The sequence below is a fragment of the Orcinus orca genome, chromosome 7 (genome assembly GCF_937001465.1).
Source record: "Orcinus orca chromosome 7, mOrcOrc1.1, whole genome shotgun sequence".
In the NCBI taxonomy this organism is placed as follows: Eukaryota; Metazoa; Chordata; class Mammalia; order Artiodactyla; family Delphinidae; genus Orcinus; species Orcinus orca.
The window spans coordinates 83,911,107-83,983,195 of NC_064565.1; positions in this window are offsets into that span (position 1 = coordinate 83,911,107).

A 72,089-nucleotide genomic window follows, 5' to 3' on the forward strand; every position below is an offset into this window, starting at 1 on the left:
GGGTCTCAGTGAAACCCTGGGGAAAGAAGCAAGAGGAAGCTGATCAGGTGCTGTCAGGTTGAATCTAAGTAAAAGGAGTCAAAACAGATACAGAGTGATCACCACAGGAATGGCTGGGAAAAGAATGTTGTGCTCTAGAGGATGTGAAGTGATGCACAGTTGTCCCATATATCAGATAAGTTAAAAAAAAAAAGAAACGTGGAATTTTATTCAATCCTGCAATAATTATTAAGGAGTGAATTACGTAAGAAAAATGCAAAACGTTGTGGTAAAAGTTACTCTTGACTTCTCTATTACCGTCAATAATATTTAGTGTTACTTTTGCTTACAATTAAGCAGAAAACATATTTAGGCCCCAGGGTGACTGCTGTGAATGGGGTACTTGAGCATATGTTTCCCTAGAAAATTCAGCTTGCTTCCCATAGAAGCCATGGACTCAAGTATGAGTCAGAGTACTTTTATCAACACCTCCCCCCACCAAAAAATAAAAAAAAAAAAAAAATCTGATCACCATTTTCAGATGGAAGGTGTGCCTGGAGTATTTACAGGTTAAAAAATGAGTTTTGTATTAAATTAGCTTTATGTTATTAGAGGCACTTTTAAACTCAGCAAGTGACAGGGAGTTAGCCAAGTGATAGTGCTCTTAAAACAACCCAATTATAATAAAAGATGTAAAGGACTTTTTTTAGAGGATAAAAGCTTAAATAACTTTTTCCCTGAAAGGCAAATATCATAACACATTTGATTGAACCTAAACATTTTCAGTTATTGTCATCTTAATGTATTTAATGCTTAACTATTATGAAATTATGGCAATTTAGAATAAAATTAAATATTTCCTTATGTCACAAATACCATCTCTTTCATACTGCAAAAATGACTTGCTGAGCTCTTGTCAAGTTTATCCTCCAAAGACAAATATTAGCCCACTTTCATACAGGTTTGTCTCCCAGTACTGGAAGGGCTGGACTTCTTTCCTAAGTGGCTGAGGTATTAGAGCAAATGAATTCCAGTTTTCCGTGTTATAATTTCTCTCTCTTCTACTACTATACCTTACAGTATTACCAGAAGTCTTGAAATATATTCATCTTGATTCATACAGTAGTGTAGGCTTTAGAGATTATGGTAGAATCTCTGTAATTTTTTAGTGCTTTTGGAAATACTGTTCTGAATGCCTGTTCCATTGAAGGTGGGTTGCCAATTAATATCTATTTGTCTATCTATCTGTCAAATAAAAAGATAGTGTATTTTAAATCAAGACCATCTGTAGCTTAGCAAAGTAAGGATTTATATTTAGAAAAGCACAGAATTAAAAAACAGAATAATTAACTACTTAAGTTATTGTCTAAAATAATGTAAATAATTTTTAATTGGTAACTAAAACATTCTTGCATCTTATTATTTATGAAAATAGTTCAACATTAATTATTGGACATTTAAGCTTCTTGTAAATGTTAATATACTGAAAGACCTTTGTTATGTCCACTTCTCATTTAAATTTGTAGGAAAGATGATTATTAAAACTAATATTTTTCTTAGGGAAATTAGCGTAGTCATTACTATTTGATAATTGGCTTCTACACACACAGTCACAGTTATGTGCAATTTCTTACAACACTATTTTGTAGACACCACGATTAGATTTGAATCAAGCTTGGGGTAAGCTGGTATAATATGAGTGTCATGTCAACAAATTACAGGATTAAGTAAAGTTTCAAAGATCTATTAGACATTTTAAGGATAATTTATTTTTTTAAGTCCTATACTTCTGGACTGCTGGATTTTCAAGATTTTTGTGTGTGTGTTCTATTTTAAGGGGCAAATATGTTTAGAAGTGTTCCTGAGGCATGACTTAAAAATATGTAAAGAGAAATTAGATGAGCTTTATTTTGCTAATTTATGGCCTAAAGAATAATTTTTAAGAATCTGTTTTTCTAGACTAAAATTTTAAATCAAAAGAGACACCAGGAAAGGTTTATTATTTCTTTTTGACCCTATAAATTTTGGCTTGCTAATCAGGGAACTCTTAAATATTTTAAAGACTGTTAAGAATTTTAGAGGGAATATCAGGGACAAGATTTATCTTCCTGCTTTAAACAACCAAAAAATCCCGGGCAAAATATAATATTTTTATAAAAAGGATTTAGGTATTGGAAGGCAGCTAACTCAGGAGAGTGATTCCTGAGAGAAACTGTCCTAGCTGCAACTGTCTTAGCTCACTGCATGAGCGGTGCCGCAACACAGTGAGGGAGAATCCTCAAATACCCCAGTTGTCTCTGCAAGGTGAGGAGACAGAATTTGGAGTGGCCAAAGGGGCTAGACTTTGGGCAAAGTGCTGGGGATAGGAGAGCGGCACAGTGAGAGAGAGAGAGAGATCTGGGGTGCAGTCTTCAGCGGAGTATTGATCACCACATGAGTGTAAAGAAACCCTGTGAAGCTAGGAAAAGAGCCAGAAAACATGGATCAGACAATCCTTGGCACTCTACCAATTTTCTACAATCTCTTTAAGAGGTTAGAAGCACAGGGAATATTTTCTAACTCATTCTATGTGGCCAGCATTATCCTAATACCAAAACCAGACAAAGACATTACAAGAAAACTACAGACCAATATTTCTTACAAACATAGATACAAAAGTCTTCAACAGAAAATTAGCAAATTGAATTCAAAATAGTGTAAAAAAGAATTCTACACCATGACCAAGGGGAATTTATCCCAGGTATACAAAATTGGTTCGACATTCTAAAATCAATTAAGGTAAACTATTACATCAAGACTAAAAAAGAAAAGTTACATAATCATATCAATAGGTGCAGAAAAGCATTTGACAAAATCCAAAACCCATTCATGAAAAAAACTCTCAGTAAACTAGGAACAGAGGTGAACTTTCTCAACTTGATAAAGATTACAAAAAACATACAGCTAACACTATACTTAATGGTGAGAAACTCAGAGCGTTCCCACTGAGCTCAGCTACAAGGCAAGGATATTCCCTTTCACCACTTCTTTTCAGCATTATACTGGAAGTCCTTGTAATCAATAAGGCAAATAAAGGAAATAAGTTTCCTTTGGGAAGGAAATATTGGGAAGGAAAACATAAAACTGTCTTTGTTTGCAGATGACATGACTGTCTATGTAGGAAATTTGAAAGAAGCAACAAAAAACCTCCTGGAACTAATAACCAGTTATAGCAAGGTTGCAGGATATAAGATTAATATATAAAAGTTAATCGCTTTCTTTTATACCAGCAACAAACAAGTAGAATTTTAAATTAAAAACACAATACCATTTACACTAGTATCCTCCCCCAACAAAATGATATGCTTAGGTATAAATCTAACAAAGTATGTACAAGATCTGTATGAGAAAAACTATAAAATTCGCATGAATGAAATCAAAGAATAACTAAGGAAATGGAGAGATATTTCTTGTTCATGGACAGGAAAACTCAATTTGTCAAGGTGTCAGTTCTTCCCAACTTGATCTATAGATTCAATGCAATCACAGTCAAAATCCAGCCAGTTTATTTCATGGATATCGACACACTCATTCTAAAGTTTATATGGAGAGGCAAAAAGAGCCAGAACAGACAACACAATACTGAAGGAGAACAAAGTTGGAGAACTGACTTCAGGACTTAACTTCAAAGCTACAATAATCAAGACACAGCATGGTATTAGCAAAAAAGAAAAAGAAAAACCAAACCAAATAGATCAGTGGAACAGAATAGAGAGCCACAGGGCTTTCCTGGTGGCGCAGTGGTTGAGAGTCCGCCTGCCGATGCAGGGGACACGGGTTCGTGCCCCGGTCTGGGAAGATCCCACGTGCCGCGGAGCGGCTGAGCCCGTGAGCCATGGCCACTGAGCCTGCGTGTCCGGAGCCTGTGCTCTGCAACGGGAGAGGCCACAACAGTGAGAGGCCCGTGTACCGCAAAAAAAAAAAAAAAAAAAAGAGAGAGCCACAAAATAGACCCACAAAAATATAATCAACTGATCTTTGACAGAGGAACAAAGGCAATATAATGAAGCCAAGACAGTTTTTTCAGCAAATGGTGCTGGAACATCTGGACATCCACATGCAAAAAAAAATCTAGATGCAGACTTGCAACCTTAATGAAAATTAATTCAAATGGATCATAAACTCAAAACGATAAAACTCCTAGAAGATACCATAGGAGATGTTATGACTTGGGGTATAGTGTTTTCCTTTCAGATATAACACCAAAGAATTGATCCATAAAAGCAATAATTGATAAACTGGACCTGATTTTTAAAAATCTGCTCTGTAGAATTAGAAAACAAGTGCAGACTAGAGAAAATATTTGCAAAAGACACATCTGATAAAGGAGTTATCCAACATATACAAAGAACTGTTAAAAATCAACAATAAGAAAACAACCCAATTTAAAAATGGGCCAAAGACCTTAACAGACACCTTACCAGAGAAGATATACAAATGGCAAAAACACATATGAAAAGATGTTCCATATCAAATGTCATCAGGAAAATGCAAATTAAAATGATAATGGGATAAACACTACACACCTATTAGAGTGGCTAAAATCCGGAACACTGACAACACCAAATGCTGGTGAGAATGTGGAGTAACAGGCGCTCTCTTACATTGCTGATGGGAATGCAAAATGGTACAGCTACTCTGGAAGATAGTTTGTTGGTTTCTTTCTTACAAAACTAAACATACTTTTACTGTATGATGCAACAATCATGTTTCTTGGTGTTTACTCAAAGGAGTTGAAAATATTATATATCCACACAAAAACCTGCACACAAATGTTTATAGCAGCTTTATTCATAATTGTCCAAACTTGGAAGCAACCAAGATGTCCTTCAGTAGGTGAACAGATAAATAAACTGTGGTACATTCAGACAGTGGAATACTATTGAGAACTAAAAATAAATGAGCTATCAAGCCATGAAAGACATGGACGAAACTTAAATGTATATTACCAAGTGAAAGAAGCCAATCTGAGAAGGCTACATACCGTATGATTTCAACTATATGACATTCTGGAAAAGGCAAGACTATGGAGACCACGAAGAGATGAGTGGTTATCACGGGTGTGAGGAGGCCGGATGTATGTTATTATATATTTGTCTCAACCCATTGAATGTACAACACCAAGACTGAACACTTAGATTAAATTATGGATTTTGGGTGATTATGATAATGTCATTATAGGTTCATTCTTGGTAAAAAGAAAAAAAAAAAAAGGTACCATTTTGGTGAGTGATGTTGGTAATGGGGACGGCTATGAATGTGGGAGCAGGGGTCATATGGGAAATCCCTATGTTTTCCTCTCCATTTTATTATAAACCTAAAACTACTCTAAAAATAGTCTTTTAAACCAACCAACCAAACAACCAAACAAAAACTCTAGGACAATATCCCTCATGAACATAGGTGCTAAATATTAGCACATCAAATCCAACAATATATGAAAAGAATAGTATATCCTGATCAAGTAGGGTTTATCTCAGAAATACAAGGCTGGATTAACATTTGAAAATCAATCAATATAAATCACTATTTTAATAAACTAAAAGAGAAAAGCCATATGGTCATTTCAGTTGATGCAAAAAAATCACTTGAAAAAATTTAATATCAATTTATGATTAAAAAATACTTTTAGTAAACTATGAAAAGGAGAGACTTTCCTCAAACTGATAAATGGTGTCTACAAAAACCCTACAACAAACGTCATACATGACCAGATTAAATGCTTTCCCCCTACTCTTTGGAACAAGGTAAGGATATATGCTCTTACCACTTCTTTTCAACATTATACTAAAGGTCCTGGCTAGTTCTATAAAACAACTAAAGAATTAAAAAGCATGCAGTTGCAGAATACCAACATTCTTAAATAAATGAGCATAGGGATAGCAAGTGTTCTTGTTTAATGAAACCCTGATTTGTTTCTAGTGCAGATGAATGTAGTTTTCCTCTATTTTTGTAAGTTTAAATTTCCTATTCATCATTAGATAAAATAAAGAGGTAAATTTACTTCATAGTGGTATTTTTCCGGATGAAACCTTTTTTTTCCTTCTACCAGTGAGTGCTTTTGAAAGGCTGATGTCAAATAATGTGTATGTTTTGTAAAGCCTGTTAATATTGACCAAATCGGTATTTTCGTATTCTTGTATGGCAGTTAGCCTACTAATTTTTTGGCTAGGTCTGTAATATCCTAGTATATTCTTATAGACGTAATAACTGCCAGGAAAATGTTTTGCCAGGCCTCATTCAAGTAAGGGAAAGGATATTCATGATTATGTGACATATATATTTAGAATATAGTATTTCAAGTTAGATTTGGCAAGAAAAGAGTCATGCACTAAAACGTGAGATATCTTGAATCCTTTTGGAAAAACCCTCAAAGGAAAATAATTTAGGAGTTACTAACATTTCTCTTAACTCTGACTTCTCAATAAACGATTAGTTCATTTGCATTTTTCTTGACTGGTTTCCTTTCTATACAAATTTTCGTTAAACATGCTTTTCTTTCCAAGTGTTCTTTGTTGTAAGAGACCATGTGATTTATATTTTCATATGAATTCGTATACACTGAATAAAGATCGTTTTATGTATTTCTTTGGGAGACTATCATGGTGTTGGGGAACTTTTCTCCCAATTTTGTAAAAATAGTCCAAGGACTAGGAATGTAGGTGTAAGCGCATCTATAGTTAGACCATCATAATAAACATATTTCTTGTGTTGATTGACTATAATTGGAAACCTAGGACATCAACTCTACTGTAGTTCTGGCCTCCAATTGTCTTCAAGCTACATACATGGAGCCAACTTTGGCAAATGACTTTGCAATCTGACATACCACTTACTGCTTGAGATAACTTCTCTCTGGTCAAATTCAAAGTAAGTTTTTTCATAGTACACTGGAGCTACAAAGAAAAAAATCCAGCTGGTTTGATTTCAGTTGTTTTGACTCCTCTCTCGGAGTATCTCTTGTTAAAACCAATTCCTGTTTTGGAGAATTTGTGGAGAATTTGATAATGGGATCATTGAAGTGTTGGTGACCGTGGCAAATATTAGAGAATGTAAACTTGTTAGCGAGGGCTTGAACGTCTTATTGGTATGGAGAATGGAAGATAAAGAGACCAAGCCCATTTATCTCTTCCCTGGACTGTATGTTTGTGGAGACAGAGTTTCAGTTCCACTAACATTACTCAAGTATATGCCTGGGGAATCTATTCTTCCATGACTGTCTGCCAAAACAGCCTGGGAAACAGCTGGTGATAATTCTGGCTTCCTTCCCCCGCTCAACAGCTGATGTTCAGAAGCAGGGTGGCAATTGAGTGGGTGTGTTCTGAGCCATCGTATCACTGCTTCCCCTTCAGCTGCTCTTGCTCCCACGCTAAGGAGCAGATTGGAAGGCTGAGCTCCTAGAAGTGGCCTCAAAGGGAGGACAGTCCTACCACTTTAGGTACTGGGGGAAAAATGATTTTGGCAAATAGAGGTCCAGGGGCAAGAGTAGAAAATATCAAGTGCGTCTATCATCTGCAGAGGAACCCTTATTTCAGATGCACTGTTAAGAATTCTATTCTTTAAAATGGGACAATAAAATAAGTATGGAATTTGGTGATTTATCATCTTAAGGATAAAGTCTCTCAATTAACATACTTATCATTAATTATTTTAAATGTTACTTTTTCTTAACCCTGGGCCCTATTGACTAGAAAGTTAAAAGGTGGTAGCTTTAGATAAGGATACTCTTGTCAACAGTCTATTTTCCCTTTTCATAGTCTCGTGTAGTGAAAAAAGCCCCTCCACAGCTGGAAGTGTTTAGACATGTGTTCTAGTCTCAGCTTTACCAGCATCTGAAGTCATGTGAATAAATCACTTTATTTCCTACAACTGAATTTTCTCTCTGTAAAATGAGAGAATTAGGTTAAAATGAATTCTAACTGTTGAGCTGATATTAGTACATTGCAATGACAATTTTGGATCATTGTAGAATGACTTTAATCCCTCTTTTGCTTAATAGCCTTTCCCATATTTGAAGAATGCACCTGTGTTCATTCTATGTATTTTCTCCTCTAAGCTCATATTTGTTCTTCTTTCATCTCTTTTTCTCACAAATCAGTTTCTATTAATGGTTTTGAACATGCTCAAGAATATCACACTGGTTCTTAAACCATAACTTCAACTATTACACATGATGTTGCAAGTGTGGTCTGGTCAATTCAGAGTAGCATTAATTTGGGGGCAGTTAGATCATTCTCTTGATTTTTACTGAGCTTGAAATCAACCAAAATCACAAAATCATTTTAAGACGTTGTTATCTTTCATTACTGTTACCTTTCAAGTCCTCCTTTTACGTTTATATTACTCATCTTTTTAGATTTAAGTGCAGATATTTTGTCTGTATTTTAAAAGGAGACTTCATTTCCATTTGAAGAGGAGCACATATTTTTGTTCAGGAGCAAACATTTTTCTTGTCAGACTTCTGTTTAAATCCTAACCCCGATACTTCATGGCTCTGGCACATTATTAAATCTAGTTAAAATTTTGATTCTCTCATCTGTAAAATGGGAATACCCACCTAATATTTTTGTGTGAACATCTACTGAGTTGATGTATGTGCAGTACTTGGTACAGCACCTGGGACTTAGTGGGTGGTCAATGAGGAGTAATTATTACCATTGCTCCACCTCCATTTTCCATTGTATTTTCTATCTCATTAAAGAGTTTCCTAGGGACTTTCATGGTGGTGCAGTGGTTAAGACTCCACCTGCCAGTGCAGGGGACACGGGTTCAAGCCCTGGTCCAGGAAGATCCCTCATGCTGCGGAACAACTAAGCCTGTGTGCCACAGCTACTGAGCCTGTGAGCCACAACTACTGAGCCCGCGTGCTGCAACTACTGAAGCCCGCATGCCCTAGGGCCCGCGAGCCACAACTGCTGAGCCTGACTGCCACAACTACTGAAGCCCACGTGCCTAGAGCCCGTGTTACATAACAAGAGAAGTCATCGCCACAAGAAGCCTGTGCACCGCAATGAAGAGTAGCCCCAGCTCGCCGCAACAAGAGAAAGCACACGCACAGCAACGAAGACCCAACGCAGCCAAAAATAAATAGATAAATAAATAATTAATTTTTTTTTTAATAAAAAGAATTTCCTAAATAAACCACCCATATTTTCATCTAGGGCTGTGATAAAATTTTTAATGGAAAAACACTGAGATATGAATCCTAAAGTATGCTACCAGTGATCTCTAGTCAAGAGGTGAGGTTTTTTGTTTGTTTGTGGCATTTTTTATTAAGCACTCCTTGGACCACATTATTCAATCATTAATCATCTAATAGTATTTTCCAGGTCTCCTATCTCTATCTTGTCCATAAGAAAAATTTAAAAGAATTAAGGTTTGTTCTGACCTAATGTATTCCTTGTGATGTTATTCCAGCTTCAAGTGATCATCAGTTTCCATTCTTAGTTTTTACAAACAATCTTTTAATAATTTGTTCTAGATTCTTGTCCAAATCTAAGCCAAGTTTACTGACACTGTACACTGCAGCATTTCCTTTATTTTCCTTTTCTACTTATTGGCATTGCACACCATCATTCCTGGAAAACTATTGCTTGTAATGAAATGATTTCTTCCTACAGTAATTCCATTCCCTTGGGCCAGGTCAGAAGACCGGCCTTTGACAACATTTAGATGGTTCTTGCCATAAGCTCACTGATTTGGGTTTCAGATTTCTCCTACCTGTGTTTTTTAATGCTCTGCAGTCTGGTGATACTTCTCTTAATATTTATTTCCTTTCCATTCAGAATCATTTTGTTTTGAGAAGCTTGGAAGCTTCTTCAGTAAAGCATTATGAATTAGTTAGGGTACTTTTGGATGCCAGTAACAGAAAATCTAATCCAAGGGAGTTTATTGGGAAACAACTGAACAGTCTAGGAACAATATGACTCAGACATTATTGGCAAGAGGGATTCAAACACTGTCTTCAGGACCTAGCTTATTTTTCCCTGTATGGATGCATGTTACCTTTTAAAATTTACTCCATTTGCAGATATTTGCCCTCCTGTGTATTAAAGTCTGTGGCAGCGCCGATATGTATTGAGCTGGCCAAAAAGTTCTTTCGGGTTTCTATAACAGCTTATGGAAAAACCCGAAAGAACTTTTTGGCCAACCCAATAGTCCCTCTCAAGACCAGTGGGAAGGGGCATCTGGCTTTCTGGCAACTTCTGCAAAAATTTCCTGGTGTCTCTTTGGCTCTGCTGAGATCACATGCTCATCCATGAACTAATCCCTGTGACCAGGGAAATTTGAAGTTCTGTTCACTAGGCCTGACTGTTTGCTAATCCCTGGGATAGGAAGGATCCAACTCCAATAGAATCATGTGGAATGTGAATGAGCACCAAGCCACATTACAATACCATCTCTCTAAATTAAGGTAGTAAACCAGAGAAGCAAAGTATAATTGTAATCAAACAAAACCCTTATTTTTCCTGATTAGAATCTCTCTCAAAGGCATGTGTGCACACATGCGATTGTGCCAGATGCCCACTTGCTTCTTTTGCTCTTCTGAATCTCCTGTTTATCTGTTTATCCCTTTTGCTATTAATTGGACATTTACAAACAAAGGAATGTCCTTGTTCTTAACTTTAAAATGATACTTAGCAGTTAAATATAAAAGCTTGGACATGTTTACCTCTGCTTTCTCCCCAAACTACAGTAAAATTACAGTAATGTAATAAATACACACAGACAGAGAGCAGGAGTAGAGACAGCTGAAGACTAGAGATGTAAACAATATTTTGGAAGATGGAAATTTTATAGGCAAGCAGAATGGAGAAAGCCAATATCTCATGCTCTTTAGTGACAGAAGTCAATAAAAAACAAGATAATTTGCTCTTGAGAACTCCAGAAAGAGTTAGGAAATGAAGATGTCACACATATCTGAAGTCCTCAGCATGAAGCAGGGCTGAAAACAAGATGGTTGATTGACAGTCTGTGTTAGGAATTCTTAGACCACTCATGTTTCTTCTCTTGGACCTACAGAAGACAGACAGGAGGTGTATTCTATATAGAGAGAGACTCTGACCTTGGGAGTCCCAAGCACAGTAGATGATAAGATGAGGTGCTACAGAAATCTCTGCATTCCTATACACTAACAACAAAAGAGCAGAAAGTGAAATTAAGGAAACAATCCCATTCACCACTGCAACAACAACAAAAATACCTAGGAATAAACCTACCTAAGGAGGCAAAAGACCTGTAATCAGAAAACTATAAGACGCTGATGAAAGAAATCAAAGACGACACAAACAGATGGAGAGATATACCATGTTCTTGGATTGGAAGAATCAATATTGTGAAAATGTCTATACTACCCAAAGCAATCTACAGATTCAATGCATTCCCTATCAAATTACCAATGACATTTGTTACAGAACTAGAACAAAAAATCTTAAAATTTGTATGGAGACACAAAAGACCCTGAATAGCCAAAGCAACCTTGAGGGAAAAAAACGGAGCTGGAGGAATTAGACTCCTGGACTTCAGACTATACTACAAAGCTACAGTAATCAAGACAATATGGTACTGGCACAAAAACAGAAATATAGATCAATGGAACAAGATAGAAAGCCCAGAGATAAACCCACGCACCCGTGGTCAACTAATCTATGGATTAGGAGGGAAGGATATACAATGGAGAAAAGACAGTCTCTTCAATAAGTGGTGCTGGGAAAATGGGACAGCTACAAGTAAAAGAATGAAATTAGAACATTCCCAAACACCATACACAAAAATAAACTCAAAATGGATTAAAGACCTAAATGTAAGACAGGACACTATAAAACTCTTAGAGGAACACATAGGAAGAACACTTTTTGACATAAATCACAGCAAGACCTTTTTTGACCCACCTCCTAGAGTAATGGAAATAAAACAATAATAAAAAATGGGACTTAATGAAACTTCAAAGCTTTTGCACAGCAAAGGAAACCATAAACAAGACGAAAAGACAACCCTCAGAAGGGGAGAAAATATTTGCAAATGAATCAATGGACAAACGATTAATCTCCAAAATATATAAGTAGCTCACGCAGCTCAATATTAAAAAAACAAACAAGCCAATCCAAAAATGGGCAGAAGACCTAAATAGACATTTCTCCAAAGAAGATATACAGATGGCCAAGAAACACATGAAAAGCTGCTCAACATCACTAATTATTAGAGAAATGCAAATCAAAACTACAGTGAGGTATCACCTCACACCAGTTAGAATGGGCATCATCAGAAAATCTACAAACAACAAATGCTGCAGAGGGTGTTGAGAAAAGGGAACCCTCTTGCAGTATTGGTGGGAATGTAAATTGATACAGCCTCTGTGGAGAACAGTATGGAGGTTCCTTAAAAAACTAAAAATAGAATTACCATATGACCCAGCAATCCCACTACTGGGCATATACCCAGAGAAAACCATAATTCAAAAAGACACATGCACCCCAATGTTCATTGCAGCACTATTTACAATAGCCAGGACATGGAAGCAACCTAAATGCCCATCAACAGACGAATGGATAAAGAAGATGTGGTACATATATACAATGGAATATTACTCAGCCACAAAAAGGAACAAAATTGGGTCATTTGTAGGCATGGATGGATCTAGAGACTGTCATACAGAGTGAAGTAGGTCAGAAAGAGAAAAACAAATATCGTATATTAACGCATATATGTGGAATCTAGAAGAATGGTACAGATGCACTGGATTGCAAGGCAGAAATAGAGACACAGATGTGGAGAACAAAAGTATGGACACCAAGGGGGGAAAGTGGTGGGGGTGGTGGTGGTGGTGGGATGAATTGGGAGATTGGGATTGACATGTATACATTAATATGTATAAAATAGATAACTAATAAGAACCTGCTGCATAAAAAAAAAAGATGAGGTTCTAGAGTGAAAATATTAAGATTAATCGTTCCCACTGAATCTTGAGATTCAGCCTCCTTTTCCAACTTAGCCCTAGAATGCTGGTAGCCCAGCTTCTAACACCAGACAGGGAGTTGATGTATTCTCTCGTAAAATTACCAGCGCAAGAGATAAGATTTACATATATTGACATTTGGGAATCCTTTAATAAAGCTTGAAAATCTTTCCCATGCACGTAGAACTTACAATCAGTATTTTAGAACCTTACCCTTAAAATATGAATGGTGAGTTAAGGAGCACAGATATATGAGGAACGCCCATAACATAAATCACAGAGATCAAAATATATAAATAGAGAATAATAACACAGAGAAAACAGATAAATCAGAGTACAGAAAACTAAGATTAAGATCTCTCAGAACTGGAGAACATGGGATCCAGATTAAGAGCTCACTGAATGTCCATGACAATTAATAATCATAATAATAATCATAGACTCACGACCACATTGCTACCCACGCAGGATAGTGAATAGTGCCTGTTCCCATCAGCCAGAGTGGAAAATTCTATGAATTATGGGACATTGATATAGTACAGAAGATCTTGCCTCAGTAGTAAGCCCTTGACTGAGAAGTACTCAGGTCCTGCATAATAAATCTCAAAATCAAGAAAGCATCAAACTGTTTCCAAGTAACTAAACTACATCTAAGGACAAAGCTCAAGAATATTTATAAAAATATCCAGCACCCAATAAGGTATAATTCACATCTGGCATCCAGTCAAAAATTAAAAGTCAAACAAAGAAATAGGAAAACATGACCCACAATGACTCACAATGGGGAGAGAAATCAGTCAATTGAAACTGACCCAGAATTGATACGTATGTTAAAATTGGCAGAGAAGAACATTAAAAGTCATTATAATTATATTCCAATGTTCAAAAAGTTAAGTAGAGCCACTGAAAATTTTAACAAGTTCTAAATCAAACTTTTAGAGATGAAAAGTACAGAGTCTGAGATGGAAATTATACTGGGTGGAATACACAGCAGAAAAAAAGTCAGCCAAATTTAATAAGTGATATTAGAAACTATACAAAATGAAAAATAAAGGAAAAGATAATTAAAATGAACATAGCATCAGTAAGCTACGAGACAACTTCAAAGAGTCAACTGGAGTCCTTGAAGAACTGGAGGGAAGGTAACAGAAAGAATACATGAAAAACTAATGGTTAGAAGAGTTCCAAATTTGGTAAGAGTTCCAAATCTCCAAAATCAACGTGATGTACCCTGCATCTGTGGAATACATGAAGAGACAACGAATCATTCCAAATTGAGGAGGTGGACTTTGGGAGCAAAGATATATTATTTTTTCCCCTTTTTCTCTTTTTGTGAGTGTGTATGTGTATGCTTCTGTGTGTGATTTTGTCTGTAGAGCTTTGCTTTCACCATTTGTCCTAGGGTTCTGTCTGTCTTCTTCTTTTGTTTTTCTTTTTAACTTTTTAAAATTTTTTTCTTAATAATTATTTTTTATTTTAATAACTATTTATTTTATTTTATCTTCTTTCTTTCTATTTTTTCTCCCTTTTATTCTGAGCCGTGTGGATGAAAGGCTCTTGGTGCTCCAGCCAGGAGTCAGTGCTGTGCCTCTGAGGTGGGAGAGCCAACTTCAGGACACTGGTCCACAAGAGACCTTCCAGCTCCATGTAATATCAAACAGTGATCTCCCAGAGATCTCCATCTCAATGCCAAGTCCCAGCTCCACTCAACAACCAGCAAGCTACAATGCTGGACACCCTATGCCAAATGACTAGCAAAACAGGAGCACAGCCCCATCCATTAGCAGAGAGGCTGCCTAAAATCATAATAAGCCCACAAACACCCCAAAACACACCACCGGACATGGACCTGCCCACCAGAAAGACAAGATCCAGCCTCATCCACCAGAATACAGTCACTAGTCCCCTCCACCAGGAAACCTACACAACCCACTAAACCAACCTTAGCCACTGGGGACAGACACCAAAAACAACGGGAGCTACGAACCTGCAGCCTGTGGGTAGGAGACCCCAAACACAGTAAGTTAAGCAAAATGAGAAGACAGAAAAACACACAGCAGATGAAGGAGCAAGGTAAAAACCCACCAGACCTAATAAATGAAGAGGAAATAGGCAGTCTACCTGAAAAAGAATTCAGAATAATGATAGTATCTATCATTATTTTCCAAAATCTTGGAAATAGAATAGAGAAAATACAAGAATCGTTTAACAAGGACCTAGAAGAACTAAAGAGCAAACAGACAATGATGAACAATACAATAAATGAAATTAAAAATTCTCTAGAAGGGAACAGTAGCAGAATAATGAAGCAGAAGAATGGATAAGTGACCTGGAAGATAAAATAGTGGAAATGACTACTGCAGAGCAGAATAAAGAAAAAAGAATGAAAAGAACTGATGACAGTCTCAGAGACCTCTGGGACAACATTAAACGCACCAAAATTCGAATTATAGGGGTCCCAGAAGAAGAAGAGAAAAAGAAAGGGACTGAGAAAATACTTGAAGAGATTATAGTTGAAAACTTCCCTAACATGGGAAAGGAAATAGTTAATCAAGTCCAGGAAGCACAGAGAGTCCCATACATGATAAATCCAAGGAGAAACATGCCAAGGCACATATTAATCAAACTATCAAAAATTAAATACAAAGAAAACATATTAAAAGCAGCAAGGGAAAAACAACAAATAACACACAAGGGAATCTCCATAAGGTTAACAGCTGATCTTTCAGCAGAAACTCTGCAAGCCAGAAGGGAGTGGCAGGACATATTTAAAGTGATGAAGGAGAAAAACCTACAACCAAGATTACTCTACCCAGCAAGGATCTCATTCAGATTTGATGGAGAAATTAAAGCATTTACAGACAAGCAAAAGTTGAGAGAGTTCAGCACCACCAAACCAGCTTTACAAGAAATGCTAAAGGAACTTCTCTAGGTAGGAAACACAAGAGAAGGAAAAGACCTACAATAACAAAGCCAAAACAACCAAGAAAATGGGAATAGGAACATACATATTGATAATTACCTTAAATATAAATGGATTAAATGCTCCCACCAAAAGACACAGACTCGCTGAATGGATACAAAAATAAGACCCGTATATATGCTGTCTACAAGAGACCCACTTCAGACCTAGGGACACATACATACTGAAAGTGAGGGGATGGAAAAAGATATTCCATGCAAATGGACATCAAAAGAAAGCTGGAGTAGCAATTCTCATATCGGACAAAATAGACTTTAAAATAAAGACTATTACAAGAGACAAAACAATGTTAAGGTTTTATGCACCTCATAAGAGAGCTTCAAAATATCTGGAACAAAAAGAATAGAACTTCGAGTAGAAATAGTAAAATCCACAAATATATTTGGAAATTTCACTACCCTTTCTCAACTATTGATAAAATGAGTGGACAAAGTCAATAAGGATATAGAAGATTTGATCTGTACTATCAATTACCTTGACCTATTTGATACTTATTAAACACTCCACCCAACAAAAACAGAATTCACATTCTTTTCAAGTGCACACAGAATATTATTGACAATGATCATGTTCTGGATCATAAAACAAGTCTCAGTAAGTTTAAAATGATTCAAGCCATATAATGCTTGTTTTCCGAGTACAGTGTAATTAAGTTAAAAATCAGTAATGGAATAATCTTGGAAGATTTCCTAATATTTGTAAACTAAATAAAATAATTCTATATAACTAATTGGGCAAAGAAAAAGTTACAAAGGAAATTAGAACTTTTTTTGCACTGAATGAAAATTAAAATACAACATGTCAAAATTTGTGGGGTGCGCTAAAGCAGTACTAAGAAAAAAATCATAGTGCTAAGTGCATATGTTAGAAAACAAGAATGGCCTCAAATCAGTGACACTAACTTCCTTCTTAAGAAATTTAAAATGTAGAGCAAATTACACCCAGTGTAAGTAGAAAACATGAAATAAAAACCTGAGCAGCAAGCAATGAAACAAAAAACAGAAAAGCAATAAAGAAAATCAATAAATCTAAAAGTTGTTGTTTAAGAAGATCAATACAAGTGATAAAACTCTAGCTGGACTAAGAACAAAGGAGAGGAGACAAATTACCAATATCCAAAATGAGAGGAGTGATGTTAGTACAGAATCTGGAGATACTAAAATATAATAAGAGAATATTATGAACAACATTATAGATAATTTGACAACTTAGTTGAAATGAGCAAATTCCACAAAAACCATAAACTGTGAAGCCTCACTGAAGAGGAAGTAGATAATGTGAATAGATTGTTCTCTTGCCCCACTTTATTTATCACAATTCTAACTTTAACTTACTGATTATAGAAGTTCTTTTTGTATTCTGGGTATTAGTCCTTTTTGTCATAATGTATTGAAAATAATAACTTCCCCATGTTGTGTCTTACTCTTTTCACACTCTTAATAATTTTTTTTTTTTTTTGTGGTACGTGGACCTCTCACTGTTGTGGCCTCTCTCGTTGCGGAGCACAGGCTCCGGACGCGCAGGCTCAGCAACCATGGCTCACAGGCCCAGCTGCTCCGCGGCATGTGGGATATTCCCGGACCGGGGCACGAACCCGCGTCCCCTGCATCGGCAGGCGGACTCTCAACCACTGTGCCACCAGGGAAGCCCCACACTCTTAATAATTTTTGATGAAAACAAATTAACTTTAGTGAAGTCAAATTCTTCAGCCTTATGCTTTGTGCTTTTTTGTGTATCATTTTAAAAATCTTTCACAAGATAATGAAAATATTTCCAATGTTATTTCAAGACACCTTATTATTTTACATCTCACATTTAGATCTACAAAAATCTACAATTGATCTGCGGGTATAGTAAGGAGTAGAAGTCTACCTGCCACTTCTCCCAGGATACAATTGTCTCTATCAACACCATTTATTAAAAAGGTTTTCTTTTTCCTCTGTACTTAAGTGACAATAAAGAAAGAAAAGAAGAAAGAGAAGAAATTAAGAGAAAGAAAAATAAAAGAAAAAATAAATATAAAACAGGGAAAGAAAGTAAAATGAGGAAAAGAGAAAAAGGTTAAAGAGAACAAACAATTAGGGATATTTTCGGATTTATGCACTTACCTATAGAACATTTTGCTAGAATTGACATTTTGATAATGCTTATTTTTCTAATCAATGAATTCAATATTTTCTCCATTTATTTCAACCTTATTGATATTTTCTTTCACAGCATATTAGAATTCTCCAGAGAAACAAAACCAATATATACATGTACATACATACAGATATATAGAAAGACATTTATTGTGAGGTATTGATTTTGGTTCATGGGACTATGGAGGCTAAGAAGTCCCATAATCTACCACCTACCAGCTGGAGACCCAGGAAGGCTAGTGGTGTAATTCCAGCCCAGACCCCAGTGACTGAGAATCAGGTGTCTATAGAGACAAGTCCCAGTCTGAGTCTGAAGACCCAAGAACCAGAGACTTTCTTCCTTGCAGTTAGGTTGGGGTTATGTAGAAAATCTTGGCTAATGGACTGTGAATAGAAGTGAATTGTGCCACTTTGATCTGAGGCAGTTAAGGGTGGGTGTATGTTCTCCATGTACTTTCTCTTCCAGTGATGCAGCAAATTCTGATGCTGTTTCTTGATACAGCAGCAAGATGATGCTTCATCACAAGATGATGAGGATTTTGTTAGTCTGGGATTCTAAGTTACTATGTGGAGCAGTGTTGCTTGCCAACCTTCACTGAACTTATAACATGAGCAAGAAATAGAACATTGTTTTATTAAGCCACTGAGAATTTGGGATGCTTTGTTTCTACATCATATTCTAGCCTCTTGTAGTAATTTTAGGAGTAATCATGGCCACACAGGAAGTACTCTTTATGAGAGAGTTGCCATTGGAGTTTTATGATATGAAACATATTTTTTAGAGCTTTGAAGTTTATAAGTGCTTTAACATATATTATCATTTGGTTTCACAATAATCATATGAGGTAGGCAGAGAGGCTTCATTTTCTCTGTTTTACAAATTAAGAAAATGTAACACAGATCTGTTAAGTGACATACTCAAGAGACCACTCATAGGAGACAGTATTGGGGCCTAGACATTCCAAGTTCGGGTCTAGAGTTCACATATCCTAAATTTGTAGCAAATCCCGTATTCTAAATTATTTTTTCTTCAATGAACATTCACATTTCTCACCATCAAGAGTCAGTTTTGTAGTAAGAACTCATATTATCTAAAGAAAGTTGATTTTCCATTATGTGTCCTGCCCTTTGGGACCTGATAGACATATTCAGGAACTGCACATTCCCTAAGGAGCATATAATTTAAAAATGGCTCATTTTACTATATGATATATATGAGTACATTATCCCTGTTCAGATCTTTCTACATCTCTATATATTGTAACAAATTTAAGTATTTTTATATATTCCTACTGAACTCGACTAGCACATGAGTACCTATAATTGCTCCTGGGGTAAAAACCTTAAACTTTCACCCAAGATATCTCAGTCATAACCTGTTTTAAAGGTAATCAATCTGATTTATCTGATTTAAATTGAGTCCAGTGGGCGTTTTCTGTTGCCTCTTTTTTCTTCCTCCAAGGGCAGTCTGCAATGAGGGGGTGGGCAGTGTGTGGAGATTGAGTTTACATATCATCCTTCATCAGGAGTCCGCAGGGGAGTAGAAGAGCTTCTGGTCCAAGTGGGGACCTTGGGACCCTGCTGACTTCTACTTTTTCTATCTGGTCCGTGGTTATGCCGTGCTGCCATCTGCTTCCAACGTCCATAGTCCCTGTCATGATCCTGATCACAATGTCAACCACTCTGGTCCACCTTGTTTCTACCTCAGCTGCCTTCTGATCTCCACAGCCTTCTGAAAACTTCCCTACCTGTGTGCGGGGAGGATTGCAGGAGGGATAGTTTGGGAGCAGTTTAGGAATTCATTTCTATGTACCCAGCCACGGTAGGGCTTCTGTGAAGCTGCCCTTAGGTCCCTGTATAGAGATACCTCCACCCAACAGTACCTTGGACATTCAGCTTCTCTAAGTCACTTGGGCTTTCCTGGGCTATGCTCTGGCATTCATTTTTATTAAGCTGCTGCTTCCTAGATCTTAAAAGTTCAAAAGTTTCAAAGAATTGTAATTTTAAATGATAGTGCTGTGCTGTGAGGGGGTAAAAAAAGAAAGAAGAGCTAAAATTTCCTTCATCTCAACAGATTCCTTTGTCAGAGCTGTTAACCACTTTTCTCCTGAGGGCAGTCTGTACACAAAAGCTAATTATTGGTAACAGGAGGTTAAAGCTAAAAGGAATGGAAACAGTTTACAATCAGTATATTATTCTTTAATACACCTAGGTTTTTCTTGTCCTCAGCGTTTTCATTTTCCCCATTTTTTTAAATTTTAATTTTTGGCATTTATCCAAAGAATGTGTCTTTGGCACCTCTTGTCTCAAGTGCCTACTTAGGTACAGAGTAGCTACTTAGTTAATGCATGCTGATTGCAGTAGTTTGAATGAGTTTCACATTGTACCTTTGTGTACAGTGTGTAAACTATTGATTCTTCCAAATGCCTTCAAAAGTGGTGAACGTAAGTAAGCATATATGTTTACTGATTCAGTGGTATATGAATCATAATTCTTTTGAATGCAAGGAATAGAAGGATGACTTGAACTATATGAGACAGAAGTAAGTTATTTGAATGACACTGGACTATTTAGTGTAACTCTGAGAACAAGGATCAGTCGGCCCTCAGAGTTAAAGGTACCACAACGCTGAATCCTCCAGATCACTCATCTCCACTCTAAATACTGGCTTCAGTCTCTCAGTCCATATGGCAGGAAACATGACCACTGAATTCCCAAGCCTCAAACATCACAACTTGACCACCAGAGAGGAACTACTCTTCATCCCTTAGCTCATTTTTAGAGCCTTAGGATAAAACTTTAGTTGACTTATCTTGGGTCAGGTATTTGCCTCAGGACCGATTAATACTGACAGTAGGTTGTTATTACTGACCCTACTAAAGCCAAAATGGTTGCTGGTTCTCTCTTAAACGAGGTGAACTGGAATGAACAAATAATTACTGCGTTGTATCCCTGTTATTTAGCAGAATGATGAACACATAGTAGGCGTTCATAATTATTTGCTGACTAGTTGAATATTTTGTTGACTGATTAAAGAGGTGAGAGACTTGTCCATATGGTGGTATCATTTAAAGGAGCATTTTCTTTGAATCATTGTGTTTCCTCACATGGATCCAACTTCATTGTGCACTTTATGAAAAACCATTCTCCTTCTAATTTATGAAAACAATCACTGAAGTGATAAATATCCATTAATGTGGACTAATAAGGTAGATCTAAACTAAACCATAACAGTTTAATTTGAAACGCATTCAGAGTGATTTTCCCTAGTTTTGAAGCTTTTACAATTCCCTACCAGACCCTCCTTTTTGGATAAAAGCCCAAAATACTCTTTTGGGTTTATTTAAGTAACTGATGGTAAATGACTATTTCTTTGACATATGTTGTAAAAAATCTTTCCTAGTGTTCATGGGCTTAATTTTCCCACCATGTACCTCAGCACTGCACGTGCATAATATTTTATAGGACACATAGTTCAGTCTCTAGTTCTATTTAAATACTATAACACAATCACCTTTACCTCTTAAAACATTGTGATGTATCAGTCTACTTTTTATGGGGCTTGTACATTTAAAGTAATTTTTAAAAGTCTTTTGATTAATTAATTAGGTTGCAATTCCCCTTGTTCACAGCTAAAGAGGTGGAGGGCTAAAGAAGAGAGCATCTGTATGTTCAGGGAAAGAAGACATGGAGATCAAGGATCTCACTCCCATGCTCAGTTACTACATATGAGCCTAAATTGTTTATGGATTCTGGATGAAAGTATTTCTAATTAATTCTCATTCAGGGATAAAGTTGTGCACATTAATTCCCAGACAAGCTAGTTTTTACGTAGGATAAGTGTTATGATTGTGTAAGAGGCTGAAGTGGGATATATGTATGTATACACACATGCACATGCATATATATGCATACAACATATATATTTCATATCTATACATACATGACTATCTATATCTGTTTCTATATTCAATGTAAGTATGTCTCAATGCTGTTTCATAGTCTACCAAAGGTATCAAAGAATTTTCTATTTCTCCTAAAACTGAAAAATCAAGCGGGCCTGTCGAAACAGAGACTTTATTAGTCACTTAAGGATTCCCTGAAAGGAGGGATAATAGAGTGAGCATATCACTATTCAAAGGTTCTGTTTCTTAAGATGAGGATATTGGAATTTTATCAAATCTAGAATACTGTTTTATTTGATCAAATTTATGGATATACCTAAAAAACTTTTAAAATTATATTTTTTGTTACCCTGATGATAATGACTAGTGTTATAATATAACCATATGTAATTGACACTCTCACACAATATTAGAATGATTCATGGAATAATAATTACTTTACTCCAAACAATTATCAGTTAAATTCTTGGGATCTAACGAGATATTTCTATATTTTCCAATTACCATTGATCTCTAGACTATGTAAACCTAAAAATTACTTCCTTAGAATTAAGAAATTGTTATATAATGGAAAAGGAAAACTTGCCCTTTTGTTGGAAATTAGACCATAATTCATTTTCTAATTCAGTGTATTTTTCATCACTTTCCTTTCCAAAAGTCAAATGCGATTGTTTCTCTTACTTTATTTTCGTGAAGTGCAAATTAGAAGTGTTATAGCTAATCAATGGCACCAGAATAGTTCTTTTCAATAACCAGGACATGAACCCTCTGACAAGGTTCAGTCAGTTCTATTTATAGTTCCCCTAAGTTAGGAACTATTTGTACACCCATGTTTCTGCATAATGACTTTTCAATGTGGTAACAGCAATCACTCCACAAGGCACAATCTCAAGATATCTATATGCATAAAGAATCTATATAAAATAAAGGCTAAATTGGCTGACCATTCATTAAACCATTTGCCTGTGAAATCACTTTGTGAAATATCTCCATACAGGAGATGTTACAAGTCGAGTGTAGGACACAGTAATTTTTTTTTTTTTTTTTTTTTTTTGCTTACCATATTGTATAACCATAACTTCTTTTGGAAACACTTCCTCCTCTAAGTGTCCTTTTCAAACACTTCTTCCTTCTTGCTCTAAAATGACAAACCATTTTGAGAATTTGGACTTAATTTAGCCCACACAGGATTAGCAGAAGAGACTCTCAAAAAACTTGCCTTAAATACTTAATCGCTGAAATGAGATGTACTGATGATTTTGCAAAAAAAAAAGTATGTTAGCATCAGACTCATGCCCTCAACCTCAGAGACTAGGAGAGCAAAGAATGAACACCATGGGTTCCCTTGGAAGAACGGTTGTCTTCTACATTTCTGAATGAGAAACTCTTCTATTCTTTTAAGACTTTGAAAGGAAAGGCATTTAAAAGAGCCATATTTCGAATTTCAAAGCAAAAATAATTCATTTCTTTTGAGCTTTTCTGTCCTTGAGAACACGAATGAAATCTTTTGGCAGGAATGAATAATGCTTTAATAAGACAATATCAAGGTAAATACATTGTGCTCCTTACTGCCCTCTTTATATCTTTGTAAGTGTGAAGAGAGACATTAGGTCCAGACTTGTGTGTGGTTTCAGACCTCTAGGAATAGAGAAAAAACTTCCTGCATTATATCCTTAATTTTCCAATATGCTCCCTTTCTGCCACCCAAATAACATCACTTTCTCAAATTATTGCAATCAAATTGGCCAGAAAATAATTCACCGGGATTACTGTATTACATTTTTCTAAATTTTAGGCTAACATGTTCCCTTTCATTAATCTTTGACCAGTGTTTACAGATAGAAAAGATAATTGGTATATTCATATAATCTCTTCTCAAAGTAATTTTTATTTACTAGCCTCTGCTGTTCGTGTACCTTTAGAAAATAAAAATGTAATTCTACAAACTTGGCTGTTTTCTGAGGTCTTGTTTTTCTTACCATGGACAAAGGATCCAAGTTATCTATGCACTAGGGAATCTTAATCAAGATACAGGAATACAAGTGAATAAAGACTCGCAATTTTGTATTTGATAATTTTTCTTGTTGCCACAATGATTTTTATATATCTATTCTTATTTTTGCTATCTATTTATATGGACATACATATTTTTAAGTGGTACATGATGATAAAAATTTTGAAGGCGTTAAAACATATAATTTAGTTTTAGGTGTGCATATTTATAGCTTCTAAAGGGAGATACCTGCTCACTGTTTTAGATAAAAAGCAAGTTATATATTCTCCCTTCCAATGACTACACCTATTTTCCTTATATCAACACATGACATCATCGTTTAAATCAAACCGATTTCTAAGCACCACAGCTGTTACTAGTTATTTAGAAGTCTAATTTGAGCAGAATGTGTCACGCCAACTTTGCACACACACGCTCACACAGGCAGTATTCACATTAAAACTTTCACCTCTATTAAATAGCAACAGTTCTTCAAAAATTCCAACACTCTACTCTTAACAACTAAATAAAATATGTGTCTTTGAGGAGTAATGTGCCTATTTTATTTTTATTCCTAGAGGCAAATCTTGTATTGAGTGGTGCAGTTTTGTTACCCTGCTGTCACTTTAATCCATCCTCAAAGATGCACGTGACACTGGGTGAGTTTAGTTTTCCAACGTCATTGTTTTACTCTTCCTGAATTAAGGGTAAATCTCTGTGACTTTGTCTTCAATGGAGGTCACATAGATATAGCCATCAATATTGAAATAGCATTTTCTCATGCAAACAGAAGCTTTAATAGCCTTTACAAGGGTTTGCTCCTTAGGGAGACTAAATTCAAAATGGCACAAGCCATCTGTCATAGTGGGATTTTTTCAGTTCCCTTCTGCTGCACCTCTCTCTCTTCCTCTCTCCCTCTCTCTCTCCCGCTTCACTCTCTCTCTCTTTTGGTTCTATAAAGTGACAGCTTTATAATCCATTCTTTCACATTGACTAACATAAAAATAGATCCACAAACCTTTGTAGAGAGGCACATTCTATACCCAGATCAAATGAAAAATCAAATTTGCAATATTGAGCCCAACAGTGAATTCAGTGTCTACTGAGGAAACTCCCTATCACTCCGGCCATGGAGCACTTTGGGAGACAGGGAAGCTGTGGGTGGGTCCAGATGGAAGACTGTTGCAGGGATCTCCTTATTGTGTACATCTCTAAATCCTGATCTCAGAAGACTCTTGGCTGAGCTGGAATTGATATGGAAAGCATTTTTAAGAAAGAAAAAGGTTTCTTTGGGTAGAACTTCGATATTTCCTCCAAATTCAGAGATGAAAGAATTCATGAAAGAAAAATTTAAATCTTCATATCCTGAAAGTGCACTATTACTCCATAAAAAATAGAAATAATTATAAGTTAGTATCGGTTTTCACTGGTAGATTGTAAACTTAATCCAAGCTGACGCTGTCTCATTCATTATATAGCCCTAGTCTCTAGCAGGGTACCTGGTACCTATTAAGTACTTAGGCAATATTTGTGGAGGGAAGGAAGGAGTGGGGGGAGAAAGGAATGAAAGAAAAGGAAGAAGGAAGGGAAGGAAGGGAAGGAAAGGAGGACAGGAGAAAGGAAAAAAAGAAAATCTACAATGAAAAGTGAAAAGCTCTCAGCTCTTTAGAAAGCATTGAACCTATGGAATCCCAACTATAAATTAAAACACTAAAAAAATGGTATAGGTACTTCCCTGGCAGTCCAGAGGTTAAGACTCTGCACTTCCAGTGCAGGGCACATGGGTTTGATCCCTAGTCGGGGAACTAGGATCCCACATGTCCTGTGGCATGGCCAAAAGAAAACTAAACAAACAAACAAGAAAACCTCAAAGAATGGTATAAAAAAGCAAAACTACAAGTTATAGAAAATGTTCTTAAAACTAAATATCAACACTAGGTAGAGTAAGAATTGGCCTCCAGATTTGACACTTTTTTCTTTGACTCTAGAATTGAAATAGTTTTTGAATAACTTACAACCTCAGCTTATCTAAGATCATGTCCACAATTAGACTGGGAATGAACAATGCTTTGGGTAAAAGTGTGATTACCACTGTATTATGAATTTCCGTGCTATCATGAGGGATCCACCAGTTACCATTAACTCTGGACTGTGTCTAATTCAATTTTCTAGACTGTATTTGTTGTATTCTAATTAATTTTTAGTGACAAGATTTGCAGGATGTGATAAAGTATGTTAAATCAGACTGTATGAATAATGCTGTGTATTTCTATATAAGTGAAATATTTTCCCTGGAACATGTGCCTTAATTTTCATTTCGTCTCATTAGATGGGCATAAGAACTAGAAATCATAACTACATAAGGAATATAGAATATACAAAAGGGGACGATGGTAACCATGGAAAGACAGACTGAGGCCGATGTGCTGGTGTTTCACTGTGTGGTACCTTAGCCAGTCTTCCACATTTGACCTGGGCTTCATCTGGTGTACAGTTAGACTAACATTCAAGCTTCTCCGCTCCCCAGCTGGGTGTTACTCCATTTCACTGGACTAAAATAATACAATATTAGTCTTGAAAGAATGAGAGAAACAGACTTCTGAGATCATCTAGTAAATGGTAGAATGTTTTTGGCCGCTAAGTTATTTCTTCAAATGAAAATTTTCTCAGAAACCTCAAATAAAAAACTGATAAATTCCATGTTGCTCTGGTTGAAGCTGAGGTGGGCTGTCATCCTATACTGCCTGCTGCCTTCCACCTCCATCCTGAACATTGATTTGCATTTTCCCACATCTGGGCAGAACTTTAATTACACTATTCCCACCCTACCCCATGTCTTCTCCACTGGCCCCTTGTTTGCATGCCTGTTTTCTCATTTGTAGCCCAGCTCAAAACATTTCTTCTAGGTGGGCTTCTGTGATAGAGTTATTTGACTTTCACCCCTTCTCCACAAAACTCCACATTATTCTTAATTCAACTTATACAGGTATTACTTTGTTGATTAGCTGAGTAGAAGTTGGATGTTTTATGACCCAAATATATTTGCTGCATTGTTCACTAAACTGTAAAGTCTTTTATGACAAGGTTGGGCTCTGGTGACTCAAGCTTCCTCAATGTTCACCTTGCCCACTGCCATGAGCAACTGAGGACTGTGGAGGCTTCCATTTTTGTTCTAAAACAATGACAGCTGTTTAGAGATTTGTAGTAATCAGTGGGCTTAACTTCAGCACTGATCTGTGTTCACTACATGGGACATAGCTTTAAAATTAAATTGTATAACCCTGGAGATCTTTGTTTAGCCCTGCATAGACTTGAACTCTAAACAAGTATTCTTATTTAGTAGTAGTTTAAGCAAAGTAGTTTTCCAAAAGGAGCCTTTCAATTCATATACAAGGACTTAGTAACGTACTCAAATGATAGAGAAAGTAGTAGCAAAGCCTAGAACTCAAAGCTCCAGACTCTCAAGTGAGTAATCTTGGGTACAAGGACCACAGGACATCATTTCTTGTCACTGCATCATCTTCTACCTAGTTTTCTCATCTGTGAAATGGAAGTGCATTACCAAATTGCACCTAGGGTTACTTTATGCTTCTGAGAACTAGGATAAAAGATCAAATTGATTGATAAGTTCTATAGAAACATAAGGTTTTCCACTTGATATTGATTGGAAAGTGATTAAGTACTAATGCCTGGAGACACTGTTACATGGGAGCTGCTGAATGGTAATATACAGGCATTGCTTAAATGGAAGACTCCCATTCGTTATTGAGTTCCGTTGACAGAGACTGTTTTGACTAAAGGCAGGTGAACCTGACCTGATTTTTTGTTTTAGATTATTTCCCTCTGTGTATGCTAGCTGCTCACCAAAATCCATTACTCATTTTTTTAAACATAACATTTGGCTGGGCATAAGACTACCCTGCTATAGGCTATATTTCCTGGCCTCTGTTTCAGGTATGTGGGTCAATGAGACTAAGTTGTTGTCAATGGAAGTGATGTGTTCTGTACATGAATGTTGTGTTCCACTATGTCACTTACTTAAAAGGAAATTGCAGGTATCCCATTTGCTTTTTTACGTCCATCCCATGGACCAGCTTAATCAAGCAGATGGCAACAATGCCCTAGGAGACTGGGGAGGAACAAAATGAAGGTGAACTGAGACCTGAATGACTACCTGGAGCAGAGCTGTGCCACTAACCAGAACTTCCCATCTACTTCTAGACTGGCACTTGGAAGAGAAATAGAATTCCAATCTTTTCAATTCAATTTTTGGGTCCATTTATTACAGGTTTAGCCTGTAACCTAACTAATGTTGTATGTCTGCCAGCTGGAGGAGCGTGCAGTCACTACAGCTAGAGACAAAATACTAACATTTAAGAGAGGCAGTGACCCAAGTGCCCTTCCATAGCTAGTGTACACATAGCAACAGTCCCTCATGAAAAACTCAGTTCCTACAAACTAGGCACTGAACAAGTGCCATATCGAAGTGTAAGGTAGGCCTTGAACTGAAAACAGGCACGATAGGGTTATCAAACTATATTGAATTAAAGCAATAAGAACTATATAAAGATATAAATGGAGCATAAAATGTCCCTTAGTCATACTGGTTGAAGGTTATCATCTGTTCCTTGGTGAGGAGGAACTGGAACAGCCCAAACCCCTGCATACCCTTCATACTTCATTGGATAGATGAACTATACATATTTTCATTACTGATAGAATTGACTCATTCTTAATAACTTCATTGTTATCTGCATGGCTTCATGACTTCATTCATTAAAGAATCCATATGGGAATTGCAATATATAGATACCTGTTCAACAGACCCCATCTGGCATTCAGAGTTGATGAAACTAAGTAGTCAGCATTTGATTTATTTATTTTTTTTGTGGGAGTTCTAGGTTCACATTTTATGGGACATGGTAACCTCATCCTCACTTTGATATCAGAATGCAATCAATATTCATTAATTTCTTCATTCAAAGAAATCTTTGTGTTGAATGCCTAGTATTTATGCACCTGATAGTGTTATAGATACTGGAGGTTCAGAGGAAAATCACAGTCCTCCCAGTTTAGGGAAGGAGCTGATAGCATTCACTCTAATTACTGCCATCATATTTCTGGACTTTGTTCTCCTGGTTATTTTTCTTTTCTTTACCTTTTATTCCATTCACTTCAGCAGAGTGCTTTGGAAGTACTGTAGTAGTAAATCAAAGGTGATGGTCATCCTTGACTCATTCAAATTTTCATATTTTGTTGTGTTTATATTGATAATGACAGCAGGTTTAATTGCGATCTTTATTGGTGTCCTCATATAAGCAGCTGATTGTAAGCAGTGGTTATTTGGGGAGGTATTTCCATTTAAAAAAATTATCCCAAATATTGAAGTTGATATATATCTATACATGTCATATTTTCATGCTTAAATGATTAGTTCAAGGGTTAATAACGAAACTCATATTGTCTTTTGGATGTCCCAAGCTCATATACTTATTTCAGCTTTTGTATTGCATAGTGAAGGTAAATCAGGTGTCTTAGATATTCCTGTTATTTGACTATGTGCTATATAACTAGTTGGTGGTTTTGGAAAAGTAGGTTGTTTCTCAAGGTAGGTTTTCCTCATCTGCATGCTCCAGGCATCCCAATAGTTAATACCTAACAATTTATATTGGCTGAGTTCCGTTCCTTCTTCCATTTGGTAGCTCAACTGAAGCTTGATGTTTATGGTGGAAATTGTCTTGATTTCTTTAGATGAGATGAGCATCCAAGGAGTTTGAAAATGTGTTTTAATTAAGATTCTGCTAAATTTTACCAGACACCTACTTGGAAAACAAAGCAACTGAATAATTAACTCTGATGAGAGCAGATGCTGGTCTAATGACAACCTGTTACCGCTCAAGTGCATCATTAGTTGTTTTACTATGCTCTTTTAATATGTCCAGAGCTCTCCTCTGTTAATGAATAAATTGGTAGCTGTGTACTTAAAAGAGTTCCTCATTCTGGACTGTTGTAAAAGATATTTCTAGCACCTGCAAAATTCTTCATTTAAATAATTTGGTTCCCACCCAGCAACCCCCCTTCCTTCATCTATTTGGCATGTGCTTGGAACCAAGCACTTCCTCATTTTTCCTTCTGAGATTATTTTAGCCATACATCAAGCGAAGCTTACAAATTGATGAGAATCTAATGATGCATTTATTTACAGATGTGCATTTCAGTTCCCTGTTACGTTGTTGAGGGGTAGGAAGAGTTTAAAACTCTTGTCTCCTCACCCTACCCCCACCAACGTTATGGGAATGGCCGAGCACTGGACAAAATAAGAAATAGAAATAGCCTCATGTTTGATTTTATGTCAAGTTGTCAAATATGAATTGGTATCAAATTCTTTTTAAGTGCATAGTTCACCTTTCAAAATAGCCAAAGACTATTTTTGTTCATTTTTTTTGTTTGTTTAATGCTGCAATATCACTGTGCTATGACTTCCTACCATAGCATACATTATTTTTAGATGAAAAATCATAGGCTTACAGTTTACGTCTTTGGCACAACAAAAAACAACCTGACCAACAATATCAATTGTGAACCTGATGCAAAGCAAAGAAATGTAGAAACTAATTTGGATTCCATGTTCAGAGCCACAACATATATACCGTCACCTTGAGAAAGTTGAACGGTTTTAGGGAAATTCATGAATAAAAGATGAATACGAGCAGATGTTTTAGAGCACCTTAAATAATGTGCCAAGGTAAGGAGCACAGAAATATGTGTGCTTCATGACATTCTGTACTATGCTTCCTTGAAATCTGTCAGGCAATTCCCTGGGATTTGGCCACACCCTCTCCAGGTCCTGGAAGAGTGCAGAATAGGACCTTTTCCTCTTCCTTCCTTGTACTTCCAAAACCCAACTGCCTTCAATCAACAGAAGTTAATTTTTAGTATTCCTTAAAGATCTTCTAACAGAAAAAGAGCTGTACATAAAAATAACTGAAGCATTTTATTTTATCAAGTCATATTTCAAAATGCTCCTCTCTCTGTGGTAAGCAAAGTTTCAAAATATTTCCAACTATTTCTATTGTGGAAGGCAAAGGGAAACAAAGCATGCCAGTAATTTGTTTTATGAAATGTGCTTTAGAATGGTTTTACACATTCACAATGATATACAACTCTGCTTTACTCATTAAAAATTCTGGCTATCAACCAGAGACATTTTAATATAGATCGTATGGAGAAAGCCGCGTTTTTGTTTTTGCCTTCAGTCCATCTATGCCAAAGCTGTGTTCAGAATCTGGCTTTAATGTGCCTGGACTCCCTCCTGTCAAATAATAGTCATTTCACTGCTACAGCTGGATGCAGCAAGGAACAGAGGTCTGCCCTTTGCTTATTCTCCTGGTAGAGAAGGAGAAGATACCATTGCCTGCTTCAATTCCACCCTTTCCGACCAAGGGTTCCATCCAATGGCACGCAGGAGTTATTTTCAGTTTCTAACTTTTCAAAAAATGAGTGATGTGTTCACTGTTACAGATATGTGACTTACGTTCTATTTTTCGTGGCTTAGCTTATGTTCCATCCTGTTTCAGACAGTTTTCATTCTTCCCTATTTTGGGGCATGGAGAGATTAGGGGAAGAATGGAAGCTAAAGTGGTGTGGGTTGTGAGGAGTCAATGTGATCCCCTTGAAAAGCACCAAGCCCAGAACAGATGCCTATGAATGCACTTCACTCCCAGCCCCATCCCTAGCCCAAGGTACAGAGTATCCTCTGATCCCAGGAGAGGCAGCTGGTGAAGTGGGCAGCAGCCTAGCACTCAGAAGCTGGGGAGTTCCATTTAGCCCAGCCGTTCACTCTCTGTCCAACTTTGGACAAATCGTCTGACCTCTGGAAACTTTTTATCCTCATTTATAAGCTAGAAACAGTAACATTTAATCCAACCAGCTCACAGAATTAATGTAAAGTCACTTAATTAAGTCACTTAATTGACTGTCACTTAATTGACACACACTTTATACATTTGAAGTATCATCATCCTGAATCACTGGAACAGAAAGAAACATTTGGGCAGGTTTTCTACTCTGCACAGAAGAAATAGTAAGAAACAGAACCAAATGCCCCCTTCAAGTTTGAGAAAGAGAGGAAACTGAAATATGGTAAACCAATCTATTATGGTTTATGGTGGTGAATACGGCTTTAAAACCTACCACTAAAATATACTTTACGTATTATAAAAGTTCTAATATTTGCATGTACTTTTTCAGAGGAAGGTGGGTTTTCTAAACTATAGGAAAACACGATTGTTATATTTGATGACTAAAGATATTCTTCAGTTTCAATCCTATAAAATCTCAGATTTGTTGCATCTGGCATTCCCAAATTAAATATGGAAGCCTTGGAGAAAGATTCCCTTAAGATAAATTTTACTAAGGAAACACACAAAATGGCATTTCTGGGGAGTAACTGGCCTGTCCTGTGACCTTATCTCAGTGGGGAAGCTACAAGGAAGCTATAGAAGGTGGATGAAGAAGAGAGGGAGCAGTGGTAAGTGGGAAACACAGTTCAGGGTCAAGTTGCTCCATGGAAGTCATTAAATAGTATGTTTAATGCAAATTAAGTCGATTTCCTCCTTTGGCACTTCCAACTTCACTCATCCACGTGCAGCCTAATGCACAGTTTTGAACCTCTATTTAGCAGGGGTGGGGGTAGGGAGGGCGGTCATGGGACCTGTGACCAATGCAGTAGCACAGGGCCCGTGCTCAGAAGGGTCCAGCCTTGGAGTTTAATGCTCTGTGGTTGCCATGTTGAAATTCTTAATGCTTTTATCTTGGAATTTGTGTTTCATAAAAGTTAGCAGGACAATGGAGCATGCGCTGGGGGCTTGGAGGCTATGCTCTGGTGTGGACCAGTCCCCCACTCCCCTTCCACTCCCCTTCCACTCCCCTTCTTCTCCCATCCCCAGCCAGTTCTCAGCTGCTTGTTCCCTCTGCCCCTGGTGCCCAAGGCCCTGACTGTACTCGCTCGCTCCTCATCCCCATACCTTGACCTCTTACCCCTCATTGCTCCCTGTGCAGGGATGGCTGTGGGTTCCGTGGGCTGGGGGAAGGAGGGAGGAACCTGCATTCTGCCTCTGTCCTCTGCCCGAGGGGTCCTGACGCAGGGAAGAGTAAGGTCAGGCACGTGCCCAACAGTATCTTGGCTTTCCGGCTATGAGCTGGCAGCACCATGGCCTGTTTGGCAGGACACCCAATGGAAGCTTCTTTCACAGCCCTAATCTAGGCACCCAGCACCTTCTAGCATAGGGATTATAATTCCTTGGAGGTCTCCCTTCTGCTGTGGGTTGGGCAGTGGGCAGGTGGGAAGAGGAGGCTGACTTCCCATGTGTCTGAGCTGCATTTTCCTCTTGCACAGGGTCCTGGCACACTAGGTAGCTGGCCCTGCTGTTTAGCAGTTTCTGAAACAAGACCTAAACTCCTCAGAAACAGTTGTAATGATATGGTCATTCTGTAAATGGGTTGCCAACTAAGGGTATAATAACCTCAAGTGCTTATGTAACAACCTAAATGGGAAAAGAATTTGAAAAAGAATAAATACATGTATATGTATAACTGAATCACTTTGCTGTACATCTGAAACTATCACAACATTGTTAATCAACTATACTCCAATATAAAATATAAAGTTAAAAAAATAAAATAGGTAATCAAAAACAAAAAAAACAAAAGAAACCCAAGTGCGTCACTTACACATTTAAGAGAGCCTGTGACCAGAAAGGTCACACAGGAGTTGCTTATTTACCCTTACCGTTTTCTGGCAAATACTGCTTGGTCTGGATTGGACCGTTGTTCTGCTAACTCTGGATATACCCATGCCTCAATTTCCTCACTTGAAATTGGGGGTGATAATAAAAGCTTTATGGAGTTGTGAGGGTACAGTAAGAATGTACAGAAGGCACTTAACACAGTGCTCAGCATACGGCAAATCCTTTATATGTACAATAGGAATTTTTGTTGAAATACCACCACCATCCTCATCACCCATATCCATTTACTCTAGAGAAAGTCTGCAAGATGAAAACAAAAACAAAAACATCGACTCAGACTGCTTTGTAAGTGATCCGGATTATGCATGTCTCCTCTACTTGCTAAGAAAATAAACACCTATTAAAAAAAAGAGAGAGAAAAGAAACACCATTACTAGGTATTAAATAGTAAATTGATACATACTGTAGATGGTAATTTTTTAATATATATGTCCCCTTGTGGATGTGAAATGGATCAGAACCATCAAGAACCTCAGCGATCAGGTAGTTCAGTGTGTTTTGTTTATAGGGAAGGACAGAGATGAGGGGGCTCATATGCCAGGTCACACAGCCTCTTAATGGCAGAGGAGGACTAAAAACCTTGCAATCCCTCGTCTGTCTAACCCGTGTGCAATGTGCATTGAGGACCTGAAGGATAAGTAAACTTTTTAAAATTCTTAAAGTTATTGTGGCTGTTATGTTTACCCTTTAGAGCCTATTTTTTTTGTCACAGCTATGATTTGTGTGATGTGACTCTTGGTTAAGAATGCAAAACTCCAGTCATCACTCCTTTTCTCTGCAAAGCACGATCTACTTTATGACACCCTGTTTCATGGCAGTTTCCAGAAATCCTTTACAAGCAAGAGGGACAGCCTGAGAAATCAATGTCTCCAATAAAATAGTTTCCATTTCTGCAGTTGATAGCTCTTCTTGCACACATATGAGGCCACGAGTATGCCTTCCTTTAGGTCTGGTGCTGTGTGTTAGGGCGGCCTGTATAGGAGCATGCGTGGTTAATGGAACATGACTTGAATCATTTTAGGTTTCATTTGGCCAGGCTGTACACAAGAATCTGAAATCAGGAGTCTGATTTTCATTTTGCCTCTTCCCCTGGCAGATCTCCTTTGTGTCCAGGGTTGCCATTTACTTCAAAGGGAATGCTCTTCGTAGAGGAGGTATCCAGGAAAGGAAGAAAAATGAGAATCCAACTCATTATTTTAAAGATGGTTAAAATAAACAAGTTAGCAATGCATGTTTTCTTTTAGACTACTCAATTGGGATCTTTTTGTCAAAGCAGGGTAGCTTGCGAGGCTTCTATTATCTGATCGCCATGTGAAGGGGATCAAATGCATTTTTCATTTGATGAAGTTGGGTAGAAGTTGGACTGAACTGAATTACACTGATTGCTATTCTCCATAATTCCCAACAAACTTCTAAAATACATTTACCTATTATACCCCTTCATTTTCTATAGCTGCAGAAGAAAAAAAAAAGACTTGTACAGATACGGAAACTCAAAAAAGCAAGCCAGTCACTTGTTTTTACACAGAAACCAACATACTGACATTTTAATGATGCTGGGATACTGCCATAGTATGAAATTTTGTATTCAGAGCATTTAAAAAGGGAGTGGTGAAAAGACAAGTAAGCCCCCAGTGGAATGGATTCGATGAGCTTGTGTACAAGACAGGTACAAGGTAATGCTCAGCCTCCTTGGGTCACCTTTCCTCCTTAAAAAAATAGAGGAGCCCTTTAAATTTATGGGATGCACAGCTGACTGTAGTGCCTTTTATGGAGACCTCTTTGGGTCTGATTAATTAGTAATTGGGGCGAGAGCTATGCACTTCAGTGACTCTTGCTGCCTTGATTGTAAATCGCAATCTGGTGCTAAGTCTCAGCAGGTCACATTGCTGTTTTTGCTGTACCCCAGTGACACAAATGATTAAATCTGTGTAAACAGTATCATTATGAAAATATTTTTGTTATAGGCATGAGGAGTTAACACATTTTTATTTTGGATGGAAATTAAAATTATTTGTGGGAGCTTTGAATGTTTTCATCAATTGTCAGTCATCCCAATAGAGCATGTAGCGAAGTAACTGTTTAATTTTCACGAAGGAAAAAAAAATGCTCTCAGTCAGAGGGCTTGTAAAACTGAGAACCATGATAATTATGTCATTCATAGTACACATAGCTACATAACAGACAAGTATTATGTCACTTAATAGTTAGTTAAACAAGTAAACAGAAATATGGGAACTCGCCTGCATATTCCCCTTACAACGGGGGCACTTTTGAATGAGTAGATATGTTGTTGGTTTTTTGGGGGGTTTTTTTGGTTTTTTTTGCGGTACGCGGGCCTCTCACTGTTGTGGCCTCTCCCGTTGCGGAGCACAGGCTCCGGACGCGCAGGCTCAGCGGCCATGGCTCACGGGCCCAGCCACTCCGCGGCATGTGGGATCTTCCCGGACCGGGGCACGAACCCGTGTCCCCTGCATCGGCAGGCGGACTCTCAACCACTGCACCACCAGGGAAGCCCCCAGTAGATATGTTTTAATGGATGCCAGCACACACATACATACACACGCACGCACACATACATACACACATGTGCATGCATGCATGCACACTCCCAGATACTTCCTTTATATTCTACATGTTTCCTAAGTTAGCTTTAACAGAACTTTGAGTTACCTCTGGACAGGAGCACCGGGAGCTGATGTGTTGCTAAAGAACAACACACAGACTCAGGATGATGACTCAGGGATCCCAGGTACCAAGAGGGGTTTCATTGGAGGGATAAAGGTGGGCCATTAGATCACCTTGAGCAGTTCGACATTGTTTACACTTGATTCTGAAGCAAGCACGTTTGATTTTCACACTATACCCACTTTGCAATCTGACCATTGGCACCTCTGAAAAAAAATTATTTTGGAAGGGTAGTAAGGTTGAGCAAATGTGCAATTTGCCAGGATTGTAAACTTTATAAATCTTCATGTTTCTTTTGTTCTGAATGGCCACCTAGTTCTAAGCGGACATTAAAATTGTATTTGATAATCCTAATGAGGATTTCACCTCTATTTGCTGAGACTGGTGGTAAGTCAGCCCAAGCAGATGGATGCTCTCCTGTTTGCTTCATTTCACAGAGCACTTATTGGGAAAGGCTTAAATGAACTTTAATCAAATGTGCCTATTAAGTTACTGAGACTTGAGTTGCCGATCATCTACTTGCTAGCAACTAGAACTTAGATAAAAGAAAGATGACTTTTCTTCCCGTGAGCCTACAAATACCATGATCAAAATAACAAGGTGAAAAAGAGGGAGCTAACAAATCAGCAAATTTGCCATGTGCCAACTTCCAGATTTGAACAAAGAATCTGCTGTATACATTTCAAATGGCTGCCTTCATATTACCTAGGCCTAAAAAACAACAACAAAAAAAAAACAAAACAAAACTGCCTTTGAAGAGAAGAGGAAGCATTTACCATACCCTTTAATGCTGTACAGATGTTGCAAATGCTTTTGCCAAAGGTGGGAGGAACTATGTATGAAAGGACTGGCTGCAGGATATTGGTTATCAGTAGAATATTCAGAATAATGAAATTGTGTGTTACTACTTGGGGCATTTGTGCTTTCCTGATAAGTAGCTTGTTTGGGGTTTCCAAAGATCTTTGGGCATGGGTACGCCTAGAGAAATCTCATATTTGTTCACGACTCTCGGGTTTTTTTTTTACTATATCCCATTAGCCATTGGCAATATTCATCCCTAATGGGAACTCTGAGAATCAGTTGATTAGATCATATTAGGAATAGTTTTGTACGTATTACAACTCTCTCTCCAAAGGACAAAGATATTTAAAAGGATTAATATAGAGGAGGGGAGATAGAAAAGAAAAAATGCTATTATTTACTTTTTAACGACTCACCAACCTACTTCAAAGCATAAAGCCAAATCTAGATTTAGCTTCTAGAAAAAAGAGATTAAGGAAAAGCAAAGTTCAAACAGGAATGAAGACTAGGAAAATGTGAGGATAGTTTATTATTAAATATAAACAAATTCAGAGTGATTACATTTTCTTGTCAAGTTTTTTTTTTTTGGCTAATTCCAAAACTACACCTTATTTGTAATCTAACTTATGCAATGCCAATAAAATTTTAAGCCATTAAATTATTTGAGAAGTAATATTTTACAAAGTGTACAAGGCAACTTTTGATCAGCACTATATGCAGGATAATTAATTTTTACTGGCCTATTCATAAAATCAAGATTAATTCTGATTTAGGCAATGATAAATAAAATAATCACTCTTTCCTAGTAAATATTTGCACACTAGTTTTTCAGAATATAATATACAAAGAAGTTGGGATGTAATACACACACCATATGCAAGATACTATACATTTGTATATTTCCTTCTCCAGAAGAACAGCCCCTGTGGCACAGAACAAGGAAAATAAGTTCATCATAGTTCTGTTTAAAAGTATTATTTTCTATTGTAAGTGTAATGCAAGCTTATTAAACAAGTACCAGAAATGAGAGTAAAATACCACTGCAAGTAACAGTAACAGTATTTATTATAAAGCAATCAGTCAGGTATGGCTCCAGATTCCACAAATAAACTGTTAACTTCTGCTGTTTTCTGTGCATTGTGTGTGGATGTGTTGGTCATACTCTCTATGAAATCTTGATCCTTCTGTGCAAAGTCTTTAGTAATCTAGGGTCCTTTCATTATGGATAGATGAACTTCTTTTCGACATTTTCAGGTAATGCTTCCTTCATTCATGAAAGACAATGTAAACTAGCAGGTATATGGTGTTATTACAATGAAAGTTTTTTGATGTAAGTTCTTGGAAAATGAATCTTTTAAAAAAGTGCTTCACTCTTATAAATCACGAAACTGTTGTTGAAACCAGGCGTTAAATATGGGAAGAAGATTGGTGCAGAGAAACAAGAAAGAGCCCCTCTTGTATATGTTTTCTTATGCTGCTACTTTTCTCATTATTCACACTTGTGCCCACTCTCATCCCTAGACTCAAGGAAATTCAGTAAGCAACTCTAAGGATGTAACAGACACAAAGAAAATTGAGAATACCATAAAATCAGTTAGCTGTTTTATATCTGTGGAAACTTTGGGAAATATGGATATTTGCATGTGACAAATTTAGAAGAAAGAACAGATTAGTGGTTTGAAGTTAAGAAGGGGCAGGAGACAGGAGGGGAGTAAATGTGTCTGTAAAAGGGCAACATGATAGATCCTTGGAAACCTTCTGTATCTTAAATATATTAGATATATATTATATATCTATCTCGATATTCTGGTTGTGATCTGCACCGTAGTTTTGCAAAATGCTACCTTTGGGTGAAACTGAGTAAAGGGTACACGGGATCTCTGTGTTGTTTCTTTCAACTGTAGGTGAATCTACAATTATCTCAATAAGTTTAATGAAGAACATAAAATTGATTAGTTATTTTGTTTTTATAGAAACCTCTGGAAGTATGGATATATGCATATCTATGTGCATCCGTACAGATGACTTGCCTAAATTCTTTTAGGACTATACATTTTAATTTCAACTAAATAAAATATGCAAACACTTATCCATGTATTATTTATGTTGAATATATTTACCTTGATTTGATATTTTATTTAATTTGAGGAGTTATGTATTATTTTTAAAAAACTTAAGAATGATTGTTTCTGAAAGCGTGTGTGCAGTGCGATGGTTAAGAGCATCTTGGGAGTCAGATTGCCTGGTTTGAATCCCCTCTATCACTTGTAAACAATGAGTCTGAGCAGTTTATTTAATCAGTCTTCCCCAATTTGCTCCTTTTAAACTAATGACAACAGTAGCTATCTCATAACATTGTTATAGACAAAGTAATATACATAAAACACATAGAATATAGCCTATCACACAGTAAGAACTATGTAAGTGTTTGCTGCTGCTATGAAGATAATGATGATGATGTTTAACAAGCGTCAACTTATAGAAAACTCATGTCAACCCTAGTTGTAGGTACCATTATTGATCTCATCACAGATGGCTAGAAGGGGTAAGTGTCTTTCCCAGGTCACAGAGCTTGTAATGTTTGGAAGGACTCTGCTTTAATCACTCTACTATAAGTTCGTTAGTGAGATAGTCCAGAATTTTATTTTTGTTGTAATAAAATAACCTTATATTTTATTAGGCAAATAAACATCTGATTTTCTATTTAAACAATAGTGATTCAAAAAAGCTTCACTTAAAGTTTACCCAATTATTAAAAAACAAAACAAAACAGTAGTGATTTAGAAACACCATTAGAAAACATTAAAAAAAGAAAACAACAGATTTTCTTCTTAGATTTTCAACATTCTTGATTCTCCTGGGTCTGGAAGGCATCTTCCCTCTGGTATTTTGGTCTTTCAGTTTTTCAGCCTGGATAAACCCAAAGTGAAGAGGTGTATAAAAACAAAGGAGAGGAAGCCAACCCAAAGTTCATTCTCAAAGCTCTGGAAAAGCTGAGGTTTGGTTTCAGTCCAATAAAGGGTCAAGATTCAGGTCAAATCTTATTTTATATTAAATGACTGCCTTCGTTTTGAAGCAATCTAGTAGTTAGAATTGTGGTAGTTTCTGGTTTTAGCTAGCCTTTGAGGGAAAATGCTGAAATTAATCTTTTCAATGGAAAGGGGACTCAACAATTTACCACAGCTACCAAAACAGGGACTTCCTGGGAAAAGAATGACCATTTGTTAAACTGATTGTCATGTGTAGTAAAAAGATTTTCTTTTTTTGGTTGTATTGAATATATGAAAGTGAGCGTGTATTTACGTTTGCCAGGGATATTTGTGTAAAAAATTATTGCCAAATTGGAAAATTGAAATCTTCATCATATGAGAGATAGTATAGCATGATTATTAAGAGCACAGACTTTGAGGTCAGACTTCTTTAGTTCAAATCGTGGCTTTGCCACTTAAATGTGTAACATTGTGAGGATGGGAATAAAATAATTGTAGCTGCCTTATCAAGTGGTTTTAGAGAGTAAATAGTGAATATATATAAAGCAACTAGAAAATCATATGGTACATAGAAAGGGCTTAATAAAATTTAGCTCTATTATAAATTGCATAATTAAATACTGACTATGTGCTGAGTTCTGACTTTACCTTATTTACATAAAAAATTTTCTCAATATTAGTAATTTCAAGCTAGTTACAGCAGAAATCAAAGGAAACATCGTTAAGCAAGAAGCCAAAGGGAGAGAAAAACAAATTAAATGATCCTACCTGGAGAAGTTGGAGAAAAGCAGGAAATGAAAGCTGGAAAAGGAATTACTAAAAAAATAAAAAACAAAGTAACAAATTAGGTAATAGAAAACAGGAAATTGATAATATTCATGAATTTAACTTGTAAATGTTATTAAAAATTACAACAAAACCTGAATATGTTAGTAACCATAGCGGATGCTAAAAATTTATCAAAGAAATTTCCCTTTGTAAAAGTTACTAGGCTCACAGAGTTTCATGGAGAACGTCTTTCAAAAAACTTGACAGAAAATTCTTAATTCACTTAACATCTTTTATAGAATAAAAGAAAATAAAAAGTTTCCCAACTATAAGAAATTCTGGAAATTCTGATATCAGAAATCCCATCATCAGAAAATAAGACCAATAAAAGATATAAGAAAAAAGAAAAAAACTAAGAAAAGTATGGATTAAACTCACTTAAAATATAATACAAAAATCTTTAGTAAATTATCAGAGATAAAATCTGTTTGATGTCATCAGGATATAAAACAAACCTATAGACCAGAATGAAAAATACTGAAATTCAACTAACTGTCTGTTGACCCGCTGTTATCTACCAATTCCTTACCAAGCCCTTTAGCTACATCTTTCCATAATGATGGGTAAAGAATGGTGGAAGAAGATGGGAAACAATTCCACCAATTTTATTAACTTTTATTAGAAATCATATTATAGTGAACACAAAATTTAATTATGAGATCCCTGAAAGCCACAACCAAACAATGTACTATTGATTAAAAACAGAAAATAAATCCACAAATATTATTTCTTTAGGGATGACTTTTCATAAGATGAATATCTAAGAGAAATTTTTATGTAGAGTCCTATATAGAGATAATTAAATAGCTTAATGGGTAATGTCTCTGGTTTGCCTAGTGTTAAAAAATATTTTTCATATAAATGAGTCTTTTACTGACTCTGAATTAAAAGATAAATGTAGCCAAATATTTCAATAGAAAGATAACTAGCCTGGGCCACTGCTTTTATCGTGAATCAGAGACTAACATTTAGGTTACTGTGGGGAATGGGTGGGCACACTCATTTTAGACTCTGTTTCTCAAATGTATTTTTCCAACTGAATATCAGCAGGAATTGAACAGCACTCAGTTCAAGTCTGAGCTTTCTGGCCAATACCTGGGACACCAGAATTCTGTGTTGTTTGTTGAAACAGGACTCAAAAACCAAATGCCAGATTTTCAAGTCCCAAGTTGACATTCTGTTATGACTACTGTATTAGCGATTTTGATTTATATTCTTTTTTCACAGAATAAACAGTCCCATCTCCACATGGGGGAGATTTTCTTTTTCAGTGAAAGATTTTTTCTTTTTATTCAAATATAATTGACATACAATATCATATTAGTTTCAGGTGTACATAATAGTGATTTGATATTCACATATGTTTTGAAATGATCACTATAAGTCTAGTTACCATCTGTCACCATACAAAGTTACTACAATATTATGAATATGTTCCCTATACTGTACATTACACTCTGTGATTTATTTATTATATAGATGGAAATTTATGCCTCTTAATTCCCTTCACCTATTTAGCTCTCCCAGTAACCAGTAACCTCCCCCTCTGGAAACTACCAGTTTGTTTTCTGTATCTATGAGTTTATTTCTCTTTTGTTTGTTTGTTTGTTTTTCGGATTCCACATATACGTGAAATCATATGGTAATTTTCTTTCTTTGACTTATTTCACTTAGTGTAATACCCTCTAGGTCCATCCATGTTATTGCAAATGGCAAGATTTCATTCTTTTTTATGGCTGGGTAGTATTCCATTGTATATATGCCACATCTTCTTTATCCATTCAGCTGTTGATGGACACTTACATTGTTCCATGTCTTGGCTATTGTGAATAATGCTGCAAGGAACATAGAAGTGCCAATATCTCTTTGATATCCTGTTTTCACTTCCTTTGGCTGTATATCCAGAAGTGGATATTGCTGGGTCATATGGTAGTTCTTGTTTTTGAGGAAACTTCAGACTGTTTTCCATGTGGCTGTACCAATTTACATTCCCCCCAACATAAGGGTTCTTTTTTCCATAGCCTCACCAACACTTGTTATCTGTTGTCTTTGGTTTGTTGCCATTCTGACAGGGGCGAGGTGGTATCTCATTGTGGTTTTGATTTGAATTTCCCTGAATACATGAAAAGACGCTCAACATCAGTCAAGGTTCTTAATATAATCGGGGACCAATTGAGGACAAAATAATAAAGCACATACTTTTAATTGTGAATGTGCACATAACAATAAATGACATCTATTAATAATGGCCATAATTTATGGCATAAACACATCAGGAACCATGCCTTACATGTATTGTCTTCATTTAATCTTCACATCCATCAGTGAAGTCGGGATTATTTTCTTCTTTATTTCATAGATGGGAAAGTTAGACAAGTCCTTGAATTGCACAGTTAGTAAGGGTTGGTGCCGAGATGGAATCAGGTTGTCTGTCGACAGCACTCAAGTCCTGACAATTCTGCTATCCCGCCTCTTATAACCATTTGTCTCCAATCTCCTGCCACCACCTTAGTTCAAGTCCTCATCACCTCTTGCCAGAATTCTGAGCCAGAGACACCCTTCATAGGTGTACTGCCAAAATTTGAAATGCAAATCAGTTTCGCAAACATTATTTTTAGTTAGAAGATATCATTTTTATTTTTTCATTCTTGGGTCCACAGAATGTTCTTTCAAATTTATCAGAGTTTCATATTTTAAAATGCCATGGCTTTTGTTTTTGTTTAAGTACAAGGGAAAGGGCAGAAAGAGGGAGATTAACATTTATTAAGCCCCTAATATGTGCCACTCAATATTTGCTTATAATTCCTCAAAATAACCCTGTAAGGGGGATGGAGACTGATACCTATTGATTGCCTCTTCTGGGACGCATGCTGAGCTCAGTATTTTGCATATGTTAATTAATTAAGGGAGTTTAGAGTCTAGGCTGTGAGGTAGATGGTCAGTGTTCCCAGCCCTCTGACACACAGCAAGTAAAATACGGGAGATCCTTGGGTTTCAAATAATTGATTTTTTAAATTTATTTTTTCTCTCTGAATATTAATTATTGTAAACCAAATGATGACTAAAGTAGTGAGAAAATAAACTTTGCTTTGAAGGTCAAAAACTGATATAATTTTTTTCCACTAGAAAAAAGTTGTGGTTTAATTTGCGAACATTTCATTAAATTCGTGTTTGCGTGTTTTCTGAGTTCTGCCTGCCTTCCTTTTTTTCTTTCACATCCCCCATAGCACTTAATGGTGTGATGTCCGATGAAGAGCTGAGGCTAGCTTTGGGAAGTTCTTAAATAATCTTGGGCCTTAAGAATTCACAGAAAAATCTAGAGTCAATAATTCTATCTTCCTAGTAGATACCATGTTTCAACAGTGCCTTTGTTGGCCATAAATAGCTGCTTACCTGTTCTTGCCATAACTTCTTCCTCTGAAATTGCCAGGTTGGGCACCCAAAGTAGGAATGGGTGGCAGGGTATATAATAAACACAGATGGCTGATTCAGAGAATACCATTTATTTAATTTAAATACTATGGATTTAGCATCCATTTGGGCGCTAGTTCTGCAAAGTGGCTATCAATTTATCTCAGGTGTCTTAGCTCAGGCTGCTGTAAAAAGTACCATAGACTGGGTGGCTTTCTCACAGTACTGGAGACTGGGGAGATCAAGGCTCTAGCAGATTTGTTGTCTGGTGAAGCCCCTCTTCCTGATTTGCAGACAGCCTCCTTGTTGCATCCTTACACAGAGAGGGGAGGGGGAGCAAACACTCTGGTTTCCTCTTATAAGGGCACTAATCCCATCATGAGACTGCATCCTCATGACTTCATCTAAACCTAATTACCTTTGAAAGGTTTTACCTCCAAATATCATCACTTTGGGGATTAGGGCTTCAACAAATGAATTTTGGAGCAACAGCAAATATTCAGTCCATAGCACCAGGGTTAAATTTCAAAGATTTTGATTTATTTTCTTTGGTCTCCTTTGGGTAGGACACATGCAATTGGGAAAACACACAACTCATTCAAGCCTATATTGTTTTGGTGACATTCATCTTCTCTATCATGTTTAGAAACCGTAGGAGAAAGTTCTAAGCATAAAGTCCCTGACTGTGAAAACTTCTGCCTTTTGCTGAATTAGAGGACAACATTAAATATCACCCCATGGCCACACGTTTTCAATAGGTATTCTTAAAAGTGCTTCCCTCTCTTTCTCGATCTACACACACATACACACACACATGCACACACACACACGGAGGGTACATTTCTTTTGGTGCTGTGACATTTGTCAACTACATAGGATGCTCGCGGCCCCACATAAGGTTACTGCCAGGCAATACAGAATGGGGGCCAGGAGTTGGATGGGAATGAGGGGGCAGGGGAGTAAGGGATGTCAAACTAATTATTGATCAATTTACTACGTCTATTTAGTAAGTCAGTCAGTCTCCAGATACTTTTGTAGTCTTTAAGGAAGACAAATGTTCACAGTTTAAATATCCCTAAATATATAACAGATGAACAAGCATGCTTTGGTGTGTAAATGCTGCATAGATTCAGAACCATCAAAAAGCCCCTCAAAAATGCTTTTCCATCTGCTGCTTCTAACTACATATCGCACGTTCTGGCAGCGCACTTCACAGTGGTGTGAAAGATAGGTTCAGAGCCAACCTGGCAAAATCTATTTATCTTTTTTTTTTTCCTTCTCCTAAATGTGTTTCTTTGTGCAGCTAAACTAGCAAACATATATAGGAACAAGGTGCCAGGGCTAAGAAGAGGCACTTGTCAGGCCTTAACCGTTCAAGAGAAAACCTGCTTCATGTTATGCCCTAAAACATTGACACCAAATTGCATCTTCTTAGAAAGTATGAGTTGGAGAAACCTTGGATTTTGTGTTCTCGATACAACCCATTTCTAAGGGTTGCCTCAGTGTCCAGGGAAACTCGAGGGTTTCCTGAATAAGCCCATAGATGGAGTAGCCAGGAGAGTGCCTTTGGGAAGTGTGAGACAGCTTCCCTCAGAAGAGTATTGCTTGGTTTTCACTGAAGTAGTTGTATGCAATTCAGAAAGTAGGTTCATGAGACACAGGCTCTGTTTTTATTCAAAGTAGCCCTTAAGCATAATCGTTCTCATGATCTGCTTAGAAGCATGGCCTTTGTAGTCATCGTGACAATCCACATGAATGCAGTTGTTGGAGTTACTGACCTACTCATAAAGGCTTCTTATTTGAAATGGTGCAACAGTTAGTTCCTCTACATAGTGAATGTTCTTATTTCACAGCGTCAAGAGTCTCTGGTAAGATACTATTTATAGCTACCTCTCAGACTATGAGGTGTTATCAAACTATGTTAACATCATAGAGATGACGCATTTCTCTTTCTTTATATGATTTACTGATACTCCATGCTAGTAGAGGGTAGGAGTATTGGTATTAGTATTTGAGCACATTAGAGGGTTGGAGATGGTATTATACTTTTTAGCAGTCAGGAAAAACAAAACAAAATAATAATATCTTTACTTTACACGGAAAGTTATATTTCCCCTCAAATTCACTAGTCATTTTGGATAAACAGGAAGAAAAACCCTAGAGTTACTTTATGATTTATGTTGACACTCTTTAAGAGTTGAGATTTTGCTCCCAATTTAATTACTTTTCTTGTGATCATTTAATAATTGTTACCACCCTGATCTGACCAACATGATGTTGAGGACAGTGATTCTCTCAGGGTGACATCATGAGATATTTTGAGGGAGAACAGAGGTTCCCTTCGTGTCATCAACTCCAAGTAGTGATGCACCTTTTTTGGTAACATGTCTGTAGCACAACGCTTGACCTATGGGTGGTCAGCTCTTTGGGATGTTCTTTAGGAATGACTTTTGATCATCCACAATTTTTTACTCTTCTCGAACATTTTGTCCTTTTTGAATATTTTCATGGTTTCAGTCTGGGAAAATTTTTATTCATGTATTTATTCCACAAATATTCATTGAAGTCTTCTATTGTCTCTGGAGATATTTTGGTGAAAATAAAACAAACATGACCCTTCAGTTGTGGGGCTTATAATCTAGTGAACAAAGTAAATGATAACTGAGGAAATAAGCACACTGTGTGTGTGTGTGTGTGTGTGTGTGTGTGTGTGTGTGTGTGTGTGTGCATGTACTTATGCATATCTTCATTTATTCATTCTTCTTCATTCATCCATTCCTATAATTGCTGGGTGTTATTACAAATTACAAATCATGAAGGAGACAATCAGGTGCAATAATAGGGAATTATGGGCAGGGAAATCTCCTTATCAGGTCATTATAAAATCAAGTCTTTGAAGACTTGACAATATGCCAATACCTAGAACATGAGAAGAGCTCTCCATGTAAAGGAGAATGGGCAGCTTAAGCAGAGGAGACTGCATGTGTGAAAGTCACAGACAGGAAAGACTTTCCTGTGTTCATGAAACCAAAAAGAGGCTAAGTTGTCTGGAGCCAAGTATGAGAGTGGGAGAGTGATAAGAAATGAAGCTAGTTTTGGGAACCAGCTCAATTTGTTAAGAAATTTAAACTTTATTCCAACTGCAATGAGAAGCCATTGAAGGGGTTAAGCAGGATGTGACAGGATCCAAATATTTGTTTTTGTTTTACCATGCTCACTCTGGTGTTGCTTGGAAAACAGATTGGGAAGAGACAAGAATAAAATCTGGAAGACCATTAAGAAGGCAGGAGACCAAATGAGATATAATGGTGTCTTGGGCTAGCAGAGCTGAGAGTATGAAAGGAGAGAAAAGGTTGTATTCAAGAAAGATTTTGGAATTGATGAACACATTAATATTGATTATCTGTTTAGGGAGGATGAGAGAAAGTGGTGGGGCAGCACTCAAATTTCTGGCCAACACAATTCTAGATTACAGTTTACTGAGAGGAGAGAGACTGGGGAGGATCAGCTTTGCAGCAAAACCAAGGAATCGGTTCTGAACAGGTTAAGTTTATGACCTTTGGGAGAATCCCATTGCCTCCATTCCATTCCAGAGGAAATAAAAATAGTAATAACTAATGTTTATTGAGAAGTTACTGTGCTATCAACTATTTTATGTATCTTATATATAGTAACTCATTAGTCCTCAAACAGCCCTGTGAGGTAGGGGCTACTGTTATCTTCCTTATCCTGTGAAGATATTGAGGCTCAGAAAGGTTAAACAAAACTTGTACAAAGGCATGTACCTAGTAAATGGAGGAGCTGGTAGTCAAATCTGTGTAGTCTCGCCCAAGAACTCATTATCCCAACCAACCTGCTACCACTTCTAACAGGAGGACAATTAATGACAAGGAAACCATGATCCAAAGTTGACAAGTATTAGCAAATAAATGTTATATGAAGTGGAACAGGTGTGGTCCCATACAGAAGAAATGAAAAAAGAATTCCCTAGGTGTCACTTCCTGTTCTGTTACAAATTACGTTTCTGTTATTTAACTCTTTCTCTGTGGAGCTTCAAAGGTTTAAGTCCTCTGAGATTTGGGGTGCAGATATGGCTCACCTAGTCATCTTTTTCATAACAGTGTGAAGATACATACAGGTATTCTAATATTCATTCTTGTAAGCAACAAATACAATAACAAGGGTAATTTCTGAACTTAAGTTTTACAATAGTATCATCTATTTCAACAAAAATTGTTTGCAAATATATAAACAAAACAGACTGGGGGGCAAAAAAGGAAACCCCTCTAGGAAAAATGAGGGATGACTAGAATGGAGGGCTGGCAGAGTCCTGTTGCCTCCCAGTCAACTACACTCCTAGCTGCAGGAACCCTTCTCAGGATTTCAGAAAGCATGCTTGCAAGAGTGCAGCATTTGAACAGGGGTTGCGCTAAAACACTTATACGGGACAGCCAAGTAAATAAGTTAGGGAAGGGAAAAACAGAATATTGTATTACTATAATGGTGGTGGGCAAATTGCTTTTAATTCTATCATATATGTTAAGAGACAAAAGTATCAAAAACAACTATAACTAAATGATATTAATGTATACATAACGTAAATAGATGCAAATTGTGTCATCAATAGCATATAATGTTAAGGGGAGGAGCGGTAAAAGCAAAGAGTTCTTGTATGCAAGTGAAGTTTATTTTTGATCAGCCTAAAATAGTCTGTTATAACCTTATGATATTTTACATAAGTCCCTTGGTAACTACAAAGAAAATACCTACAGAAGTTACACACAAAAAAAGACAAAGGAATCAAAACCTATCAATAAAAATTTTTTTTAAAAAGGCAAAAAAAAACCCAAACAAACCCAAAAAGAAACACAAAGGAGGACAGCGAGAGAGAAAAAAAGGGACAAAATAACTACAAGAGAAACAGAAAACAGTTAACAAAATGGCAATAGTAAATCCTTCTCTATCAATAATCATGTTAAATGTAAATGGGCTAAACTCTCCAATAAAAAAGGCACTGAGTGACTGAATGATCTAACTGTATGCTGTATACTAGAGCCCACTTTAGATTCAAGGACACACATAGACTGAAAAAAGATGAAAAAGATATTACATCCAAATAGTAACCACAAGAAAGCAGGAGTGGCCATACTAATCCAGATAAAGCAGATTTTAAGTCAAAAACTGTCTCTTAGAGACAAAGAAGGTCATTCATAATGATACAAGTGTCCACTCAGCAAGAAGATATAACAATTGTAAATATAGGTGCACTCAACATCAGAATACCTAAGTACAGTAATCCTACCTTATCCTTGGTTTTGCTTTCTGTGGTTTCAGTTACCTGCAGGTAATCATAGTCTGAAAATATTAAATGGAAAATTCTAGAAATAAACAATTCCTACATTTATTATTTTTTTTGAATAATGTTTATGTCTTGAATTCTAGCCCCAAGTGTGGCATCAATAGTGCAACTTAGAATAAGTCAACAGTCTAGCCACTAGATTTTCCCACCAAGAAGATAACAAGATTAGATGACTCCTAGGGCTCTTCCAAATCTGATACTCTGTGACTTCAGTCTGCAGCAGTGTTTTCACCTTTGGGGACCAATTACCCTCAATCCTTTCTTTCTCTATTGCTATAAAAGAAGGACATACATAAAACAGATAAGGATCATAATTCTAGTCCTAGTCGTGGAAAATCTCTTCCCCATGTGAACAATTCATACATTTAAATTGCACCCTATTCTGAGTAGCGAGATGAAATCTTGTGCCGTCCTTCTCCGGCTTGCCTGGGATGTGAATCATCCCTTTGTTCAGCATACCCATGTTGTATACACTACTTGCCCATTAGTATGGAAAAAAACATAGTATATATAGGGTTTGGTACTATCCGTGGTTTCAGACATCGATTGGGAGTATTGGAACATATCTCCCATGGATAAGGGGGCGGATTTGTATACAACACAAATATTGACAGATCCGAAAGAAGAAATTTACAGGAATACAATAATAGTAGGAGACTTTAATGCCTCACTTTCAATAGTGGAAAGAACATCTAACCTGAAAAATCAGTAAAGAAACAGGGGACTTGAACACACTATAGACCAATAGACCTAGCAGACATATGTAGAATTATTCACTCAACAGCAATAAAATATGCATTCTTCTCAACTGTATAAGGAAACATTGTCTGGGATAGGTCACATGTTATGTCACAAAAGAAGGCTTAACAAATTTAAGAAGATTGAAATCATACCAAGTAACTTTTCCAACCACAATGGAATGAAACTAGAAATCAGTAATAGCAAGAAAGTGGGAAAATTCACAAATATGTGGAAATTAAATAACACATTCTTGAACAACCCACTGGGTCAAAGAGAAAATAAAAAGGGAATTTAAGGGCTTCCCTGGTGGCACAGTGGTTGAGAGTCCACCTGCTGATGCAGGGGACATGGGTTCATGCCCCGGTCTGGGAAGATTGCACATGCCGCAGAGCGGCTAGGCCCGTGAGCCATGGCCACTGAGCCTGCACGTCCGGAGCCTGTGCTCCGCAATGGGAGAGGCCACAACAGTGAGAGGCCCGTGTACCGCAAAAAAAAAAAAAAAAAAAGGGAATTTAAAAAATATCTCAAGACAAATGAAAATGAAAACACAATTTACCAAACTTATGGATGAAGCAAAAGTAGTACTAAGAGGAAAGGTTATAGCAATAAACACCTACAGTAAGAAAGAAGAACGATCTCAAATAAACTAACTTTACACATCAAGGAACAAGAAAAGGAAGAAAAGAAAACGGAAAGTTAACAGAATGAAGGAAATAATAAGGATCAGAAAAGAAGTAGAGAAAAGAAAAACAATAGAAAAAAATTTAAAACTAAGAGTTGAATTTTTGAAAAGAATAAAATTGACAAACCCTTAGCTAGATTAATAAAAAAAAGAAGACTCATATAAGTTAGAGAAGGGAACTAGGAATTTTATATTAATGTGTGGGCATGTTTTTCATTTTCACAAAGATGTATGCTCTCCTTCAGGCTTATAGAAAACAGTTCTTCAATTCCATTTCTTATTATATAACTTTTGGTGGTGACATGGTAGCAGAGGCAATAGTATAAATGTAATTTTCAAAGGCAACCTACAGCCTCAGGATGGCAGAGGCATCAGGAAAGGTTGGAAACTGTGGCAAACAGAACACAAGCCATCTAATGGGGCAGCTGCTACTTTGCTTCTGCCAGATGTTGATCTATGAGAATGTGGGCATAGTATTGCTAGAGCCTTCTGAATGTTTAAAAGAAGTTTCAAATCCAGATTTTTATATGAAATATCCTGATTTTTTAAATATTGGCTCAATATTTTTAAACATTTTCCTGGCTGAGTGAAACACACTGAATAACTATAGGTCAAATTTGGCCCAGTCTGTGGGCTACTAGTTTGTAACCTGCTTTAAAATAAGCCATATTTGCTAGTTGGGACATAAGAAAGCCATCTAGAGCACCCCAAATTTAGTTTATTTGAGCTGAGTTCTTACTATAATCTTAGACAATTTTGAGTAATAAAGCTTCAAATTATAAACTATGTAATGTAAGCCATATAATAAAAATGGGTTTTCAAATTCAAGAAGATGAGTTTAATGCCTGGCCTATCACCAAGGTCTGAAACACATTAAGCCCCTAAAAAAAATTCCTCGTGAAAACAGAAAACTTCATATCTTTTGTATTTTGGTAAGAACACAGATTTTGGTGGTGGAATATGAATTCGAGTCCTAGACCTTCTGTGTGACTTCGGGCAAATTAATTAAGATCTCTTAGCCTTTTCTCCTGAACTGTAACCATGGTGAAAATGATACCTTTCTAATGAGTATATAAAGATTAGACTAGGTAATGCCAGACATTTAGTAGATACCCAGTAAATGGTAGACATATAATTATCACAGATTATATCTTTATATTCATTGCTTTCTCATGACCTGACATGTTCACAAAGTTTGTAAGGATGATTCAATTACATAATCTATATGACACATTGAATACAATGCCTGCTAAACCTTCCGTCAATGTTGGTCACCATTGTTATTATTTGTAACAACAGTCCCATGTTACCCAGAGGTATGGAGTGAATGGTTGCATATAAAGCACAATATTGTAGCTCTGGTCAGCGGAGTCACAGTTCTGACTAACCTTCGCAGTGCTCAGCAGGCATATTCTTAAGTTTTGAAGAGCTGGAAATCATTCAGTTTCTCTAAAATCAGGATTGATTCTTTGGTTGTTTTTTGTTTGTTTGTTTTTGTCCTGTATAGTTCTCAGAGTATCCTGCACAGCAAGGATGAATTTGCCGAAAGATTTTGGGAGACTCAGATTTCATGGGAATGTTCCCTGTATCAAGAACTATTTTAGAAAAGTTCAAAATACCCTACTACAGAAAACAATCCTTCTAGAAGTTTCCACCATAAAATGGCCAGATCTGTTATTTTGTCGCTCATTTTACAACCATTACAACGCGTACTGAAAAGGCTCTTTTCCATTCTGTCTAGACACATTTTCCTAGGCAACATCCTGAAACATAAGAATAAACACAAAAATGAACATATTACATCAAACGTACCACTGAGAGGAATGATAAGTTTAACCATTTCCCACGTGGGAGGCATATTGATGGTAATTATCTTTCCTCCTACTTCACTCAGGTTTACGGCTTCCTCTGTCGTGGTTGGGAGGGTCTGGTCATGCTTCACCACATACTTGAAGCATGTTTTAGTTGGCTGGGAGCCTACTGTGGCTTGAATATGGGGGAAGGGTGCTGGGAGTTTAAAGGGGAACTGGGTTTTCCATGGTGGGTAGGCTGTGTGCTGCTCATTGCTAGTACTCATGGGAAATTTATTCTCACAGGGACCTATGAGTGATCAGTGTGTTTAAAATAATATTGTCAGCAAGATTTTTTCAATAATATGAAGATTTTTTTTCAAGGACATTTAACTACCTATGGGAAGCAATTTATTCTTCATGACAGGTAATTTTATTCAGGGTAGGAATATAATTTTAAGATAGCAAAACACCAGCTGACATGGAAGCCCTCTCTTCTGTGAATTCTTTCTTTGGCTGACAGACATGAAATGCTAGCTGCCTAGGAAGACCTTCACACCAACATCTTACCAGATATAATAAGAGAACAGTCCTTTGGTAGAACCTGAAGTCTTTCTGAACAGTGTTCTGGAAAACAGGTGGTTCATAAGACCACTTAATACCTCTTCTTGAAAACAAATGCTTGAAGCACTGTCCAAGTTTTTAAGAAGACTGGGTACTTTTTGCACACCACATCCAATATGCTAAATAGACCTAATACATTTAATTCCTACCAAATTTTAATAATTGACACATAATCACATTTTCCCATTAATTTATGAGGATATGTATATGCTAGTATCAGAAAAAAGAATTACTTCAAATTTTTAAACACTTTTTGAAGTTTTTATGTCCCTGAGAGAAAATTAAGACAATTTAAAAACTTAACTCTGATATTCCATTTATTTTTAGGGAAAGATACATCCATTCCCAAAGAGACTTTTACATGTTGTAATGTTCCTAAACGCTTCCTATTTTACACTTGAAACTAAATACTTTTTTCCATATTCTTTCACATATGTATGTGCACACACACTATGTATATTTATACTTAGCAAGTATAATCTATTACATGTAAATATAAATTTATATAATATATAGTAAATTAGATCCTACATGATACCTGCCATATGACATTCAATAAATTGGTGGCTATTCACATGCAGTATATTAGTATAAATGAAAAATGTGTCCATCTGTATTTTTCTCTGTTTAACATAATGATTAAAAAGTTTAGCCAGCCTAGGAGGCAGGAGTGTAACTTATAACATTCACTGACATATGATAAAGTTTTCCATTCACACAATTTTCTGCCTTCTCCTCATTGCCTTTAGGAATTGAAGTGCAATATTAAACTGCTTACTGTAGATACCACAACACCTCATGATTATGGCTCTACAGAAATAATTATCTCTAAGTAAACTTGGAAACATACTTTTAGTATTTTACTTTTTTTTAATTGAAGAATAGTTGATTTGCAATATTGTGTTAGTTTCTGGTGTACAGCAAAGTGATTCAGTTTTATATGTATATACATATGGGTGTGAGTATTCTTTTTCAGATTCTTTTCAATTATTACAAGATATTGAACACAGCTCCCTGTGCTATACAGTAGGACCTTGTTGTTTATCTACTTTATATATAGTAGTTTGTATCTGATAATCCCAAACTCCCAGTTTATCCCTTCCCCTGCCCCTCCTTTCCCCTTTGGTAAGTGAGTTTGTTTTCTATGTCTGTGAGTCTGTTTCGGTTTTGTAAGTAAGTTCATTTATATCATTTTTTTTAGATTCCACATATAAGAGATATCATATAATATTTGTCTTTCTCTGTCTGACTTACTTCACTTACTATGATAGTCTCTAGGTCTATCCATGTTGCTGCAAATGGCATTATTTTATTCTTTTTACTGTATGATCCAGCAATCCCACTCCTGGGCATATATCCAGAGAAAACTCTAATTCGAAAAGATAAATGCACCCCAATATTCATAGAAGCACTGTTTACAATAGCCAAGACATGGAAGCAACCTGAGTGTCCATTGCCAGATATGGTATATATATATAAATGGGTTGTATGTTTTTTAGACTAGTAAATATGCTCCAGCTTGTCTCATTGCTCTAATTTAACCCAAAAGATCTCTGCCAGCAGTTGTTCTGATTGCACTCACTTCCTCAATTGGTTGCCTATGAATCATTTAATTTTCTCTGAAAATGTAGACTCCATAAACTAAATTGGAAGTTAGTAATGGACAACCTCATCAACTCTCTTGAATCAGATTCCAGTACAGGAATAAAACCACATCTGGTTATTCCACACCTGGAATCTAATTCCAGGGGAGATTCCTCAGCTTTATACAAAGAAATACATCATCACATTTCAAAAGATGGCATTTTTTTGAAAACGTGTTTATTATCCTGTATTTGGTCCTCTTAAAATCAAATGAAAAACACTTTATTTTCCTCCTATTTTCTTTTCTTTTTTTTTTTTTTCTAGGCAGGTAAAATCTCTAGGTCATTTTTTTGAGCCATCAATACATCTCATATACAAAAAGCAGTTGTAGATTTGCTTGCCAAACAAAGTATGAGAGAATTAACAGAGGTGGTATCATTCAATAGTAATTTCGCCTCAGATTTAATGTTTCAATTAAAACTTAATAAGCATGCATGAGATGTATCTACAGTGTATGTTGAATAGTGGTAAAAAAAAACTTGTTTTGCCCACTTTTGCAAACTGGTAGATAGAACATATTTGTTTACTTGTAACATGATAATTCCTTGAGGTGTGAACACTAGGGTATGGAAGAGGTGAAGAGACAAACACTGTAACAGGTATTCTGCAGAAGTGTCAAGAGATGCAGAATGTTGCAACACAAACAAAAGATGGTGAATTGAAAATGATCTGTCCAGGGGTTGAACTAAAATTCTAAAAATGGCAAATAATCACATTATGTTGCTTGATTCATGAATCTTTAGAAGCATTCAACGTGGATTCAAGAAGAAATGTTGAATTGTAATTTTTGAATAGATATTATTCCATTATTAATGATTAGTGCATATTAAGGGAAAACAAGTACTAGTGTATCTGTCCTATTACATAAAGCAAAAATAATAGCCATATTTCATTGCCTTAATTTAAAACATAATTTTTTTACACAGTAGGTAAAATTATCACCTACTAAACTGAAGCCACCATACAGACATCTATATTGTACCTTAATAACAAGTAAAATGGTAATAATTGAGTATAAAAATGCATTTATAAAATGACAAACATAGTATCAAACCTTTAATTTTCTAATTTCTAATATTTTTAAATGGACCATTTTCTTTATTTGCAATGAATTATCATAAACTATATTTTTAAAAATTTTGAAATATTATCAATATCAGGTATGTTTTAAATATTTAGTAAAATGGTAGAATCATGACATAATGCCTAGTGTAACTCAAACCTTTCTCTCTTTGGTCCTTTCAGATTCTAAAGTCAGTTTTTAAAAAGCCTACTAGTTTTTGGAAAGTTATTATTTTTCTCAATAATTGATCAAATTTTGTTTTATTTTCATCTCTTCTTTTGATGTACACAGATATCTCACTTTGAGAAAAGAACATATGCTTAAGAAAAAGGACAAAATCTTACTATTAAACGAGAATGTTTCAAAGAGAAAGTGATGTCTCAATATGTCAGGGAAGTATCTGATTTAAAAGGAAAATGCCATTATTTGCTTTATTAATTCAGTCTTTAACCACAATTTCTGAGAAGCCTAGTTCTTCAAATTATATTTTTTTAAAAATCTACTTAATTGAATAAAGCAAGCTCTTTAACTCTTCAATCTACAATATATATTTTTCTCCCTAATGCCAAAGCATTTCAATGAAAAAGTAAAACTAGTAACATGTAGCCAAAACAACCAGGCAAGTTAATGATTTTTTTTCCTCTACCAGGTTGGTTTGGCACTTTGTAGACACCACTAAACCAGCTCGTGTTAGCGTTTGAAGGAAAGTGTTTTGGAGTTTCGCTTAGTTGTTTTTTCTCATTTTGATAGAACTTTTGTTTTCTGGAAATCTTCAAGAAATTTGTTATCCAACACTTCTAAAACAACCTGTTGCACTTTAAAAATTTAAATATCATAACAAAAAAGAATAAATCAAATGTGAGAACAGCTAAGTTTTTTAGAATGTTTCAGTCTTTTGCTGCAACAGAACATTCATTGTGATGACAATGGCCATGAAAACAGGAAAAGATTTGTAAATGTTGACCAAAGAAAGAAATGTATTCTCTGACTCTGCAGATCAACTTTAAGACATAACTTTTCATATAAGAGTATTTGCTGCAGTCACAAAGGTAAAAAATAATACTAATGTAAAAATATTACTAAGTAATTAGTAATATGTTACTTTGTTAATTTATAATTTATAAATTATATATAAAAATATATATATATAAAATATATATTTTAAAATATATTTATATAAATATATATATATAATATATATATATAAATATATATATTATATATATATAAATATTATATATTATATATATATTTATATATATAATATATATATAATTATATATATTATATATAATTATATATATATAATATATATATTATATATATATATAATATATATTATATATATATAAATATATATTATATATATATTATATATATATTATATATAAATTATATATTTATATATATATATTTATATAAATATATATAAATATATATATTATATATATATAAAAATATATATAAATATATATATAAATATATATTTATATAAATATATTTATATAAAAATATAATTTAAAATATATATATATAAAAAATATAATTTCAAACCAAAAATTACTTTAAGCCACTTTTAAGGAAATAATTTGTACCCATAAAAGTAATAGCCCCTTTTTTGCTTTTATATAAATTTAGCATCCAATATTAAAATATTTGTCTTGCTATCTATTTGGTTTTACACTCAATTATTTTATGTGGTTTTCTTTAGTTTCTTAAGAGCACAACACACATATTTACACACAAACACACAGTCACACACCCTGATACATACACACCAATACACATATTTACACACAAACACACAGTCACACATACTGATACATACAACCTCACACACATTCTCAAACAGCACACCCACACATGCACGTATTTGTGCACACACACATTCATAAACACATATAGTGCTTATGGACCACCAATCAAAATGAAATCAAAGGAAATACTGACAAAAATAGGTGTAAACTTGGTGATTATAAGGATATGCTACTTAATCTTATGTCTAAATAGAGTGAAGAGATTCTGGAAAAAGGGAACAACCCATTTGTATATAGTTAGATTCGGAGTGTAGGAATTGAAAATATAAATTGAAAATAATATATGTAGTCCTGCAGTAAATTAGGAACATAATATTGTGAATAAAGTTTCACCAGTGTTAAAATACAGTCTAGAAAAAACTTAGGGATGCATCCACTGTGCTGAAAAGGTAAAAAATGTTCTGGGGATGGCTTATGTATTCCACTGATTTTGACAATTGTTAGGTTGGGGCATCTTGACAACAACCTGCAACTGAGCTTCTTTTCCAATCAGTGCTACAGACAAATTGATCTGGCTCTTCTAATGATTACCAATATTTTCAGCACATTCTTCCAGATTTCCATGTGTTCTTTGGCAGAGAAAGAAGCAGTTTGAAGATTTTCCCTTTAAGCCTTTGAAATTTTGGAATTCCTATGCAACATTTGTTAATGCACTCATGTCTCTGACATTACCAACCGCTTCCCAATTCTGGATATTTCTCTGAAGTTCTAATCAGAATTATATCAGTATTCTTGGTATTTCCTTGAGCCAGAAAGAATGAATATGGATTATTAGGTATTAATTAATTCCATAATAATGCTAAATGTGTTTCAACTTTGGACTAATATTTTAAGAATATTGTGAGCTTATTTAAGTCCTGAAAAATAAATCTCCTTGTCTTATATTATCTCTGTGATAGTTGGGAGCAAACGTGGACTTGGACATGTTTTGGTTTCCTTACCTCCACATCCCCTTTGAAACAGGATCCAGACTTCCACTTTAATTACCTCTTCTCCTCAGAATGCAGCCGATGGTAACCTAGGCATATAACTCAAGTCTAAGCCATCAGATGCTCCATCCTTGGTTTGAGTCTTTGGGAGCCCGAAAAGTGGATGCTGGGATTTTTTTTCTCCTAGTTTCTGTTTCCCACATAATAAATACATTCATAAGGAAAAGAAAACTTCTAAAATACTGAAAACTTACTCTGCGCAAGGCATTGGTCTAGAAGAGAGGCAAGTCGTTTCTCTAGTCTAATGGGGGTGGGGTGGGGAAGATGATGGGAGGAGCTGTGTCCACCTTGGCTGTATTTCTCCAACATGGTGACATTACAGAAGTACTCAAGGCACAGATTCACACTGACCTATGGAAATGTACTCTCTGGGTTAGCGTCAGAACCTGCATTTGTAACATCCTCCACTGGTGCTTATACACGCAGTGACATTGGAGAACCACTGCAGATTTACCCAATGGTAAAAGGCATGAGTTTCAAGTCAGTTCAGTGTGGAGAGTCCTGCTTGGTGGGTGGGCTTCCTTTCTGCAGGGATACAAGGATCTAGGTTTCTCCCTTCTTGTAATCCCTGCATTCATTCTCAGAGTACTCAGATGCTGGATAGGGAGAGAGATAATAAAGAATACAGACTTCTTAAAAATCCTTGTCTGGAAGTGACAGTCACTTCTATTCACAGTTGATTGGCAGAACCTAATCTCTTGGCCATAAGTGAAGGCATAGAAGGCTGGGAAATGTCTTTGGCTGGGAAACTTTTTTTTTTTTTTTTTTTTATCAACAACTATACATTATGGAAGGTGAAGCCCAAATAGTTGGTGGATTGTTCATCTCTAATACAGCAGTCACTTAACTGTCTGAACCTTAACATTTAAGGTTAAGGTTAGGTTAAAATGGGATAAGTAATAAATAGCCTGAATGTCTACTGTGATGATAAAATAATACAATGCATGAAAGTCTTTGTAATACCCATGTCACTAGACAACTGCACATTATTATTTCTGATATGTCAAAATAAATCCTATGCATATCTTTGTTAAACGATAATTTATGTATACATTATAACTAGCTAGCTACTAGTGATGCATTTTCAATGTAATGCAAGTACGCTTTCCATGAATATTTTGTCATAGCACAGTATGAAAGTACATCAAATCCTTTGCAACAGCACTTGTTCTTAAAAAGACGATGAACAGACAGTTTGTGCAAAACAAGCAAACAAACAAACAAACAAAACCCTACCATGTAGAATTTATGAAAGGGATTTTGAACAAGGAAAATGGATTTATTTTTGACCTTGAGAAACCCATAGGCTGTGCATGACACACAAATAATTGTTGTGCTTTCCTAAAGATAATTAATAGAATTAAATCTTCTTTTTCACTATCTTGTTGAAAATAAAACAACAACAAATAAAAGCCAAATACATTCCATTCAATGAAAATTTTCCTTTCAGGGCATGGGACATCTGGTCTGAACTAAGGGATACAGTTATTCAGAGATGTTGTAGATCATCCTCCTCTGAGATACATTTTGATAATATTAGGCCATAATAAGACCATGAACTGATTAACATCCATTCAGATTTATTTGTTTAATAGATGATCAGAACCACTGACTCAAACTGGGTCATTTTAGAATATTACACTATATAGAGACAGAATGAGCCCTAAACCTCAGATTCTTCACAAAATGTCCCTTAAGACAGGGAAACATGCATAGAAGCAACAATTTAAAAAAATTTAAAATTCAATACAAAATACTCATGGATTGGTTGTTGTGTGCCTGGTAGTCAACCCTAGAATTTGGGGTGGTAAGTAGCCATTTATACAACAATGACCACCACCATGAAAACTGACGTTTATTGAGCGCCTCCTATTTTCTAGATATTGTTCTACATGGTACTCTCATGTTTTCTTCTAAGAGTTTTATAGTTTTAGCTCTACACTTAGGTCTTTAATCCATTTTGAGTTTATGTTTGAATATAGAACAGGGTGAGGGCCTGGCTTCATTCTTTCGCATGCAGAATATAAAGTCTCATTTGTTCAAACAGTAGTTGTAGGAGGTAGATATTTGTCTTGTGCCAGGTTTTCCAGAGCAGACCCTGAGGTGATGTTCAAGCATTTCATTAAGGGACTTCTCACTTCATGAGAAGCCAAAAAGGGAGTAGTGGAAGCAGGACAAAAGGAGGGAAGAAGCCATGCAGAGTGCAACTTCAGGTGAAGTTCCAGCCTGAGCCTGATGCTGCAGGACAACTCTGGAAGGTAAAAGACAGTCTGGGGGTTGTCACCTTTCAGACAAAGGCTTTCATACTCCTAGTGTAAGGGTTACCCCAGGGCTTATGTAGACTCCCAGGCACTTCCAGCTCTCTGTCCAAGTAAGCAGAATGTTCCAGTGGCTCAGGGGCTGTCTTCCAAAGAGAGTTTAGGATGCAGATCATTTCAAGCAAAAAGACATAGGAGCTGGGGGGTGGCTACCAGTACCCATGAAAGAAATTGATGGAATCTTGACAGAACACCAATGACATTCATTTCAACATCACTACCTTCACTTAACAGAGAAGTGTATGAAAGCTAGAAAGGTGGAATACCTTTCTCTAACTGACATGAATAGTAAATGCTACAGCTCAAAATAAGCCCATGTCTGTGACTCTAAAGCCTATGCTTTGGAGAGTTATGGGACATATGAGAAGAATGTGGTAGGTGGAATTTGACATTTTAGCAGGTTAAAATGGGGTGGGCACATACTGGTTACTACAGCACCACTGAGAGTCTTTCTGTGTCCCAACCCCAGACCAAAAAAAAAAAAAAAGGGAACATACTGGTATGAAATGATGAAGACTTGAATTAGAGGAGGCATTAGAGGTAATTTTTAAAATGTTCATGATCTTTCAACAAGTTAATCCCTTGCCTCATACCATATTTTAAAATTAACTCAAAATGGTTAAAGAACTAAATGTAAGCACTAAAACTATAAAACTTTTAGAAGAAAATAGAGGAGTTAATCTTTGAATTTAGCAATGGTTTCTCAGATATGACATCAGAAGCACAAGCAACAAAACTAAAAATAGATAAATTGGACTTCATCACATTTAAAATCTTGTATGCTTCAAAGGACATTCTCAAGAAAGTGAAAACACAGCCCAAGGAATAGGAAAGAATATTTACAAATTATATATCTGATAAGAGACCTGTATCTAGAATATACAAAGAACACTTACAAGTCAATAGTGAAAGGACATATAACAAATTACAAATAGCAGTTACAAAATGGGAAAGGGATCTGAATGGACATTTTTGTAAAGAAGATATAAAAATGCCCACTAAGCACATCAAAAGATGCTCAACATCATTAGTCATCAGGTAAATACATACAAATCCAAACCACAATGAGATAGCATTTCACACCTGCCATGATGGCTTTAATAAAAAAGTTATAGTAAGTGTTGGTGACGATGTGGAAATCAGAACCTCATACTCTGCTGGTGGGAATGTAAAATAGTACAACTCCTTTGGCAAATTGTCTGGAAATTCCTCAAAAGCCAAACATAGAGTTACTGTTTGATCAGCAATTCTACTTCTAGGTATATACCCAAGAGAAATGAAAACATACATCCACATGAAAACTTGTACATGAGTGTTCATAGCAGCATTATATTCATAATGACCAAAAAATAGAAACAGTCATTATAGATGAATGGATAAACAAAATGTGGTATACCCATATAATGGAATATTTTTCAGCCATAAAAATAAACGAAATACTGATACACGCTACAGCATGGACGCTATGGTCTGAATGAATATTTGTGTCCCCTCGAAATTCACATGTTGAAATTCTAAGTTCCAAAAGTGATGATATTAATAGGTGGTGATTAGGTCATGAGGGTGAAGCCCTCATGAATGGGATTAGTATAAAAGAAATCCCTCAGAGCTCCCTACCACCTTGTAAGGATACAATGAGAAGTCTGCAGCCCAAAAGACGGCCCCCACCCAACTTTGCTGGTACCCTGATCTCAGATTTCCAGCCTCCAGGACTGTGAGAAATAAATTTCTGTTGTTTATGAGCTACCTAATGTGCTACCTTTGTTATAGCAGCCCTGAGAGTCTAAGACAATAAATGAACCTTGAAAACAGTATGCTAAGTGAAAGACGCCAGACACACCAAAGACCACATAGTATATGATTCCATTTGTGAAATATCCAGAATAGGTGAATCTATAGAAACAGAAAGAAGATTAGTGGTTGCCTCAGACTGGCAGGAAAAGAATTGAACGACGATAGCTAAAGGGTATGGGGTTTCTAAAATTGATCGTGGTGCTGGTTGTACAATGCTGTGAATATACTAAAAACTGTTGAATTATGCAGTTTAAATGAGTGAATTGTTTGGTATGTAAATTATACCCATAAAATTGAAAGAAGAAAAAAAGACCATAGGAGTAATACGCCTACTAGTAGCAATAAAAGTACTAGTAATTGCAAGTCTTCTCTCTCATAAATAGGCTGACAACCTAGAATCCAAGATGTAAAGCATTCATCTAGGGTCTTGCTGGTAGGTGTTTTGTGGTCCTTCAAGGCTACTTCACAGCTATAGGAGAAGCTCCTGTTACAGAGCTGGGCTGGGTTTGGGAAATGCTCATTGAGGGCAGTTACTAAACAGCCAGGCGGTTGGGGCAATTTCAGCTCAGCCCCTGCCTTACCCATGTGATTGCATGCACCGTCCACTTTATGGGCAAAGCGAATCCTGGAAGCTGAGTGTTTGAAAGAGCTCTGGCCCTTTGTCACCTGCTGGCCTGCTTTGCTCTTTGGATGAGTGCACGGCTTGGAAGCCGGGGGAACTTGGCTGAGCCACTCCTTGAGCGGGGAGACACAGCACGTGTGGCTCCCGCAGCGGCCTCCAGATTGAAGGCGACTTCTTGTGAAATCAGCAGGGTGGGCAGCTGAAGAGCATGAGAATATTGTGCATTTGTAAATATTTGAGCACATCTGCTTAGCTCCCTCCCAAAAAACCACTGGGAAAACCCGCCTCGCATTGTGCCACGCAATGCTGTTGCCCTGCTCTAATTGTCAAATCTGTCGAGTGTTTTTCTCATGCACACAAAAATTAAACAGCGCTCTCCTCATTCATGATTAATTCAGCTGCAGCGCTGCACTGTGTCACACTGCATTTTTTAAAGTAATTGTTAAATTCTACCTCATAATCAGAGCAGTTTTAATTAACTTTTTGTCAGTTAATCTTTTTTTGCTCATACATTTTCCATGTCTAGTGTGTATACTGCCTGTCTCTGCCCAGGGGTTTGCAGCCCCTCAGTATGAATGCTTAAGCCGTATTAGTGCCAATGGGTGTGCCACGTGCGAGTGGCGAGAGGGGACCTCCCAGGCTCCATTCTGCTCAGCTTTCCTGGGCCTTGCTGGTTATTCATTTGCATTAAATAGCTCCTCCACAGTGAGCCCATTTACAAGCTGCAAAGTTCAGGCTTGCTTCTCTCTTTCTCCTAGAATGTGTCTAGGAGAGAGATGGCACCTAGATGGGAAAACGGTAGACACAGAGGATGAGAGGGAGGAGACCCAAACTGGAATCTAGAGCAAACCCAGGGCAAAGGATGGGTCATGTTTGGTGTCCCTGAGTGATTCTCACCTGCAGAGTGAGCCCTTCCTTCCTTCCTTCTTTCCTTCCTTCCTTCCTTCCTCCCTCCCTTCCTCCCTCCCTTTCTTCCTTCCTCCCTTCCTCCCTTCCTTCCTCCCTCCCTTCCTTCCTCCCTTCCTTCCTTCCTTCCTTCCTTCCTCCCTTCCTCCCTTCCTTCCTCCCTTCCTTCCTGCCATCCTGCCTTCCTGCCTTCCTGCCTTCCTGCCTTCCTGCCTTCCTGCCTTCCTTCCTTCCTTCCTTCCAAGCTGAAGGATACTGCCTTCAGTATCTCTGACCTTGTCATTCTTACCAAAGTCACATTTCACATATTTGAACTTTTTTTTGCAGAGTTCATCCATCAATTATGCGTACCCCTCAACTTACAGCTCTGCTTGCCCATGTCTTTTACCCCTCAAATGATATTTCCCATGTGTACATACCATAGAAAATCCAATTCCATATTAAGCAGTACACATCCAGGCTGTTTTCTCTCTCACAAGGGGCCTTGTTTAAAAGCAATTGTGTGGTAGCTTTTCTAAAAGTTTAAAAAATGTGCACATCTGTGTAATAGTGCCACTACTCCTGCTACTTCTAGCAAAGCAGCCACTTTGGGGAATTTACAGGATGTAGTTTTCAGAATATGGCATCCGTTTCTCAGTGTTAAAAAGCATAAGACTGAAAAAGTAGGAACTGAAAATTCCCTATTTTAGGATCTGATGCTAAAATGCTGAGAGAGTCAATAAACACACCAGATGTTCAAATTGCTAGTTAAGTTATTTAAACAGAGTGTGGTCAAGCCCTAGAAGAAGGAATAGACTCATTCTATGAACATTTGTGCTGAGGTGTCACCATATCGAATTTGTTAATTAACCTCTTTGGCCCAGAGTCGACCTGAAGGATTGAATGTTATTCAGATAAAAATTGTGCCAGAGTTTCCTACTAAGAAGTGCATTAGAAAGTACCTAAATTTAAGACAAAGTGTATGTTGTATGAAGTGCTTTGACCTCAAAAAGATTAAGAGTGTGTGGAATTCAGAGTCTGTGCTCAAATCCTAAGTATGTGATTTACAGGGTATGTGGACAGGCAAGCAGCTTAACCCCTGTCAGTCATATATAAAAAGGGGATAACGATATTTTCTACATTATACTGTTTTCTGATAATTAAAATTTTTTTTATTGAAGTACAGTTGATTTACAATGCTGTGTTACTTTCTGTTGTACAGCAAAGTGATTCAGTTATACATATGTATACATTCTTTTTTATATTCCTTTCCATTACGGTTTATCACAGGATATTGAATATAGTTCCCTGTGCTATACAGTAGGACTTTGTTGGTTATCCATTCGATGTATAATAGTTTGCATCTGCTAATCCCAAACTCCCAATCCTTCCCTCCCCCTCCCCCTCGGCAACCACAAGTCTGTTCTCTATGTCTGTGAGTCTGTTTCTGTTTCGTAGATAAGTTCATTTGTGTCATATTTTAGATTCCACATATAAGTGATATCATATGGCTTTTGTCTTTCTCTGTCGGACTTACTGCACTTAGTATGATAATCTCTAAGTCCGTTAAAAGGAATGTTTTTAATGTACTTAGCACAGTGTAAGTTCTCAATAAAATAGCAGTAATGATGATCATGATGGTCTGTGCTTTTCTCTGCTGATTTAAAATCCTTTACATCACTCTGCACATAAATTCTGTGACAGGTACTTGGTGGGTCCAAGTACCTGTCACAGAATTGATCATGATCTTTCCTACCTCTGCCTTACAGAAGGAAGCTCCTTCTCGTGAGCTCTTAGAGGACTAGTTCCAAGTCTTGTTTAACTTGTATGTCCCATAGCCCTAACACAATGTCTTTCTTGTGTTCTGCGTGTGTTAAATAGAGGGTTGCTGAGTTGTAATCGAATCCTCATTTTTATCCTATTACTCATTCAATGACATTCAGTAAACCATACTGCTGAAAGCTGAATGAAGCATGGTTCCTGTCCTCAAAACATTCAAAGTTGAGTGAGATATTATTTACGTAGACAGATAATTACAGAACTGGGTGAAGTGCAGTTGTTCTGCCTCCCGGAGCTGGGAAAGGTTTTATTGAAAAGGTAAAGAGCACCTGCGCCTTGAATAAGCAGGAGTTTTACACAAACTGAGTCTAGGGGAAGGTCATTCAGGATAACCAGAGTAGAGTATGTAGGCAAAGGGTAGAATCATGAAACAGTCAAAGCATATTCAGGAAATGATGAGAGTGCCATGTGGTTGGATCTTGGTACACAGAGGTTTGTGGCGAATGTCACACTTTTTGTCCTATCAACATGTCCCTAAAATTTACATGCTAAAAATCTACAAAATCCTTTGACTTGGGTGGGTGTTTGTTGCATTGTCAACTGTGGTCGTTGCAGAAGATGAGGTGGAGGGGAAAAAACACAAACCAAGTGTCAAAGTTCTTGCTGAATGCCTCAGAGGTAAGTACGAGGTAGTGAGGGTGGGTGAATTTTAAAAGTGAGGGTTGATGTAGACAGGCTATGGAACAGTCTGGAGATAACTTTGCCATTTGTTATCCATAAAAAGCCAATTTCTGTTTCCCTTAGTTAATCCTTTTGTTGTGTGTGTGTGTGTATATGAACCTTAATTCTACTCCTAATGTGGTTGAGAAATTCAGCTCCCTGTTTGTGCTTTCCCAGAATTCTCTTATTTGCTCTTTGTATTCAAGTACAAAGTAGAATGGCTCTAATCCAATTTTGATTTGGAAGCCAAGTATGATGGGAGTGTAGATGTCACAGCAATGTGTCCAAATTTACTTTATTTTTGAAATGTCGTGAATATGTTGCTTAGAATTATTCATCACTGGTATTCATTTTCCTACATAGGAGTATTTCATGATTCTATTTCTTAATTTGTGAGTTCTAATGTAAAATGTGCTGATATATCAACTTTATTAATATATAATCCCTGGAGCTGTATACTTTAATGTATAATAATTTCTAAACTTATAATTAAAAATATATATTGCAACAGACTACATAAAACTATTACAACCATTAAATCAATACTCAAGAATATTTTAATTTCTAGAAATTCTCCATGAGAAGAGCATTTATTTCTTGTTGATAGGGACAGGGAAAATATGTTAAAGACTTACTTTTTACATTGAATTTCAAATAAATTTAGCTATGTCATAAAATATTAAATAATTTTAGAGTTGGATTTGTAACTAAAATTAAATGACCAGTAAATTTTAGACTGCTAAATTTATAGTTTTTTTTGGAATGAACATTCTTCATATTTCATGCAATATAAACTAAAGACAAACACAGATAAAACAGAATTCACTATTTTTTACTGCATGCAAGCATTTATATTGAGTCCATTTAAAATTTATTTTTTAATGTTAAATCTTCATGGCCTGACTCAACTTCAATTTTTCCACTTAGCTTATTAAACAAGTCACTTTAATTATAATTGAAAAGAATAAATAAAATGTTGCTAGGTTTGTGGAGGACTCTGGATCATGGACATATTTGATTTGACCCCAAACTCAATAAAATTATTAATTACTAAGAGGGGACCCCCAAGGACTTCCTTTTAGAATTGAAAGCCCATGAAGTTCAAATGTACTTTGTAATTGGGTATTTCCAAACTAATATCAAATAGCAAATCTTTAATTAGTGTGCATAAAATTAAAATTTACTTACAGAGAATTAAACTGGAATTTGAAGTTCTCATAACCCAAATCAATATGAAGCTGAGAAATTCAATTTCACAGTCTCTTTTCTTTCACAATATATAATGCCATTTTTTTAACATCTTTATTGGAGTATAATTGCTTTACATTGTTGCTTTACTAACAAGTTGCTGCTGTATAACAAAATGAATACGTATACTTATACACCCATATCCCCTCCCTCTGTGTCTCCCTCCCACCCCTCTAGATGGTCACAAAGCACCGAGCTGATCTCCCTGTGCTATGCGGCTGCTTCCCACTAGCTGTCTATTTTACATTTGGTAGTGTATATATGTCCATGCCACTCTCTTACTTCATCCCAGCTTACCCTTCCCCCTCCCCGTGTCCTCAAGTCCATTCTCTACGTCTGCGTCTTTATTCCTGTCCTGCCCCTAGGTTCTTCAGAACCATTTATTTTATTTTATTTTTTAGATTCCATATATATGTGTTACCATACAGTATTTGTTTTCCTGTTTCTGACTTACTTCACTCTGTATGACAGACTCTAGGTCCATCCACCTCACTACAAATAACTCCTTCAAAGAAGATATACAGATTGTCAACAAACACATGAAAGGATGCTCAACATTACTAATCATTAGAGAAATGCAAATCTAAACTACAATGACGTATCACCTCATACTGGTCAGAATGGCCATCGTCAAAAAATCTACAAACAGGGCTTCCCTGGTGGCGCAGTGGTTGAGAGTCCGCCTGCCGATGCAGGGGACACGGGTTCGTGCCCCGGTCCGGGAAGATCCCACATGCCACAGAGCGGCTGGGCCCGTGAGCCATGGCCACTGGGGCTGTACGTTCGGGAGAGGCCACAGCAGTGAGAGGCCTGCGTACCGCAAAAAAAAAAAAAAATCTACAAACAATAAATGCTGAGAGGGTGTGGAGAAAGGGACCCTCTTGCACTGTTGGTGGGAATGTAAATTGATACAGCCACTATGGAGAACAGTATGGAAGTTCCTTACAAAACTAAAAATAGAACTACCATATGGCCCAGCAATCCCACTACTGGGCATATACCATAATTCCAAAAGAGTCATATACCACAATGTTCATTGCAACTCTATTTACAGTAGCCAGGACATGGAAGCAACCTAAGTGTCTATCAACAGATGAATGGATAAAGAAGATGTGGCACATATATACAATGGAATATTACTCAGCCATAAAAAGAAATGAAATATATAATGCCTTTTATTTTTCATTGCTATTCCATTTAGCAGATCTTTGTAAAGCAAAGTTTGTGAAGAATCCTAAAAGCATGAAGAAAGGTCATTAAGCAAAGCTATTGAAAGAGATACCAGATTAAAAATAGGCAACCAAAGGAATATATATATAATTTATTATATATTAAATATATATTATATGAAACTACCTTTACACTAAAATGCTTTAGAGCTGATAGACCTCAGTTTAGAACCTGGGGTCCTATACATTCAAATGGGCTGAGTTTGAGGCAATAAGTAGCACTTTTGTTTACTGTGTCCTAAACTTCAGAATTCAACTTCTATTTACCCTGTGAACACGTATAGCAATTGAAAAGATGCCAGATTTCCAAAAAAAAACTCTTCGTATTGATTAAAAGTGTGTAAGCCATTGCTATCTAAAAGTGTCAGCTAAGATCAGAACAAATAGCCAACAAAATAAAACAGCTATTGTAAGGGTAGAAATGGGTTTCAGAATCAACAGTAAATAAATAAATATAATGTTGTGCTGCCTTTGTCCGTACTCCACCAAAGATACAGTTTGCAGAATTTTTATTGGCACTCTGCCATACTTATTTTCATTTATCTGCCTCAAAGCACTATTTCAAAAAGTGCAAAAGCATGTTGTTGATAAAGTAGATTGTTTATAGCTGAATTGAAAATTTCAGAACAACACGTATTGTAATAAAGTGGGAGAGGGAGGTCCAGGAAGACTGCAGCTGCAGCTTTTTGAAACCTATGTCAACATCACTGCTAGAAACGGGAAGATGTGTTATTTTGCCCTACAAAATTTAATAAGCAAATCTTTATAAACTGAATTAAGTGACAAGTATTACCAAAAGCCATAAAGTCTACTGAGTCTTTATTTACTGAAACACTTTCCCAGCACATTGTTCCCATATTGCAGTCTCCTTTATAGTGTTGTGTTTGTAATGTACTCAGCTACTCAGGGGTGATATCAATGATAGTAAATCCTGGGCCGATGAGTCCCCATGTGTACCATAGTACTTTTAATACTTCTGCAGTTAAATACTGTTGGATATAAATTTCAACACCAACTTTAGTTGCTTCACTATGTTTTTTTCTTGTGGCTGTTCTTGCAAAATCACAGCCAACAGCTATGGAAATAAGAGAAATGCTTAAACAAATGGCAATTAGAAGAATGGAGATGGTACATCTCCTTTCTTTAATAGGGTTAAATATCATAGTTGATTTAATTTATGTACTCCATCCAATAAGTGACTATTATGAAACATTTCAGAAAAATATATTTTATGAAAGCAATAACCTTTCTGAACTGGGTTCCCCAGATCACTAGGATTCCTTAAGATGTTACTTGGTATTCTTGGGGGAAAAATGTATTCTGTGGTCAAATGTATTCAATAAGAAGTGAAGGGTTAAACAAAGTTAGATTTCTTAGACTTTTTGGTCTTTTATGTGCAATGTTAGTCTCCAAGAAGATGTGCTATTTCCCAACGTATTTGGCCATTAAAAAAAATAAAAGTTAACAAAACCTATTGAGCACCTGTGGAACCAGGTGCTTGAGCACCTTGAGCACCAGGTGTTCTGTTATAACCAGCAGGAAATGCTGGGTCAGCCTTCTATTACATTTAATACACTGGGATTTAAGCAAACCTTTTACATTTAAATTCTGAGCATTTAGGAGGATCAGTGCCTAGCATAAGATATTTTGTAAAACTTTACTAAACATTCGTTGAATAAATTAATGAAACCTTGAATAAAGGCTATCTTGCTAATTAATGAGAGCCTGACAAGCTAACCAGTGGTGTCATTCTTTTGACGAATCCAATGACTTTGTATCAATTTTAAGGATTATGTTGAATTATCTTGCCTCAATTGTCTTTTAGAAATCTGATTCTTTTACATTTGTGCATGATCTACCGTTTTTCCCCCTACTCTAGGACCTTTTAGAATTTCTTTCGAGTTTTTTTAGAAATTACTCTTAGAATTATGTCTTAGCTCTTAGAATATCTTTCTCTTTGATGTTCTTCAATTTTACTACAATATGTCTTTACCAATCTATGATCCCTTGTCTTCTGAAGTTTTTCTATTATGTTTTATGTGATGTTTCCATTATTTATTCAAATATTTTTATCCCTTTCGATTGTTATTTTCTTCTCTGTGTTCTATTATCCGTTTGTTGACAATTTTACTTCTATCCTCCATATCATTTAGGTTTATTTTAAAAGTTTTGTTCTCTTTATTTCTATCAATTTCAACCTGATTTTTCAAGACAATAATTTATTCTTAGACTATAGCCATCCTGATTAGACTTGCCAGACAAA